Here is a 72,089-nt window from a genome sequence, read left to right as displayed (position 1 = left end):
GCACACTTTCAAAATATTGTGGCACTTTATTTACTAGCAAAAATGCATACTAATTGCAAGCCAAGAATGGAGATGAAATTGAGACATACAAGCAGCAAATCAAACATATAATCAGCAACAAATTTATCACAAAATTGCATTCCAAAGGTTCAAATCACATGTCAACAATTTATGAGGGATATGCTACTAAAAAATGCACAAGTTTAGGTCTAAACACACTAGTTAACCAAGAAATATCACATGCTTTTTTTTTTTTATCATTTTAAAACCATTGAGAAGTATAAAAAAGTCATGAAAATACGTCAAGAAACATGTGATAATTTTTGGAGATTTTTTAGAGAAAATTTCAAGCATGCAGGGGTTCAAACAGCAAAGAAATATGGTGCAAATAGCAGGAAAATAAACAAAAACGTAAAAAAACAAAGCCCAAACCAAAGGCCCATATTCAAAACACAGGAAAGCGCAGGGGACGTTGGATTGATCTAGAGGCTGAGAAAGAAAGGAAAAAACCGAAACTAAACCGGACCGGTTCAAAGCTCTATATAAATGCGTCCAGTCCGGTTTTTTCATTTTTCTTTCTTTTCCTTCTCTCTTCTAGTGAGAGAAGTTCTCACTTCTCTCTAAGATTCCGGTCATCTTCTCCGGCCAGCTCCTCCGTTCCGGCGCGGCGGATGGCGGCGGCGCCACCGTGCCGGAAGATCAAACTGCTCCGATTCGAGAAATTTTCACATTTTTAGATATCCTTTTTTATATACTTCTCGAATCCGAACTTAGATTTTTCGAAAAAAGCTTGAATCGGAGTAGATCTGAGTTTGAATCTTGATGAAATTTTTGTAAAGAAACGGTGGAAAAAAGGAAGAGAAACGAACGAAGAGGATGCTTACCTCTTCTTGTTTTCTGTTACGGCCTTTGCTGCTTGTGCTTCGCGTGCTTGCTCGCGTCTTCGCTTGCTTGCGCGCGTGTTTGCTTGCTTGCTTGCTGGCTTGCGCGCGTGCTTGCTTGCGTGCGCGTTTTGCTTGCTTGTTTGCTGGCTTGCGCGCGTGCTTGCTTGCGTGCGCGTTTTGCTTGCTTGTTTGCTGGCTCTGTCTTCTTCCCCTTTCTCTGTGCAGATTCGGTTTTCCTTCTTCTGCCTCTACCGTGATCGGTGCTTGAGTTCTTCACTTCCGGTGAGGAATTCGCACCTTGTATTGCGGTGGAATCGATTCGATGATGAAGATTCGTACACGAATCTCTGAGAATTGATGATGAATTTCAGTTAGGGTTCTTTGTGTTCTTGAGGAATTTTCTGCTTTGATCTAACAGAAAAGAGAGAGAAAATGGGAATTTGTTTTTTGGTGATGTGTATTGTAATGAGTGGATCTGATCCATGTGGCACTGTGAACAGTATTTATAGCTGACATGTGTGAGTGATTGGACCATTAGAAAGCTGACATGTGGCATTGGAAAAAAAAAGAGGCGCTGCCCTGTAATTTTTGACTTGAAGGACCTGTTTGCAATTTTGAAAGAAATAGGGACTGGACTGAAAAAAAAAGAAAATAAGGACTGAAATGAAATTAAAAACTTTTTTGGACAAAAAATGCAATTTTGGGACCTCAATTGAGGGACCAAAATGCAATTAAGATAAAATTGAATAAAAAACGCAATTTGACCAAACGTAAAGCGAAACAAAAATAAAATTGACAAAACGGACTAAAACGAACAAATGGCTTAAATGAGGTACTTCAAAGTAACCTCTCTATGCCGAAATTTTGTGTGAAATGACCAAAATGCCCCTAGGGCTAAAATTGACCTAAACAGATTCAAATTGACTTGACACTGACTCAGATGCAGGTTTGAAATGAATTTAACAAGGCTTACTGATGAAATGCTAAAAAACAATCTGAAAAAGACTCAGAAACAGTCTCAAGGATGAAAATGGGTCCCACTGCAGGAAATGACCAAAATACCCCTCTGTACGACCTTTTGCAAATTTTGAAATAAACTGTAGAAAAAGCAATGTAATGATTCAGAGACACTTTTGAATGACTTACAAGACAAGTAAAGACATTTCAAAAAGTTTTATGCAAGAAAAACATAGGTAAAATTGTGATTGAAAATACTGCGAGGCAGAGACAATTTGAACTGTGCAGTTGAAATTTGATAATTGACAAAGTTTGAAACGAAATTGGGCCCAGTATTTTTAGGTCCAAAAACAGGGTATAACAATAGCCATACAACCCAGCATAACATAGACAAAACCAGAGAATTTAGGCCTAAACTACACACAAAACGAGCTGAAATGATGTTGTATTTTCCATGTTATCAATGAATACCGAGGTCGAAAGGATAAGCACCGAGCAACAAAGGCAAGGTGTTGAATTAATGGGAATAAGGAATGATGTCCAACGGGGCAACCGCATATCCGAAGAAAACAACCAAATGCTTCGGAACATGATGCACCACTTTCACCTCCAAGGTCCTCCATATGGACCCCAATGATACAAATGTGAGCTTTCCTCTTCCTCTTTTCCCTTCTTTCTCCTCCTCCTTCTTTTTCTTCTTCTTCTTCTTCCTCTCCTTCTCTTTTATTTTTCTATCTTGAATCATTGAGGACAATGCTTCTCCTAAGTGTGGGGGGAGCCTAATAAAGTGTCTTTAGTCGTAGTGTTTCCAAACTCCCTTGAACTTTATTCTTTTGTTGTGTTTTATTGTAAAAGGCATGAATAAGCAGCTCGTTTTTATTGTTTTATTATGGCATAATTTTTTGTTGTCTCTTCAATGGTCGTTTCTTGTACATGAAAGTGATTTCTTGTGTTATAAATATTCTTGCTATACCCACATCAAGTTTTATTGTGAAATAAATTCTCCAATGAGAAAAACACCTAGTTGCAATCCTTGAGTAAGTGTATGAGTAGGTATTTTAAGGAACACATTCTAGCTTTAATGGTAACCTGGACCCTCAAAAATCTTCAGAGTAAAAGTAGTATAAGTTTGTGTGGGAATAATTCTAATGTGATGAAATGTGTAAACCGAAATGGGGCGGAAGGATATCACCACACGTGGAGGAAAGGATACCCTCTCACTAACTTCCTAAATGTGGTGATGACTTCTCAAACAAATTGTGCTTGAATTAAACCCTCTAAAAAGAGGAACTTCCTAAGTGAAGTAAACAAGTTGTAGCACTACTTAGGGTGATCATAGAAACTTGGAGGAAAGGATACCCCCTCACGGACTTCCAATGTGAAATGATAGCCCCTAGGCATCTACAAGCCCCCAAATGTATAAATTCATCAAGTCTATCTTAACTCTCCCACTTCTCTTATATGAAATGAAGAAAAGATTTTTCTCGGTCATTTTAGTGTTAAGGTTAGAACCTGTTCCTCAAAATATCTATCTTATACAGGAGCAAGAAAAGGGTTGGACTACACACACATACACTCACTTAAGATTTGTTGTTGGGTTGAATAAGTTTACAAAGAATACTTGAAGTTGTGATTAGTGTACGTTGAAATGAAACCTCGAGGGAGACATAAGTTTTTATTTAAAGTGTCATATATTAATCCTTTTGTTGCTGCCATGTCTATGCCTTTTGCTTGAGGACAAGCAAAGATTCAAGTGTGGGGGAGTTTGATGAGTCATTTATTGACTATTTTAATATGCTTTTTAGTTTAGTTTTATTTAGATTTTATTTTATTTTATGTTAGTATTATTTCCTTTTTAGGATAGTTTACTTTAAATTGCATTTTATTTTATTTCAGGAATGAATATTGGATGGATTGAGTCTTGGAGCAAAAGAAAGGGACTTGGAGCCGATTGGATGCAAAAATATGAAGATTGAGAGACAAAAATATGTCTCCCCCATGTCAGAAGCTTGGCACGGCCCGTGCTAGCCTTGGCACGGCCGTGCCACCCTCCAGAGTCACTTTTGCTGCTTTTGCTTAGATTTTAAGCTACTCTATTTTTAGCCCGAATGTAATAGCTTAGATTTTAAGTCGAACAAATGCTATAAATAGAGTAGCCATCCATCACAAATATTCATCTTTATTTGGAATTCAATAAGTGACAATTGCTTTTCTAATTAAAGTTCTTTTCTTTTCCTTTATTTTCTTGTCATTTACTTTTATGCTTTCTCTCTTCTCCCCCATGTCTACAATGAACATGAGTGAGTAGACTTCTCCTTGTCTTGGGATTGTTGGATAAGTCTAAATGACATAATCCTAACCAAACCAAGCTCTAAGCCTTAATCTTATGTAACCCTAATTTCTTATCTGAATTCACCGTCTTAACATGGATCAACCATTATCAAACTGTGGAAACGAAAGTGGAGGGTTTGATAATTGTTTATCCATTATTCCAAATATCAATTCATAAAACGAAAGTGGAGCTTTGATATTCGAACAAGTGAATTCATACAAGGATTGCAAAGTCAGCGAAATAGGCTTTGCAATCTTTGAGACATATAGTTTCGATCTTCAAGGGAACTAATAACAATCAAGTCAGCGAAATAGGCTTGGTTGTTAGAGGAACCAAAATCTGATAGTAATCAAGTCAGCGAAATAGGCTTGGTTGCTAGAGGAACATAAGAGAAACTGTCTTGAGAAATTAGGTCTAACATAACATTATAAGCTTATAGTCTTGGTTTGAGAAGGACTTGTTATTTAGATGAAACCAACGATCTCAAGGCTCTTTTTATTATATTAATTTTCAACTGTTTGAAAAACCCCAACTTACAATTCTCTTCTCTTCTAATCATCTCTAAAGGTTAATTGAATTAAACTACTCCCTGTCGGAACGATACTCTTTTAATACTACTTCGGTAAGACCGTGCACTTGCGGTTTTATCTCATCATGTACTTGGTCAGATTCACTTGAAACATGCCCATAATCAATGTTGCCAAGTGTTTATGATCCCAACTGATTCAGTCATTCCCAGATTCGCTAGGTTGTATGCATCCATATATGAACTTGATCACAACCTTGGCCAGAGGTGTCATGAACTTGGCCTTGTTGAGCCTGTATGGTGTCAAAAATCTGGATACCTGGTTAGTATCTTTGAGGAACGTTCCTAAGTACTCAACTCTGATCAGATTAGAGATTATGGTTTTGGCGATGACCACAATCACACCTGATACAAAGAATCTGATATTTGTTTCTTTGAATTCCTTCAGTCCCAGTTCTTTTCTTGATTTCTTAGCATTCCTAGGATCCTTTGATCTTACTTTCTTGAGTTATTCCTCTGCTACCTCTTTGTCATATACCTTTGCTCTAACCCAGAAGTCCTTGACCATTACTGAGTATGTTGGACCGTTTAGCATGTTGATGTAATGAAACCATTTGTGGAAACGAATGAGGTCCACGAGATCAATTCCATTACCCCTTAAAATTTCTAGGTCAAAAATGGCTTATGGTAGAAACTTTAACTCATTTTCTGGAGTGCTCATTGTTTTCAATCTATGAACCAGAGATGCATCAGTACCCACTGCGACGGGAACTTGAGATGATGATGAAGCCATTGAAGATTCTGAATGGTTTTGGTTTCTAGGGTTAATTTTGAAAATGGGTTGTTTTTAATAGAGGGTTTGAAAATTGAAAGTTTAAGAAGTGAGAGTGATAGTGGGTGCGTGACTGTGATAGTGTTTTTGATCAAAACGTTTCACATACAAAATTTTGAACAAAGACAAAATTTAATGCTAAAAAGGACGCGGGACACAACATTCAAAGTAAACCATCATTGTCTTATGGTTATTACCCAACAATCAAGATACACGTAATATAAAACTTCTCAGTTTAGTGTCAAGTAAGTGGGACAAATGTCAATAAAGCAATTATAAAACTTTTCCACTTATATGAAACATCAGAGTTAGTTTATCTGAGTCTGAAGCTTCAGAAGTTCTAATGTTATGAGATGCTGATCCCCACACATGTTTTTCTCTCTAGATCTTTAACTGTGACACGGTTAATTGATTGAGCACAAACCTTGCTCTGATACCAACTGAAGGGGAGAAAAATACAAGAAGGGAGAGTTTAATTGTGTTGACTTTTTCAAAAAAATTCTATGTGTTTTTGAACTGGTAAGAATCTGATGAGCTTAGAGTCTGACTCATAGTCTGATTGCAACAGATATAACAAACACAAAGATACAGAGAGAGAGAGAGAGAGAGAGAGAGAGAGAGAGAGAGAGAGAGAGAGAGAGAGAGAGAGAGAGAGAGAGAGAGCATACACAAGACAATTTATACTTGTTCCTCCTACAAACCAGAAGTAGTCCAGTCCCCTTACACTTCCAAGGAATTTCACTATAATCACACTAGATTACAATTGCTCAAGGACAATTTCAAAAGACTTCCAAATGCTCAAGCCCTCAAGCAAGAGACTTCAATGCTCAATCGCAACTGAAAGAGGCTTCCAATGCTCAAGGACATAAGAAAGAGACCTCTAAAGGTTTACAAAAAATAAGATTTGTTCTTACACTTGATATACAATCAGAGGTGTAAATAATACAATATAGAACATACTATAATACTTAGAATTTCTAAGATACAAACTTTGATAAGAACTCTAAAACTTATATGCGCTTTTTGATTTCACAGAGTAAGAGCATAGTTAAAATAGAAAAGTCTTGTTATGGTTCTTCAAGTCTTTATTTCCTTATATAGGTTAGGATTTGAGAGATGTTGGAGAAGAGTGTCATCGTATTAAGAGTCGTTGAGAAGCTTCAAATCAAGAACATTAGGTCTTTGTCTTATATGGATAATGACGTTGATTATACATTCAAAATTCCTTTGTTGAAGCCGGAATTATCCGTTCATTCTCTCTGTCCTTGAAGTTCTTTGTTTGTTTCTACACGTGGTCAGAAGAAGACAAATCTGACGTGGTGTCTGGGTCCCTTAAGATCTTATGTACTTCAGAGTTTGATGGACTTCAGAGTCTGATGAAGATCTTATGTAGTTGATAAATATATTTTTTTCTTCTGATCGAAGATGTTGACTTCTGGTTGACATTTCTTCAGATCTTCTACCATAGTCTTTGAGATTCTCTTGTGCTTCTGATATTCTTATAAACGTTCAAACCTTGTTAAAATTTATTCTATGGTCCTGCACATTTGAACATATATTAACATATCCAATTATTCTTTAATACTTTGTTATCATCAAAATCTTAGAGGAATTGTACAATTTTTTCTTTTTTTTTGTTCCAACATAAATCTCATGGAGTTTAAGGAAAATTTCATCTTCTATTCCAAAATAAAAGCACATGCTATATCATTTAACTAATCCCCATTGCAATTTTCATATTTTTAATGTTTAACTTTGATCCTATTATATATGTAGTTGATAAATATATTTTTACACCTCATTGGTGCATTATTCCTGCAACAAGTTTTTATTTCATTATGCAACCCTACAATTTTTCTTTTAATATTTTCCCTTGTATATAGGTTTTTTCTAAATTACATTTGAAGAATGGTGGGTAATTTACCCACCAACCAATGAAAATGAGCAATTTATTTGTGGGGTCAAAATAGTTCATGAATATGTGCTTATGTGGCTAATGTGTATTGGTTGGGGTAAATTAACCATCATCTTTCATGGGTAGCCTAGTTGCCACCCTGTATATAACGAAAGGATAAAATAGAAAAATAATAATAACAAAATATAAGTAATTAAAGACCAACGCAACCTATAGATACACCTAAGAGACATTAAAAAAATTGAAGAATTGGAATTTTCACACTATAAAATAATGATTCAAATTTCTCTGACATGCGGCAAACAAGAAAAAAATATGGTTAAAATTCTCAAGTTTATTCATATTATGATTATTTTTCTCATTTTTATCATTGTAACCAACGGTGGTAAACCCTTATGCTCTTTTATATTTTTTCTTTAAAATTTACTCCTTCTATTACACAATGTTCATTCCTTATTATTAACATTTATTTTTTCTTATTTCGTATAACAGCAAGTAATCCTTGTGTATCTACTAGAGATTGTACTACTCATACATGTAACCCTCCTCTAGTTGCAAGGTGCATAAATTTAAGATGTTATTGTGGGTATAAGTAACAATTAAGTTAAAAAAGAATTCCATTATACTTCTAAGAATATAAATGCATGTTCAATTATATTGTTGGTACTTTTATGATTTTTCCCACATATCAATATTTGTTTCTCATCCATTTGAAATAATTGTAAAATGGTCAATAGTGCCACTGTTATCAATAATTATTTTTCTTCTCTTAATTTGAATTAAAAAAATCGGTATTGGAAATTTAAATTTATTTCATTGACTCAATTTTTGTTAAATTCATGAGTCATGCTATTTCAAGCGAATTCATCAGTCTTGAAAAAAAACTGTTTGTGATCTATTCAGGATAAAGAACTTCACGATATCGAATATTTTCCTAAAATTATACATCATTTTAATAAGAGAAGTGCTATATAGTACGGGAATTATTTTCACGGGAAATTCACGGACGCTTAGCAATCTGATCACGGTTTCTATTGTTATGCAGTGCACTATATCTCTATTATGCAATTCAGCCAAAGAAAAAGGTGGTCAACACCCACCGTTTCAATTAATTTGCTGCACCGTTTGTTTAATTAAGAATTCATTTTATTAGTGTTAAGATTAATTCCCTCAAACAAAAAAAAATCAGTGTTAAGATTAAAGAGTGCTAACCTTTCACGACCCAAAAAAAAAAAAGAATGCTAACCTTTAAACTTTCTTATATTAATTAAATCACTTACTTTTAAAAATAAAAAATAAAAAGTGTCGCAGTTTTTTTTAAGGCATCCGTGAATTTTCGTTACCATAGTTCCGTACCGTTTTAGCATTTTTCTTTTAATAAATGCAAATACGATGAAATGAGGGTGAAATACACAGTGCATATTTTTTTTTTACTATAAGTCTGAGTGTGAGTTTTCTTAGAGTTTCCTCCTGTCTACTGATAATTATAAATGAATCAGCAATCAATTATTCACAAGACATTATGATGCTTTAGTTGTTTTTACACTAATACATAAGTATGAGTGTAATCTAATAACAATAGTGATTCTTTTCTAGATTAAGATCATAAACAAGATCCCTTTTAATTTATAATAATTAAATCTTATAATTTCTCTTTCAATCAATGCTTAAATATACTCTTTATTTTTTGTCGAATCAAGCACAAAGGGAGACATCACGGGGAAGATTGACATCCCAACCAGGTTGACACCCTAAATCCACTCTACATCATATACCACCAGAGAGAAAACATAAATAGAAAACCAAAAATAAGAAACCTGATTAAAACAAGTAGGAAATCTGTATCTGTTACTTAAAAAAAAACCTAATAAACAAGGGTAAAAGATCCCACCAAACAACATTCATGATTCCATTCCCGTGTTTAGCTAGCTAATCCGCACAACAATTTCCTATACCTCTAAAATTCCACTATAGGATCTTCATTGTGGAGGAGAGGGTGCACCATTAGAGCAGGTTTTGTAAGCTACTCTATTGAGTTCTTTCTTCAGTTTTTTGGTTAAATAAGGCGTGAAAAGCGTATTAGGATCATCTTTTTCTTTCACCAAGACAAGTTGAATCATATCAAGTTCTTTTTGGAGCACCGGAAAAATCTGTGAGTTTGCTTCTTTATCCTGTTGTGTTTCAGGAACCATCGCCAAAAGGGGAGGAAATAATTGTGGCATCAGAAATTCTAGAAGAGACAAATATTTCTTGGCTCAAGAGGCTGAACTGCCAAGGATAAAACTGACTCCAAAATAAGTAAATTTTGCTCAAGTTGTTGAACCATGCCAACATTGTCAATATTGTTTTGAAGCACATAATCAGTTACATTAGGAAATGCAAATTGAAATGAGGTGCTTGTATTTGGATTCTCATTTTGTATTGTTGTCTCCATTGCATGTTTTTGTGTCATCTTGCAACTTTTTATTAGGGGCTACCACATCTATAGGTTTCTCAACAATAGCCAACGATTGCTCCTCTAAGGGCTTCTCAACTATAACCAATGGTTGCTCCTCTAATGGTTTTTCAAAATTAACCATTGGTTGCTTGGTTTGAGGATTCAAAGTGTTGGTACAAATTGCTATGGTACTTTCTTTGGTGCTTGCTATTCTTTAACCTTCAAAGCTTTATTTGTATGATGGATCCATTTTCCATTTCTAACAGAATGCCCTATGATTTGACAATGGTAACAAAAATCAGGGAGCATATCATAACGAACTTTTACACATAAAGCATTACCTTCCCTCTAGACCCGGATTTCATAAAAATTTCGTTTCGACAAATCCATATCAACCAGAATCCTCCCATAGGGACCAAAGGCCCTATTTTAAGTTGGACCATCCAAAGTTAATGGTATCCCAACAACACTGGCTATTTCAAAATTTTCTTTCCAATATGCTTTTGGAAAATCCATTATACAAATCCAAATATGTGCATGGGTTTGATTTCGTGTGCTATGGTTAAAATTCCTTTACTATTGTGATAGTCGAAGCCACCTGATTTTAAACTCATTGTGCCGCTAGCCCAGACCAAACATAAATCGTCATAATTTAAAAATTAGAAATCATAAAACCTACATCCAAGAGAGAACCTTTTTCATTTACCAGTAGTGTTCCACAACTTGGTAAGCTTCTGAAGCAAATCCTTTGATATGTATGACTTATCCCCTTTGTTCAGCACTAAACGACCATGAAGGTTTTTCTTCAAAAAGCGAGACCCTTGTCATATGCTTCTTGGGTCATCTTGATACAGTAAGTTTAGATTATAACCATAGAGGATAGGGAGGGGGGTGATTTAGGTTTTTGGAATTTTTTTGGGTAATTTTTGTAAGTTTAGTGTTCTTGATATTTTTCCGGAAAGTTTATAATGAAGGTTTGAATGAAAATGTGGAAAAAATGAAGAGAGTAAGAGAAAGAGAAAGAACACAAGGAAATTATAGTGGTACCCCTATAGGTACATCCACTCCATTCACACCCCGCGAAGGAATTCACCATGTTAGAATCTTTGTTACAAGCAATCTCACTCAAAGACCCATAACAATCTTTCTAACATACACCGGATAACACCCCATTATCTTTACGACAATTCTCACCAACAATGGCAATAAAACCTTACAACAATGTAATTGCAGAATAACAAATGTATGGTTGTATATTTATCAATGTCACTCTTAAACAAATGGACTTGATGCTCAGAAAAACTTTTATTAATGGATGAAAAAGAATCAACAACGTTTTTCCAAAAATGAGAATTTGAATGCAAGTGCAAGTGATATTGAAATTCACAATTGAGAGTTTGAAAATTGTTGTTCTTAATTGCTTCGATTATTAATTCAATTTATAGAGACGGAAAGATGTTTATGAAGCAATACTAATTTTTCAAAAGGGTTACCGATGAATAGAAACATGTTTGAAAGAAAAGTCTAGCCTTTGGCAATTTAAATTAAATAGCCGTTAAACATGAAATGAGAGAGAGAGAGAGAGAAATTATCCTATATCCTCTCATAAACCAAGAGCAGTCCAGTCCTTTTGCACTTCCTAGAGATTTTCACTATAATCACTTAGATTACAAGCGCTTAAGCACACAAACAAGAGACTTTCAATGCTTAATCACAAAATGAAAGAGATTTTTCACAATCTAACCTAATCATATAAAAGATTGTTTGGTTTTACACTTGATATACAATAAGAGGTGTAAACATTTACAAAACATAGTAGACTCTAAGACTTAAGAATTTCTAAGATAATAAGTTTGTAAGAAATTCTAAGTTCAAATGCGCTTTGATTTAGGCCGAGTAAGGGTACTTTCAAAATGAATAGAGTACATGGTAGATATTCAACCATTTTTTCCAAAGGAATGAGAAATATATTTAGGCCGAAAGGACCCATTTTTTGTTTGTTTGACCTCTTTTTAATATGTGAAGAATTTGGGGGTGAAGAGACAATCCCATAATCAAAGTTTGGATTTTTTATGGAGTTCTTGTGTTTAGAAGATGAAATATTATGACTATTTGGTGGATAATATTATTGAGAGGTAGGGGCATCCCTTGAGGGTGCAAGAGTTAGGCCTCCAAAATTTTGGGGTATAAAATAGAATTTTTATATGTATGATGCATGAAAATATGAATATATACTATTAACGCATAACTAATTTAAATTTAGTTCATATGGCCTAGTAGTTGAAATCCACAAGCGATTGTGAACACATATACCTGGATTCAACTCATAGGATTTTACATTTTCCTCCTTTAATTAATTTTTTTCCTTCCCATAATTATAAGGTCTCAATTTGGGCCTAATGTATCATGAATTTGAGGTTCATATATGTCCTCAATATTCTCTTTTATTTCTACAATTTAGTCCAACTCTCTGCAACTTATTGAACTATATATTTACAAATAAAAATAAAATATAACTTCTTATACTTATTTTTTAAAAGAACTTCTTGTAATTTTTGGCTTATACTTGACATATAAAATAGAAAAATTCTAACAACAAACATTACAATTATTTTCTGAGTAAATAAAATAAAACAAATATTATAAATATTTTTTTCCTCTTTTAAATAAATTGTGTTAAGTTTTTTCTGGGGACCTTTCTTTATTTTAAGAGTTGGCCTCTAATTTCATAGAGACGATCCTGTTGAGAGGGTAATTGGAGTTTGTTGAATTTAAGGTTGAAAAGGTGGGAGCTTTGGCATGCTAAGGTATGGGTTGGTTGAAAATGGATTTGAGGTTCGTATTGGAAGAACAAAATGAGTGAGAGAAGAACAATTAATGGTGAACATTTTTTTAGGAGAATTGAGTCTTGTGTTTAAGAGACAAATTTTTCAATTGTTGAGTTAACCTCGGTGGTGTTAGACGGAGACCAAAAATTGCCTTAAAATTTGTTGGTGGATGGTGCATCAAAGAAATCCGAAAGTGTTTTTTTTTTTTTTTTTGAAGAAGTGAAAGTTGTTGATGATGGTGGTGGTGTATTGATGAGATTTAGTGTGAAATGTTTGTTTTTTTTTCTAGATTTCTTTATGAACTTTATAAAGATGAAGAATATTAGAAGAAATAAAAATAAGAAATAGGAAAATAAAATTAGATGTTGATTGTTTAATGGTTTAATTTTTAACAAAAAGATTAAATGGTTAAAATTTGAAAAATAAATATTTTATGTAAATGAACTAAGAACGAGATAAAACATAAAAAAAAAAAAAAACTGAACATCCAAACTAGGTTGACACCCCAATTCACCTCTATCCTTTGTCATCCACCTATAATATATAATTAAGAAAGGGAAAAATATATATAAAAGAGGGTCAAACCAAAACTCTCTAAAGAAAAGGCCAAAAGAAAGCAAAAGGAAAAAAATCAAAAGAGCTACGAAAAAAAAAATTTGGCAAACCATAATGGTCTCCCACCAAATTGTACCAAGAATAGTATGTGTTATACCAAAATAAGGATGATGTGCAAAACAATTTTTGAGAGAAAACCCGAGAATCATAGTTGATTATTCCTCCAAAATTCTAATAGAAGAGCTTCATTGAGGAATGTGAGATGGTTCACTCCTAGAGCGGGGTATGATAGGCTGATTCTTAGTCAAATACAGTGTGAAGAGAGCTTCCTTGTCATCTTTTTTGAGCAGCCAAAGAAGGCTTGATCAATTCAAGTTCCTTTTGCATTATTGGTCATCTATGCGAAGTGACAACCACAAAGGAGGCTGCTTGAGCTGCGTTTCTGGAACAAAATCCTCCTGCTGTGTTGCTATAGGCTGGACCCTTTGTGTGGAAGTTGTATCATTTGTTGTATCGGGGTTCTTCTTTGCTATTTCTACCGAATCCTTCATGTATTGATCTACATCATCGTCAACAAAAACATGCATATGTTCATTAATTTCTGGCGTACCACTGTTTCATCTGTGACATTATTTAAAGCAAAGTGGAATGATTTCATGGCCTTGGGAGCTTGTACAAGTGTTAGTTGCATCATGGCATTGGGTTCTAGACGCGAAACAATATCACCATCCTAAATAAACAAGAGCTTCAAATGTTTTGGATGAACCGATACCTCGATTATTTTCTTTTTCAACCCATTTATGAACATTTGGCTTGGTACTATGTTCTGATGCAATGATATTTTACCATGATCAACTCTATTTGTAACATTGTGAGGATGCAGCTAATGACATGCTAAAACATCGTGGCCTATGCTCTTGCAATGAGAGCAAATGTTCGGTAACTATTCGTAAACAACCTCTTTGCTAATTTGTATGTTTTCTTTTCTTTACTTTTTGATGATGTATTCAGTTACCATGAGTAACTACAATTTAAATATTAGAATTTTTAAGATGAATCTCTTTCGAATTGTGGCAAACACGTGATCCTTTGTCTTTTTGTCATTACTATTCAAATCATGCTTATTTAATATTTATTGTTCTTAATGTTTTTTGGATCATTTGGTCTTGAAAGTGATGTTGGTTAAATTTCTATTAGCAATTATGTCAAATAACCAAATCTAGAATATTCTAATCGCTATGGTAATTCGTCGAGAGATTAGGAGTTATGCCTTGTATGACGTTTTCTAATGTCCACTTTAACGCTTGTGAGAATATAAGTCCGCGGTTAACCCTAGGGAACATTATTTCATGAAGGGATCTTGATCCTTAATGTGTGTCGTGGGCATAAAAACCTCAAATAGTAAGTTATCATTCTTTTTTTTAAGAAATAGTAAGTTATCATTCTAATTCCCTTTACTCTTTTTTTTTCAACAACAACCCTTATTCAAAATCCCCCATTTACAAGTTTAATTAAGTTTTGTTCAATTATTGGTCATATTTTCATACACACGAGACACATTGTTTGACACTCAAAGCCATTTTGAGCCACCCTAACTATATTTAATACTTTGCTAGTCCAAATTGAGACTCCATGCAATTTCTTTGTTTTGGTACGAACCATACTACAACCTTTTGAACTCTTTAAGCCAGTGTAAGTTAAGTCATGGTCGGTACCAAGTTACGTTTCATTTTGGTATAGAAACAACACGAATAGAACACAACAACCATTGTTTTCCAAATCAAAAAGCTCGAATTTTCTTCCTCCAAGTGCAAATTTGCTCAAGCTGAACCAAATCAACATCAACTTCTACTATAATCACAAGTAAGTGTTCTCCAACTCTTGCATTGGCTTTTTTTTTTTGTTTAAATGTTAGATTTTCTTTCATAAAAGTTATAAAATTTTAGGTTTTACATTGGATTTGCATGTTTTATTTTTGGATTGTTAATGATCAAATAAGTTAGAAATTGTAGTTTAGATGTTGATTAGAGTAAGTATGACTCAAATGTGGTAGTTAAGATTTAGAAATTGTTAAGATTTTATGTTGAACTTTATGTGTTTGATAAATGTCTCAATGAAAATTTGTTTGATTTTTGCGATGTTAATTATGAAATTAGTTAGAAATTGAATTGTTAATGTTGATTAAAGTGAGTTTAAGTGCAATATTGTAGTTTAGAGATTGAAATGACAAAATGCGGTAGTTTGGGTACAATCTGAATTGTTGTTGTTGATTAGTTAGAAATGACACAATATCCCTATGAAAATCATTGATAATTTGCATTGATTTATGTTGTGTAGATATTTCTGAGTGATCAGACAAATTGAGAGCAGGCACGGAGACCATGACCAGCAGTGCAGGGGCTGAAAAACAGTTTATGCGCCTTCGTGTTAGAAGCAAATAAGGAAGTACATAGGAGTATGATGAGGGGGCATGGGGAGGAGTCGTTGTTTGAGGCGGGCTAGTTGCAAGTAGTAGACCCGACACAGTAGCACCAACAACAACAAACTCAGTATGAGGAGCATCAACCTCAGTATGAGCAGGAGGGTGAGGCTGAGCAGGAGGCTCAAGAGGAAGCCGAAACAGTGGATTTTCCTAGGGGGCCTACTAACATGATGCTTCTACGGGATTTCGGTAGACACGTGGCATGCAGGCTTTGGAGCGACGCCAAAGTAAGTTTAATTGTTTAATTTTATTTAATTATACGTCAATTGATATGTTTATTTTAATTGATATGTTTATATGTTTGTTTTCATTATTGTTTTCTAACGATTCAATTGTCATATTAAAGTGTTTATTTTATTTTTACGATTTAATTGTTATGTTAAAATTTCTAATATTTACTTTAATTTATGTCTTAATTAGTTACGCGCCAATTAATATGTTTATTTGAATTTTAAGATTTAATTGTTATGTCAAAATATTTTAATCTATATATTTATTACGCGTCAATTGATATGTTTTTTTTTTATTTTAGGATTTAATTGTTATGTTAAAATATTTTTAATTTATGTCTTTTTTATGCGTCAATTGATATGTTTATTTAAATTTTATGATTTAATTGTGATCTTAAAATATTTTAATTTATGTATTTTTTACGTGTCAATTGATATGTTTATTTAAATTTTGGGATTTAATTGTTATCTTAAAATATTTTAATTTATGTCTTTTTTAAGCGTCAATTGATATGTTTATTTAAATTTTATAATTTAATTGTTTTGTTAAAATATTGTAATTTATATCTTTGTTACGCGTCAATTTATATGTTTTTAAAAAATTTAGGATTTAATTTTTATGTTAAAATGTTTATTGTTAATTTTAATTTTTGTTTTTTTAGGATTAAATTGTTATGTCTTTTTTAGTTATTCAAATGCTCATATTTTTAACGGCTTGTTGTTCGTTTAGTATTTTGTATTTTAGCTTCGGGAGGAGCACAAGCTGAACCTTTCCTCGAACGGGAAGAATATTAGGAGTGATAAGATGACAGTCCCCACACATTATGTTGATTGGTTTTGGGATCGATGATCCAGTCTTGCCACCTCCTTAAGACAAGGTGTTCTACCATCAGCCCTGACCTCATCACTACCTTGTCAGAGAGAATGTATGAGGAGACCAACAACTTCCATCTTCCTGTTGGGGGGATGACCAGTTCACTAGATAATGTGGTGTCTTCTGCACCTCCCCATCCATGGGAGGCTCATGGACTACGATGACTGCAACTATGAGAGGGGTATTGAGCTGCTGCAGAGTGAGCTGGTTTGACGGAGGATGAGGCTGAGGAGGAGACGTGGAAACAGTGGGTTGGGTATATTAGTATTCCTACTAAAGGAGTCGTACAATAGACTCCTGCATATGTGTAATGTGTTGGAGGAGCCTGCTGATGAGGACGAGACGGAGGAGCTCGAGAGGACTAGGACACACTGCATTAAGGTGTTTTTGTTGTTCTAGGTTGGCCTCATACTTGTCGCCACCAAGACCAACAAAAACGTTAATTTGATATGGCTTGAGGGGATGCAGGACTTATACAGGGTACATTAATGATCCTGGGGTTGGATGACACTTGCTTTTCTCTACATCTGGCTATCATAGGCTATGGACCTAGGAGTTGGCTTCATTGGTGGTTACATCTGGCTATTTTTTTTCTTTTCTATAGCATATTATAAATAACTTATGATAATATTTTTGGTATATACTTGTGTTGATATTGTTGTGTTTGTTTGTGTTTGTAGGCATGAGTTATGGAGCACTTTAAGAAGCTCTATTTGGGGAAGCTTGTCGAGGAGTATGATTGCACTAATTCACGTGCTGCCATATGGAGATCGCCAAGGGGCCATTATGATCCTTCATGTAACGCCCGTTTCGAATTATTTAATTATTTAATTGAGTCTATAAGTTATTTAGATGAGTTTATATTATATTTATATAATATATGTGTGATTTAAGAGGAGTTGTGACTTATTTTATTGTTTAATAAAATAAGATTTGAAAATAAAATAAATATTGAGTTTAGGGGTTGTTTTGAGATTTTAGAGTTTTGGGGGAGAGAGAGAGAGAGAGAAATAAGATAAGATAATTGGAGGAGATATAAATAGGGAAACCTAGTTTAGAAAAACAGAACGTACGTACGATCAATTTTGGAGAAAATGGAGAAAAAGCCAAGAGAAGGGAGAACCACCAAGAGGGCTGCGATTTTCATCTATAAGGTAAGGGTGAGACTAACTTTGCAATTCTATTAAGTCTGTGAATCAACGGTTACATTTAACATGAATTAGAATGAGTTAAAGAGGAATCGGAAATTAGGTCAAATAGGTAGAATTGATGATTAAACGGTGAAAAATTGTTAGATTGATGTAGAAATTGTCCCTAGACCTTAGATAATGATTATGATGAATTCTGGAATCAAGATTAGGCTTAAAATCATGAGAGTTAATGATTTTTCATAAAAACTGCACTTCTGCCCGTAGCGACATTCATCGCTCGCCTCGCTAGCAACCTTTCCCCGCCTCGCGAGTTGCACGTTGCAGCTCGCCATAGCGAGCAGATGAACTCTGCTAGCGAGCTTGACCAGATAGCATGCAAGATTTCGTGATTTTGACTTTTGAGTTGATCCTTAGATGCTTTTGAGTGCCTCAACATGTCTAATAATGATTAGGAAAGAATGTAGGATGAGATTGAACCTGGAAAGATTGTAGAATGAAACTTGTGGGATTCTGACCTGAACTCGCCACGGCGAGCAGAGGCTCTCGCCTCGCAAGTGACCCAGAAACAGAGTGCCTTGTTAGATTTTGCGACCTTCGTTGCACGAGTTGTCGAGAGTTGAAGCTTGGGATAGCATTAAGACTTAATGATGATGTTAATTATAATATGTGAAACTGTTTAAGATGTGTTGATGTTGATTATGATGTGATATAATGATATCTTAATTTTGATTTAATTTTGCTATCTTAATTTTGATTGAATGAATGATTCAAATCTTGAATGAATGAATTAATGTATGTATGAATGAATTATTGCAAGAATGGATAAATACAAGGATGAAAATGAACGAATGATGTATGAAAGTATGAATAAATGAAGGAAAATAGGGAAAAAAATCCAATTCAGCTGTTATGTCAAATGTTACAAGCAGAATGTGAGTTAACTTACGTTGGTCTATAACCTACGTGACTTGACTCAAGTTGAGGTATAACCTACGTGAGTTAAGTCACGTTGATATATAGTGAACGTAACTTAAATCACATTAGAGTTATTTTGGTCAGTTCACGTCGAAGTGAGAGTATATGGGAGAAAAACAATTTTCCAATGTTAAAAAAGCCTATTTATCCAAAGACACCATACCTACAAGGCCACAAAAAGGCTTCAAATTCCATACTTTTCAATCCATTATTTCTACAATTGTTAATTATTTTAGACTTTTTTATTATTATTTGGAATTATCTCCATCTATATCGTGTAAGGTTAAATGAGAAATAAAATATAACACATTGATATTTTTAAAAATGTAATGATCTCCCATCATCATAAAAAAATTAAGCGAGTCTTTACTAAATTCAAGTGATCATTAGAGATAAATATGACAAATTATTATACCTAAGAGACATTTAATAAAAATATCTATTATATGTTGGTTCCTTGCAACACTCTAAGTGATAAAAACAATTTAATAGAAATTAACAAAATATGAGGTGCTCTACTTATAAAGTGATCAAATAATGGGTTGTTTATTACATACAAAATTAACCAAACAAAATATGGGAGGAATAATAAAAATTGTGTATGCTTTTGTCATCTTTATTTCCCTAATTCTTATTGTAACTAGTAACGTTCACAGTAAGTTCTTTTTCTCACACATTTCAATATTTCTTCTTTATCATATATAATAGTGAAAAGGTAAACATTAACGCACATAGTTTTTCATATTTTTGTATTGTATTCCAATATATTTATTTTATCATTTTATTTTATTTTTGTTTTATAATATTTATGTTGTTTAAATTTGGAAATAAAATAGGTAAATTAGTTTTCAAAATCTCTATAGTTATGGCATTGATTTGAATTTAATTTAATTTTGAAAAAGAATAAAAATAATTGAGTTGCTAAGGAGATATATGTCCAAGAAAAGGTCTGATAATAAAAGTAGTCAAACATTAATTAACTCTGGATTTAACTTTATATAGTGGTATATATAAAGTATTTTATCCCCTTATATTAACATTCATATATTTTTGTTTGACATACAGGTTTACTCCCCTGCGGAACTGATGATGATTGTGCAAATGATCCATGTATTCATCCCGAATATCCACATTGTCATATGGAACAATGTCATTGCGTTTAAGCATGAAAATTAAGTTAAAATAAATTTCATGTTACTTCTAATTAGTTTATAATTTATCATGGGCATCACAATGTTTTTCCAAATTTAAAAATTTCTCGCATTTTAATTTATACTTCTGTGACCTTTCTTATTTGAAAAGATTATGCTTCTAGGACCTTGTTCTCAAAAGCGTGATGCAACTATATTATAATACAAGTATTTTTTTTTTTAAAGAATTATTATGCAAGTATTGTTACCTTTGTTTGCTCGTAATAGATATCAATAACACCAACTTCATTGAAATTTTTAATTAGTTAATTTAATGAATAAAGACAAAATTTGATTTAGTATAATAATAACGTATTGTTCTTTCAATTTTAGTGTAGTGAATGATATAAAATAAATAAATAACAATATAAATTTTAAATGAACTCATTAAAATTAAATACATATGAATATTGTAAACAATTTATGGTTACATTGGTATTCTTGGACTAAAAGAACACATAAGGGAAAATTCATTCCATTTTAAATAGTAATAATTGGGTTTGAGTCATGTATTTTGTATCCACTTAAATAATAAGCACTATACTAGTTGATTTTTTATTTTATTTTTACTTAAATTGTGAACTCTGATTAGTCTGTAATTGGGTATTTCCACACAATGCTTTTATTTAATAGATATTCAAGAGACAATATAATCGTAAATTACAGATTCATAATTAACTAGTTGACATGTAAAAGACCATTGTTTAATATATATGTTGCTTGTTTGGGCACATTGTAAACTCTTATTTGTACGTAGATAAAAACATTATAAAAACCTAGATGCTTATATATCCGTAATTAGATAAAAACATCATAAAAACCATTGATAAGTGTCAAATGAATATTATTTTATCTATGTAACTCATGACACTTATTGAATTGTTTTGCAAGAAACATTATAAAAACTAAAATAATTGCAAATATTATAGTACCAAGATTATATTAGTATTGTTTGCACTTTAACTATTTTTTCCAACACAGTGTATGTCTAATAGAAGAAGAATGAAAGTTACAAGCATTGAACTCAAAAGAAGAAAATCATGGCCATCCCCTAGCGAGCCAAACACTCGCCCAACAAAGCAAGTCACACACCAAAGGCATAAAAGGTGAATTCGTCCATCGAAGCACATGGTTTGCATGGCGAAAAACATGAACAGAGATGATCACCCATTATCAGTTCTATATCAAGATCTATGAAGGGCGATAGGTGAATGTATAATTGAAATAAGAGGAGTTTATAGCCCGATTAAGTGTTTACTTTTCTTTTCAGCCATTAAAAGTTTATACATAAATTAGATTTAGTGTTTACTTTTCTTTTCTTTTATAATTTATTTTTTTCTTTTATAACTTTAATTTTTATTAGAGATATAGTTTACTTACAAGTAGTATTAGTCCTATAGTAGTATATATAGTTGTAACCACCTCATTAGTGGGACAATTCACGTAATATCACTCTTTAGTCTTTACTATCAATATACAATATAGAACATATAGCTTTTCTTTTTCTTTTCTTTTCATTTCATAGTTTTTCTCTCGTTCATCCATGGATGCCATGTTTCATAACATTTTCTTATATACATTTCATTTATAATTTTTGTGAATAATTCTGACATACCGGAAGAAAACATGGAAAATCAAGAAGATCTCACTCAAGCACCAACTCCACAAATGAACATCAACAGTCAAAGAAAACTAGCACATATTCATAGGCTAGGACCCAATTAAAGGAAAATTGAAATTAAGATGGGAGTTCTGCAAATCCTGTAAGCTAATCCGTTAGTGAGAATGGATCATGAGGACCCCAAAACTCATTTGGTGAAATTTTATGAAATAGGATCATTAGGCGCTTCACAATCCGAAGAAGAGGCAATATTCATGAGGCTATTCCCAAATTCAATAATCGGGAAGGCCAAGGTTTGGTATAAAAGATATCCATCACCAATACGATGAAATAGTACTCAAACAAGACATATTGGTTTTAGAAATAGATGATGAACATTGTTGTCAAAATCGCGACTTAAGTCCCAAAATACAAGATTTTGCGACTTTTCTTAACTTAAACGACTCAAATCCATAACAGAATCCTATCCAAATCGCACAAAATCCCAAAATATCGTGAAACCCGTTCAAAATCGCAGGATTTTCATGGATTTTGTTCATTTTTTGACATGGGTCAATTTTTGGTCTAGTTCGTCAACTGACCCGATTTGTACCCATGACTCGGTTTTATAATGGGGAAATGTGATGAGATTGATGAAGATGAATGTGTTGATATGATGGAGGATAATCCATATAATTGGTGATTTCTTCATGATTTATGATTGAATACAGGTTTTGCCTTTAAGTATTTTGTTTGCCTTGAAACTTAATAGCCACTTAGTCATTTATGATCAAGTATTTTGTCAGACATATATGATTTTCCTTTAAGTATTTTGTTTAGGTTGTTTAACATTATTATGACTACTAAATAATATTTGACATCTAGGCTTTGAGTCATTTATGTGTATGTATTTTGTAGACTTTGAACTTTGAGTCATTTATGACTACATGCAATTTATAACATATACTTCCTCCGTCCTTATATCTAAGCACCCATTTGATTTTATTTTTGTCCCTAAATGTAAACTCCTTTTCAAATTACAAGATGCATTTATTACTTTTTTCCTAAACATACCCCTAATTAATACTACTAACTTGTCAATTTAGTAATATTAATACACAAAACAGACATATTAATTACACTGACAACTTTTCTTAAGAAATGTGAAAAAAGTAAAGGGTGTTGAATTAAGGGACAGAGGGAGTATTTAGCATTATTTTTGTTTTGGTAGAATCCTCGTTTTTTATCGTGATTTTACGATTTGCGTTTTGGCTATCGTATTTCGATTCTACAAAAATCCTTGAGTAAACTCATTCAATTTAGATTGCGATTTTACGATTTGTCATTTTACTAATTCCTTTCGATCTGAAGTAAAATACTGATTTTGACAAACTTGATGATGAGTATTTGTCTCCTCTAATTTTGGGGATGCCAAAGTTACAAACAACATGAATTACAAAATTAATGTAGATACCAAGAAGTTAATCATAAGAAAGAAATACAACTTAATAGGTTTCAAATTGTTTGATAAAACTGCCACAATAAACTAACCTCGGGAACCCAAGTGATGAACCGCCAAAGCATCAATTCCACCATCCTAACACGCAACATGAAAATTAGTTGTGGTTTTAACTCGGCAACTAGTGTTACTTATTAGATGCAGAAAATAAAAACAATTAAATAAATAAATAGAGTAAGTTAGTGGGGTTTATAATTTGATTTGATTGCGAAAAAGATGTAATCAGTTAGTAGCCTGGTATTGATTGCAGAATGTTACAGAGAGTTAGGATTATTCGAATCCCCTCTATTCTCTTGTAAGATTTAACAGTAAACTCTTCATTTAGTTATATAACAAGAGTTCTATTTATGAGTTCGTGGGGGACAGTAGGTCCTTCCAACTGTAAAGTTTCACTTGTTGATCACTTTAAGGTTATACACAACATTGAAGGGTGTAGGGTCATCAATCCTACAAGGGTCAACATGTACATGTACGAAATATCAGAGTGGGATCTTACTCTCTCAGAGGTAATCCAAACATAAAAGAATTGGGATTTCTAAATTGACATCTAAATGCTCCAACTTCTTTTATGAATCTTAGAAGTTTATAACATATTCTCTATTACCTTAATTGTTCTACAAACAGGCAACCCTATCTCGTCTATATTACAACAGTTGGAAAGAATAAGATTAATATGCAACGTTCGAAAAAGAGTGTTTGCTCTCTTTCTATGTTCATTCATAAGACCTAGGTATGTCACCCTTTCTAGCTCGATGAAAGCATTAAGAATTTTGCATAAGATAATTAAAATAAATTATAACATAACTCGGTAAAAGAATTGAATTAAAAATGTCCAACAATAAAAGAAAATTCATCTTAGAATCCTACCCAATTAGGGTTTAGTTACTCATGGTAACTAAAGACAAAATTATAAAAGAGTAAAACATATCATAGACACTAAGGAGGGGGAGAGAGGCTCCTTCCTTGAAATTCATAATGCATGTCTTCCTCTTTAGCCGTTTTGTTCTGAATGAATAATTGTAAATGAGAGGAGTTGTATTTAAAGAATGATTTCCAAGTGGATTTGGGCTAAAAATTGGATTTTTCCCTCAAACCCACAGAGCAAAACATCAAAGAGTTGTTTTTCTCTAAAAGGTGCACACGCGATGTGTGTGGGAGGGTGTGTCTCACGCGCCATTGCCTTTTCATCACTAGTATGCACACAAAGGACACATGGCAACATACCCGGGGTGCACCCATGTTGTCCTCTGGCATGTTTTCCACTTTTTCTTGGTGTTTTTTTAGTGTTTTCTTTCTTGAAACTTGTCTAGAGACTTGGAATAGAATGTCTCCACTTTATAATGTCTTCAAAGGCCTCTTGAATCAACATTCATTGTCTTCCCAAATCCTTATAAGATGCTTTGTTTTGCCGAATTGCATGATTTTACATTGAATTACAAAAACACCTAAGAAGTGTTTGCTTTTAGTAAGACAAGAATTATATGACTCGAAATGAAAACATTACAAAATCTCCCAAAAACCATAAACAATTTTTCTGAAATTCTTCTAAATTGGTTCAAAAGGTAACTAAAATGACCGAAAATATGCTAAAAATAATGTAAAATAACCTGTCAAAAGACCGACTCCGCTTGTCACACCTCCGGTATCAACATCGACCAATATCACCACCGGTACATTGTCGCCTCTTCAACCTCTTATTTCTACAATTGTTTTCAATCATATACTTTTTTAGTTTATTTTTCCCATGACTCTAGTGAAAGGCTATGTGTGTGTGTGTGTGTGTGTATATATATATATATATATATATATATATAAACACAAGAAGGAGGTTGAATTGTGTTAAATTTTTCTTGTTTTTAACCAAGTCCAATGTTCAGATTCTGACAGAGTTCAGAACCTGAAGTAATGTTCAAAGTTAAGTGCAACAAATATAAAAGAGCTAAAGAGAGAGAAGAAAGAGACACAAGCAATTTATCCTGGTTCTTTCCACAATCCGGAAGTACTCCAGTCCCCTTGTCACTTACAAAAGATTTTTCATTATACTCATTCCGTTCCTTTTTAAGTGTCGTTTTAGAATTTTAAAACAAAAATAGCTAAGCATATTTTTGCACTTTTTTTCTATTATACCCTCATTTTAATCCACTAATAATTTCCTATTTTTTTGCACACACTTTATTTTTCCAATAAATTTAATATTTAACAAACAATTGTTAGTTACTACTCTCTTTCTCCAATAAATTTCTATTTTTTTACGCACTTTATCTTTCTCTCCTAACAAACAATTTTCAATTTTCTAAATATTGTGCATACCTATTTAATTATTTTAAGTCTATATCAAAATTATTCCAAGTTGACACTAATCAAAAGCTGAGAAAAAAATAACTTTCCTCAAACTCCTTTAATCAAAATTAAGACTTCAACTATGGCTTCAACCAATGATAGATTCACGCCGTGTGACATATATTTGAATGTTGAGATTACTCCTTTGCCAGGTTTAAATATTGATGTTCATGGAACCATTATCATAGGTAGCAAAATTTTGTTTAAATTTGAAGATAACAAGAAACAAATTTTGTTTTAAAGCAAAACAAACAAACTTCGTTTAAAAAAATAAACTGTAGTTTTTCAAATATATAGCATTAATTAGTTTTATTGAAAAATATAAAAGTAATAAACAAAAGGTATAATTGACAAATCATACCCTTAAAATACCAAAACGACAGTTAAATAGGAACGAAAAATTCACCCTAAAAAGACACTTAAAAAGGAACGGAAGGAGTAATAAGAAAGATTACAATTGATCAAGCACACAAGCAAGATACTTTTAACAAACAAAGATTACAAAGAATATTGTTTGGTTGAACATTTGATATACAATCAGAGGTGATCACAAATATAAAACAGTTCAGACTCTAGATTTAAGAATTTATAAGATATTAATGTTTATAAGAAATTCTAAGTGTCTCATCCATAATGAATTTGACAGAGTTTTGGCACTTGTAAAAATATTGCAGAGTCTTGATCTATCTTCAAGTCTTCAATCCTTTATATATAGATTGAAAAGAGACGTTGAAGAGTGTCAACGCATCAAAGAGTCATTTGAGAAGTTCGATCATTCATCATTGATTTGTTGCTTGATTTGGTTAATGTCCTATGAAGGAATGGATTTGAATCCTTTCATGTATAAGGAATTAAACGTTCTTTTTCAATGGAGACACAGTTGTAGCTTCGTACAATGCACATGGGAATGTTGGAGGTAGTGGAGCAGTGGTCATACATTGTTGTCCTTCTTTGTACCTGATGGGATAAAATCGCAAGTGCACGGTTATACCGAAGTAGTAAAAATAGAGTATCGTTCCGACAGAGAGTTGTTCAATTCAATTAACTTTAGTTGATGATTAGAAGAGATTAAGTTGCAAAGTTGGGGTTTTCAATTGGTTGAAAGAAAATATAATAATAAAAAGAGCCTTGAGATTATTGGCTCATCATGACGACAAATCCTTCACAAACTAAAACCTTAAACCTAGAACCTTATGTTAGACCTAATTTCTAAAGACCGACTTCTCTTTAGCCTCTCACTTTTCCTTTGGTCCTAGTGAGAGTGTTCTTCTAGAAATCAAACCTATTTCGCTGATTTGATTACTAGAAGAAGCTTTAAAGTTTAAAACATCATATGTCTCAAGAATTGCAAAGACTATTTCGCTGCCTATGCAATCCTTGTCTAAATTCACTTGTTCTAAATTTACTATGCTTTTGTTTTATGAATTGATATTTGAGATGATGAATTAACAATTATCAAACCCTCCACTTTCGCTTCTACAGTTTGATAATGGTTAATTCTTGTTAAAACGGTGAATTTAGATTAGAAAATAGGGTTACATAAGATTAGGGTTAAAACTTGGTTTGATTAGGATTATGTCATTAGACTTATCCAACAATCCAAAAACAAGAGAAGTTTACTCACTCATGTTCATCGTAGACATGGAGAAAAAGAAGAAGAAAAGCATAAAGTAAAATAACAAGGAAATAAAGAAATAAAGAAAGAACTTTTATTAAGAAAGACAATTGTCACTTATTGAATTCCAAGAATAAAAGATGAATTGTTATGATAGCTAGCTACTCTATTTATAGTCTTATTGTCGACTTAAAACCTAAGCAACTATTCACTAGAACGTTCCACAAGAAACCACGGACTTTTTGGTCTAAACAGGTAGCTAGTTTATGAAGCAAAAGTAGCAAAAGAGGGCCTGGGAGGTGGCACGACCGTGCCTGCTGGTGGCACTGGTCGTGCCAAGCTTCTGACTTGGGGAGAATATATTTTTGTCTTCAATCTTCGTATTTATCACCCGAATCAGCTCCTAATCCTCTTTCTTTTGCTCCAAGACTCAATCTATCAAACATTCGTTCCTGAAATATAATAATATGCAATTGAAGTAAAATAGTTCTAAAAGGAAATAATATTTAAATAAAATAAACTTAAATCTAAATAAAACGAAACCAAATATTATATTAAAATAACTAATTAATGACTCATCAGTACCTTCACTGAAAGTGACATCCATTGATCTTCTGACATTTCCAAAACCATTGTGCTTGATCGTCATAACCATTAAAATTTGACATCCAATGCTTTTGCTCCTTTGGTCTTCATCTTTCCAGAGTTTGCAGTTCGACTTCTGGTTGATCTTTAGAGCCTGACTTCTTCCAGGTTTTGGGTAGTCTTCAGAATCTAACTTCTTTTAGATTCTGACTTACAACTAGCTTCTCTTGAAAAACTTTGCTCTTCAATTTGTTCTTTCAAACCAATACTTTGATTAAGATATAATAAATTTTACTGCACACTTGAACAAATACTAACATTTCTAATTAAACTTTTAATACTTTGTTATCATCAAATTTTAGTGGCATTGTTTAAACTCATTTTTTTTGTTCCAACAACAATATATATATATATATATATAAATTTAAACATTATAATAAAATTTAAACAAGATTCCCTCAAAAAAATAAAAAATTAAACAAGATGGTTACTAAATTCAAGTAACCAATTGCGTGAGCTTTAGAGATAAATTTAACAGAATATTTTACCCAAGAGACATTTAATATTAGTATTTTTAATATCATGTCAAAAAATAATAATATTTATTATATGAATGTTTTTTGGAAACTTCGTAAGTTGTACTAACAATTTAATTATTAACATAGGATGGGATGTTCTACTTATAAAGGGATCAAATAATGATTTGCTTGGTACATGTAATCAAAGAGACAAAATATGGCTAAAATTATTAAAATTGTTTATTCTTTGATCATCTTGCTTTCTCTAATTCTTATCGTAAGCAGCGAGAGTAAGTCCTTTTTCTCACACATGTACATGTCAATGTTTCTTCTTTATCATATACTTCATTCATTTTTAAATATAAATAAATTTTACTTTTTAGATTCATTCAATTAATGATGTATGTGGTTTATAATATGGATCATATACATGTTGTGAAGTACTAAAATCATGCAGTATGTCCTTATGGAAAAGTAACCGAAGGGAACAGTACAAGTCAAGCCTCTCAACAAATGAACTAATAAACCCAAGCAAAATAGAATAAAAACATAACCTAACAAAGTGAAGAAAATGATTTGCAAGAGAAAAATTAGAGAGTTTCAAACAGGGAACTAAACCAAGAGATTTTCTTTGAAAATCACTCTTTTGCATGTCAGGAAATGCTAAGGGGGCTTCATTGTGAACAATATCACATAACTCCAAATCATAGGCTCCATTTCCCCTAAACATCTTGTAGAAGGAAACACCATCTACAAATTCATTGAAGAGACAAACAATAGAACTAGGCAAGGCATTAGATTCAGTAGTCACACATAAATCAGCAGGAGAAACATATGGAGATTTACCAATCAATAATGTTTTCCCAACCAAATGATCTCTAATAAACAAGCTTTCACCTCTAGGGATGGAGTCATGACTACTTGATTCATTAGCATGCATGATGGATCTGCATCTTTGTTCTTTAATCTCTGTTTCCCTTTTTAATTTCAAAGTCATTTGATCATGACAAATTTCTTTCGGACTAAGAGGTAAAAGAGTTACTTTATGCTTTTTATGCACAAAAGTGAAAGTGTTGGCTTTTCCATCATGAAAAACATTTCTATCAAATTGTCAAGGCCGCCCCAACAAGATGTGGCCGACTTCCATAGGCACTACATCACACAATATCTCATCATTATATTTGCCTATGCTCAAATTAACTAAAACATGTTTATCTACTAAAAGTTCCACAGTTTCCTTTAGCCATCGAAGCCTATATGGTCGCGGATGTGCGGTTGTTTTCAAACCAAGTTTTGTGACTAATCTAGTGCTAGCCACATTTGTACAACTACCACTATCAATTATCAAAGAGCAAGTTTTTCCATTAACTAGGCATCTAGTATGAAAAATGTTTTCCCTTTGAGAATTATCATTATCCTTAATATGGACTCCAAGGAGTCTTCTAACCATAAGCAAATCTCCTTCAATAGGAGCTACTTCATATTCAATTTCATTGTCACTTGAAGATGAATGTGAAGAAGAATGAGATGAAGATCGGAAGCGGTTTCATACAAATCTTTGCCTAATGAAATCATAGACCTTTTATTAGGGCAATTTGATGCTATGTGACCTCTTCCTAAGGATTTGAAACATTTAATTGATGAATGAGAAGAATTAGGAGGGGGGGTCTTTATATTTAGAAGACTTACCTTCTTTGGCAGAAGTCAATGTGGATAATTCTTCCTTCTTGTGCTTGTCCTTCCAATGCGAGGAGTCTTTGTTTGAGGAATGTTTTTTATAAGTGCTCTTTCTTTTCAATTATTGTTCCACCTTTGAGGATTGGTGAACAAGTTCTTCAATATCCATGAAGTGATGTAATTCGACTACATCTCTGATATCATAGTTTAGTCCATTTAAGAACCTAGCTATGGTAGCATCCTCATCTTCTCTTGTATTAGACCGAATCTTCAATGTTTCAAAGTCTTTGTAATAGTCTTCTTCATTTTTTAAACCTTGCTTTAATCTCTGTAACTTTTGATGTAGCTCTCTATGGTAATGGGATGGAACATACCTCTTCCTCAAAATTCCTTTCAGTTCCTCCCAATTATCAAGTTCCCTAGCACCACATCTTCTTCTATCTTTCACATTTTGATCCCACCAAAGCAAAGCATAATCTTTAAATTCAAGTGTAGCCAATTTAACTTTCCTATGATCAGCTATCTCATGAACATCAAACAATTGATCAATTTTTAATTCCCAATCTAAGTATGAATCAGGATCACTCTTACCATGAGAAGAAGGAAATTTAATTTTACCTCCCTCGTATGTACCATTACCTCTATGGTGCCTTCTGCCATCATCATTGTACCTTCTTGGATCATCATTGTGATGTCTCCGAGGCCTGCCATGGGTTTCATGTCTTCTAGGCCTTGGTACACTCTCAGTTTCCTCATCCCTTTCCTCATCATGAGGCCTTCCATGTGGCCTAGCATGTACCAACTCCTGCCTCAAAGCATTCATTTGAGTATTCATCATTCTAGTCATTTTTGTCATGAGAGAATTCGTCCTTGGTGATAGAGGTGGGGAGTCACCGCTATCCATATCTGAAAATATCAACCAAAACAAACAAGAAAACAAAGAAATAAAGAGCAAAAAAAAAATGTTAGTAAAAACGATTGGGCCTCACCACTCGCTAAGTGTTTACACTCGATAAGATTCACTCGTGATTGGGCCTCAACAAGGCTTTTGTGTAATGTAAACTCTCTTGCCTTTTACCACTCCCTAATTGATCGATCATATGATTCTTACAAGACCAAATCATGCCCAATCAAGCTTGTTGTAAACATCTTACAAGTGTGGAAGAGCAACAATAAGAAAATATCATTCAAGAGGCCAAGAATAAGCTCAAGAAACTCTAAGACAAAACCAATGGAAATTTGAAGATAAGTAAGAAACTCAAATAGGAATGCCAAAGAAGACACATGGAGAAGATGAGAAAAAAAAATTAAGACACAATATCAAAGCTTTGAAAGAAAATGACCAATTTAATGTAATATAAGCAATGAATCTCTGTAGTAAAAGTATGTGAAAACAATGATAAATTGTGTATATTTGAATGATGACGGAAAATTCAAATTCTGGAAATTTTAGTAGCTATTTTTTTTCTCTATCTGCAATTTTTTTTTTCTGCAGTAGTGATTCTTTATTTATTTTTTTCTATCTGCAACCTTTTTGTTTTTTGTGCAGTAGTAATTAATTTTTTTTTTTATCAGCAATTTTTTTTTTGTGCTGTAGTACTTTTTTTTTTTTGCTATCTGCAATTCTTTTTGTGTATTTGGATTCCTCTAATTTTTCTAAGCTACTTTGGCTTTTGAATTTCCAAATTTGAGTAATGTATGACGAAATAACACCAAAACAAAAAAATTCTACACAAATTTGGATCAAACACTGAAAAGTGAAAAATGTGGTTATGAACCTGATGAATTTCTGGAAAAATTTCCAGCAACATTCAACATAAAATTCAATTAAACTGCATCGATTTTGACAGAAAATTGTAGCACATTGCACGAAATTGCAATTCAAACATCATCATAACAACGATTTCACACAACAAGCAACAAGAATCAAGTTCAAGAGGAGAGATTTTCGCAACTTTGATAGAATTTTTTTTTTTTTTTTGAAACATAAAATTTTATTTAAAAACCAGATTCTGCTCAAGACGAACAAAGATCGATGATTCAGATAATACAAACTAAAGGCGTCGTATATAGGTGGAACACCCGAAAATAAACTCCATACAAAACCACCCAACACCTAGCTCAACCCTACCTTCAACACCCATGAGGACAACGCCCATCAAAATAAACCACCACCTAATACAAACTCCTTCACGAAACTACCACTGAAGAACGATATTCATAACCACTCGTCGCCACTACTCATCCCAGAATAACACCCCTCTAAATGAAACACATTGTCCTCAATGCCTAAGTTGAGCCACTATTCCATAGATCAATCAGTTTCCACCACCTCTCAACCTCTGGTCCACCGAAAGAACACCAAAACAACCCAAGACCAAACTTGAACCGAAACACTGACTCTCGATCTTGAATCAAAAGCGATCGGCCCACCAGACTTCAGGACCAATCCAGATGGGCACCCCTAACCCCCAGTCCACCAGAGAAAACCGTAGTCCGCCAAACATGAAAGCAGCTAGACACTAACTCCCGATCTCGAAGCGAAATTAATCGGCCCGCCAGAATCCAGCATACAATATGAAAATAGACAACATGAATTACAGTGGTGCAAACATCAATCAAAAAGGAAAAAAAGCTCAACTCGAAGAACACACACCCTGAACGCACCTTAAACACCTAAGCAACCCAAAATTCAAACAAACAAGATTAGCGACAACTGATATTGACCGAATAAACAGAGGTGACCTCTAAAAGGGATCAGCCACAACAACCACCACAAAAAGCCTTCCACCTCTTCACCTAAGCAACACCAACCACTCCTTATTACTGAAACACCACCACCCCTACATCACCATCACCAGCACCACCATTGCAACACCACCTATCGGGTTAAAACGACACCAAACCACCAAAAAGGGGAAGTTTGATGCCACCCAAAACAGTACATCAACATAAACACCAAAACCAACAGTACAGAACAAAAACAATACGAAACTAAAACTAGAACGACCAAAAGGATCAACAAGCACAAGAGCAAGACAACAAGGCTTAAAGTCTCCAAGGAAAGCAGCAACATCCAACAGCAATCCAAAGAAACAACCAAAAAAAATTTACCCACAAACTAGTGACATAGACATTAACTATGTCATCAAACCACCTCATCAAGAAACAAGCAGCCACACAAATCACAAATCAAGAGGAAGATGAAACCAAACAACAAAACACAGGCAGCGACGTCGCCCTGAAGCGGAAACACAACGCAGATCGAAAAAAGGTGGCCACTAGTGACAAGAAGAAGGCGTTTGTCGCCAGAGTAAACATCAACCAAACCAAAAAGCGATAAGGACCCACCATCACAACCCAAAAATACCCAACAAATCTTAAGGTACATAATGACTACTACCGCCAACACGGAGCGTCAATGCACCAAACTCTTTCGAGCAACATCCAAAAAACACAAAACAGCGACGGACACCAAAACCCCTCGGTGAACCATGTGAGACAAGATCCATCAAGAGAGCACAACACAACCAAACACCACGAGAACCCAAGAAACCTCAGGGATCAAACGACAACATCAGAAAAAAGATAGCCGAAACAAACACAAAACGACACAAACGGCACGAGCAAACACAACAGAACAAATAATCGGTGACACCCAAAGAGGGCGGTGGCGCAAAACACAGCCCCACGAACAGACAAAACACCCACAAAACAGAAATCACACGTGAGAACCGGCAATAAATCAGACCACCCAAACAACAAAACAACAACCCCACAACAAAACACAGCGACACCGCAACTGAACCAAACAAGAATCAGTTTAATCACCAAGGAAGGAGGAGAGGAGAGCAACCTAAACGAAGCAGCAACATCCACAAACCTAAGGGAAGAACAAACCTACGCCGAATCTAAGCAGCCACACAGAAACCCATCAAGAAACGGCAAAACCGCGGACGCAACAAACACCAAGAAGGACGCCGTTGAAAGGGGTTAAGAAACCAGTGCTCCGTCGTGAGGACAACGACACTAGGTGATGCGGGTGGTCGAACCACCGTCGCACCACCACCACCACTAACTACATCGTGAAAGGCAAGGGTTTGGAAAGGAGGGAGGCTGAGGTTTGGCTTCTTAGAGAGAGGTCAGAGAAAATTTCTTTTAGAGAGAGAAAAACTTCCTTTAAGTATGCCTTTTTATTTGATAGAATTTTTTATAACTGCAAATTTCAGATAGGAAAAGAACAAATTGTGTGAGAATTTCACTTCAAACATTCGCGATTCAGGAAATCGACGATAACAATTGATCAAAACGAGTAAAGCACGAAATCAAACAAAAATTGAAGAAAGTAAATCGAATTCAACGAACATGTTCAGTAACAACACTGAAATCAAAACGAAATTGAAGAAAGAAAATGCGAGAGAAAAAAAAATTGGGGAAAATTTGATTTTCTCTTCCTTCCGAATCAAGAACAGTTCACACTAGGTAAAGGCTCATGCTACCACTTGATGTGGATCCAACAAGGATTCACCATACAAGGATCTTTGACCTAAGTGTAAATTTCTTGAATTGAGATAGAAAATGAAGGAAAATGGTAGAAAATCTAAGAAAATTGACCAAACTAGGAATAGAAAGAAAACATACAAATGGAATTAGATGAGAAGTGGGAAGAATGATCGCCACATTCAAGATGAACGATAAGATCGAATCGCGGATCCGCCACAAGAATAAGATGCTCTTGATAAGGATCTAGATTTGGTTCATCCAAGAACCTAGAAGAGCAATTCTAACTCTCCCTTCAATCAAAGATTGAAAATATCAAATTGTATTAACCTCCTTCAAAATAATATCAAAGTTGTTATTTATACCTACTCATTGGCCATCACCTATAAGGCCCAATAAGGAACTAGAAAAACAAGGAGCATTGTACAACTCCAAATTAAAAGTAATCTAAATTTTAAAACTAAACTATTTATTACAAACAAGATTCACTAAAGAAAGATAACATATTGGTCCTCGTCAAGCGGCCTTATTGTCAACTAGTCTCCAAGTTCTATTTAAAATACCAGATTGTATTAAAAATACTTTGATCAATGAAATATTATAAGTTTGTTTTCTCTTAAAAAAAATTGTTCAAAGTCGTCTCTCTAGCAATTAGGCATTCTGAATTGCACTTGAGTACACCTATCGCAATTAAAAGATGGTGCAAATGCAATCACCACATTCAATTTTTCGTTTTTCTATTTAATTTTCTTTAATTATAATCAAATGCAGGTACAACCACTACATCGAGACATTCAATCACCATTATCACAATTAATTGCTGATTACTCTTTTCTCTCTCAATTAACGGTCATATCCTTTTTACTAAAATCAACCGTCATATAATTTTTTTAAAGGAAAATCAACCGTCATATTTACTTCCACTTCATTTGAATTTGATCACTAATTAACTGATCTTTCTGTCAAAAAATAATATAAATATTCCTTCAAAAACAAATATTATATTTAGATAAGAGTTTGAATTCTAGACACTCACTTGATTTTGTTGATGTCATTTAACAAGATGGGACATACCGTCTAAACACAAGTTAAAAATAAAAAATTGTGAATATTTTATTTTTTTAACAAATTATTATTATTTCCTTGATTTTGTGAATAATTAAATTCAGGAAAGAAAAAAAAATTGTTAGAGAAAATTTCATTGTTTATTTATTTTTATTTTTTTGAAGGAAAATTTTCATTGTTTATTGAAAAGATTAGATTAACGTATTTCTAGGTGATTAGGTTTAAGATTAAAACGCAGTAACATACGGATATAAATACGACTCCTTAACCGCATCAATCTGCCTCTCTCACATCACAGCCTTCACGTTCCTTCCATTTGCTTTTGAGAAAACTATGGCTGCAACAAACCAAAAGGTTAGTAACCATGTTCCTGATGATATCGTCTTTTCTATTTTTTCAAAACTACCTTTGAAATCTGTGAATAGGTTTACTTGTTTAGGCAAATCTTGGTCTACTTTATTTGAAAACCCTTATTTCATCAACATGTTTTACAAAAATATTGTTTCCAAACATCATTCACTGTATGATGAAGCATGTCTCCTTCTAAACTATTTTGATAGTACTGTGAATCAATGGAAGTTGTATTTGCTTTTTGGTGAGAGATATGAGAACAAACTTCAAATCAAGTTGCCACATCCTTTTGACGGAAACCGTGGCTATTATCAGACCGTAAGTATTTTAAGTTCCGGTATTAATGGCACTCTTTGCATCTGTGATAATAACCGTGGGTTAACTAATGCGTTATGGAATCCGGCTACTGGGGAAGTAAAAATTATTCCTCAAAATAAGGCTCGCTTGTCTTATGGATTAGAAACTCATTTTAATATTCATGGATTTGGTTATGATCATGTTAGAGATGATTATAAAGTCCTTCAGTATGTTGTTTATATTGGAGATGATTGTTATAGTGTTGCACCACCCGGCCCCTATTGGGAAATATATAGTCTACAGAGTAACCGTTGGAAGAAACTTTATGTTGATATGCGGCAACGTTATTTGACTTCGGAAGGTTCTATGGTGTATTTAAATGGGGTTTGCCATTGGTGGGGAAACACATATCTAATGGGAATACCAAGTGAAACATTTGTGGTGTCTTTTAACCTGGCCAATGAGGTGCCTGTTACCACTCTCTTTCCCTTTGATTTACACGCTTTAAAACGGTTTGATAGACACTTGACAATGTTAAATGGTTTTGTTGCTATGATCGTAACTTATGAAAAGACCAGTCCTTCATTCCACATATCAATATCAGTTTTGGGAGAACCTGGTGTCAATGAATCATGGATTAAGCTTTTCGATGTTGGACCTATGTCTGGCATCGACCATCCTATCGGAACAGGGAAGAAGGGTGATATATTTTTGAGAAAAGATGATGGTGAACTTGCTTGTCTTGATTTAACTACCGGAGTAATGGAGAACATTGGTGCAAAAGCAGCAGAATTCCGTTCTCAAATAGTACTTTACAAGAAAAATATCATTCCGATCAGAGGAATAAAGAATTAGGTATTTGTTGCCTAAGTTTAACGTTTTCGCTCTCAAGATTTATGAGCATAGCTTCTTCAATTTATCATTTTATTATCTAGTTTTAAGGTTTAAGTTATCTTTAGTGTAAGATAAATATTTCTATGGCACATTTTCATTATGTTGGTTTCTATTTTAATTATATTATGCACGTGTTTTCTATTTTCTGTTGAGACAACAAATTCTGGGAGTTTTTGGTATTCTAATGATAGTATATCAGTTTGAACTTCGGTACATCTTGTTTATGCTTTCTGCGCACTATGAATTGGATTCTATGAATATTTCACTATGATACCACAAGAAAAAACAAACCTACAACTTTCATCTCCATTCCATAAAACTAAAAACCTATGTAACTATATACATACACCAATGGTATTAAAAGAAAATAATGAAATTGTTGTTTTCAGTTAGAAGTAAATATCGACACTGTCCTGATAAACGTATTTGGTGACTGGAGAATATACAGTTAGAATACACTGTATTGATAAATTAATTGATCCAACTCATCCTAAAGTCCATGGTCGATGGAATCTCATTTGAAAGTTAGGGTCACGGCCAAACTCTGTTATGGTCACTGCCAAAATCTGATTTGATAGATATGTCGTAAATGGTTGCCTACGAGATCTAGGTTGCATGATCTTGCAGTAAACTGTCCATATGTAACTCTGTTATGTGTAATACCTTTGATGAAGATTGCATACTCATTTTGTCACATTGGTCAGGTAGCAATGTCATTTGGAGTCGGTAAAACTTTTATCCAAATTTAGTTTCTGTTTTAATTGCCAATAGTAGCGCTGTGGCAAAACTTTTTTTCGTCATGGTCAGAAAACTGCGTTATGTGTGCCCTGTTTTGTTGTTTCATTTGGAGCCTTTGGAAACAATGTAAAAATAACTTGTGGAAAAACATTTTGGATACGAGTTATCAAGCAATAAAGGTTTTATTAGATAATTGGAATCTTAAACGCTGCAACAGAACTGCTACTGTCACCCTGCAGCATGGTCTGCAACTGCATTTGCTGTCACAGATGGGATATTTTCTTGCAGCCGATGCAGTCCCAGCTGATAGAGCGGCCAGGGTTTCAGGTCACACATGCTTTAACTTGTTTAAAAAATATTGATCGACAGTCCTACTTGTATTAACATTATTCTCATGAATGAAATGTTATAAGCAAGTGAGTAAAAAAAGTGAATTGTATAGTTAGTGTGTCAACTTTCCTGAAGAAAAGAAGTTAGTATTTATTGTTGGAGAAAAATAATCATTCAGTGGAAGCACAGGTTGGGGAAAAGAGTGGGACAGACACACACCGTATTGTGCATATATATGACACATTTATTCATCGAAGTTCTGATAACAGTCAACAAAATTTCTGAATTCTAAGTACATGTATGCAGCAGACCCAATGAATATAGAATGAAACTAAATGGAAGAAAATTCCTAGTTAAAGGAAACGATATATACACATTTTCCTTTGTAGAGTAACAGAAGGATCACTTGGTAGTTGGTATTTTATATAAGTTCTCATGATTTTAACCTAGCAGATGAAAACTCAATCAAGTTCTTGATTTGATCCCAACTGTGTCTCTTGAAACTCATCAAACTCAAAAACACCAATTAGTCCAATCCTTCACAATTTTGCATACAAAACCTCATTTAAGAACTGATTTTTGTATGCATATCTTTTCTTTTGATCGATGATATCTTGTATGAATTGATATTGTGGGTTGTTCACGTTGGTTTAACTGAATAACCAAAGTCATGCTCTCAAGCAAAAGACTAACTAAAATTAGTAGATGAGGCCTCTGAATTAGGGATGTAAATTCTAGTCCGGCCCATTGGACACCTGTTCAAAATATCTTCAGTAGGCATGGTAAATAGTCACATGAAAATTGATGTTCACAGCTAAAAAAAACATCAGGGAATTACCAATTTAACATCATCGATAGTTAACTGTCATCGGTTAGGTTCATCAGCAGTTAATTGTCGTCGGTTGCATCTGTAGTTAACTGCCGCCGGATGGATCGCCAGGTAACTGCCGATGAAATGAATTATGCAGACAGCAGGTTCTGCTATGTTTTTCAAGCCAAATTTTGGCCTATTTATCACCTATAATTCAATAACATCAATTTCAGAGGCAGTACAACTAATACACCAATTATAATCAGCCGTAAACAAGATCAATACATAATCTTTCACAATTGACCAAAATTAAATCAATTCGACATTTCGTTAAAATTATATGAATGTTTTAAATACAACAAAACATGAAGAGTGTTCGAACTCGAACAACACATTACATAACATTACATGAAATCTCTACTGACATTATGCGCACGTGCAGTTGGAACGAACACAAAGATATAATATATTATTTTTAACCATATTCCTATACATAAATTCTACGTCATTATTGTCACGAACAACCTAAGTTAAATAGACCATTTTCCACATGTCTTCGTCTTTATTTGCTCCCAGGTCTAAGCAAGGCATCTGAACAAATACGTGACATGTATAATGATTTTCACCAACATAGTCAAAATATTTGTTAAGTTGTGCCTTCAACTCATCAATAGTGTCGGTCGGAGTTATCAAAACCTTAATTGTCTTTTTGAAAATAGAGTATCAGACATGGGCTTCAATTTGTGCAACCTCAAACATGTCTAACTTCACAAAAGTTTATGAAATATCAGACATCAGAATAAAATTAAATGTAACGTAATAACCAATAAATTGACGGAAACATAGACATATATGTCAAATGAGTAAACATTAATAACGAATAAAAAAGTATTGAATTAGTTCAACCACATAAAAGTCATATATTCATATAACTTAAATAATATTAGTTATATATTAGCCACAAAAAATTGGCGTTACAATATTTACCACAAAAAAACATGTCAGTGTAATATCGATAAAAAAAGGATGAACATCGACAAAAAATCAGTCATATCACATCAAGTGAAATTGAATATTCTTCATCTCCAATAACTTGAAATTCTTCCTTTGGTTTTTCAGAAGTGTCACACAAAATTGGATTGGCTTTGATTTGACTCATTTTTTGATGGGGGCGGTTTCTCTCCTTTTTCAAGGTTCATGAGCTCTCGGAACCTAGCTTGTTGATCCAAATACTTAAATTTCCAAGTTGATGCCTTTGATTGTTCCACTCCGTAGATAATGGAGGTAGTGGACAACCATCTTTCAAAAAAAGAACAAAATGATTGGAAATTAAGTCAAGGCACATGATGGGGTTTTTTTTGGTTAAGCGGTGGCACCCCTCTAAGTGGGAAAAAAGATTTCGAAGCTCCGATTTCGTGATTTGTCAACTCCAGTACAAGCTTATTTTAATAAGTTGCAACGATGTGATCCATGTCCGAAAACGTCAACCACTTATCTACAAGTGCAACACCACCACTATTTTTGAGAGGAGGCAAGTCATTTAAGATGTAGTTATAACGATCTTCACTCTCAAATACCCGCACATAATCATTTATATGATCTTTCATCACTTGAGTAAGATATCTAAGAACCATGATATGACTTTCTTCGGTCAAACCCAAGAACTTGGCTATAGCCCGAAAACCACAATTCCCATCGCATTTAACATCCACGATATTTTCAATAAATTGAACCGTGAATTTTGGCATATAATCAACAAGTCTGAAAACATTATCAGGCGTTGGAACCATAATAGGATTTGGAAACCTAGTAGGTGTTGGAAGTTGGGAACGTGATGCTTTTGCCAATACGAGCACCTTTCCTTTTAGGAAATGATGATATAGTTGGTGACGATTGACTATACGAAAGTTGGGAATCAACACGCTCTCATGAAGAAGGGATTCGACTAGTCGATGCCTCATTTGCTTTTGACCTCGTTTTTTCCACTTTTTTCTTGGCTCCCATGGTTAGTCTTTTTCATGGAGGTGGATAAAATATTGTGGCTTCTGGAAATGCCAACTGACGCAAAACCTCTTTGATTTCTAGTTTCGTTTGATGAGGGACTTTCTTTAGACGTTCTTAAATACCATTCCACTCATCCAAGACAGAAAACCATCTTCATTAATTCCTTCACCCATGCATAACATTTTCCAATGACGGTGTATCTCATCCAATGAAATCGGCTTGTTGTGATGAATTTTCATATCAATGATGCGTGCACAAGGTAGCCCATACAATGTCCTTATCACACAATCATAACTTTCCTTGTCCACGCACAATGTTTCCCTAGAACGTTGTTCTTTCACAACAATAAAGCTCAAATAAGGTGGTGTGACATCTCTAGAATTATCGACAAAAATAGGTTTTGTCACAAATGGATCATCATCCGTGTTTTCAATCATAAATATAAATAAACAACACATAGCTATGAATAAACAACTAACTAATGCAATAACATCAATTTCATAATTCCTAGTGTAACGCCCTAGTTATTTATTTAATTATTTTATTATGTGGAGTATATATATATATATATATATATATATATATATATATATATATATATATATATAATTATATATGAGGTTTGGTGATTTATGTGGAGTATATGCATATATTTATATATATGTGATTTTTGGAGTGTTTTATGTGGTGTATTATTTTATTATATAGTTTATTTAATAATAATTAGAATAGGTATGAAATATTAATTATTTTGGTGTTTAGGGAAATAATAGAATTTATTAGAATTATGAGGAGTTAAGTGTAAATAGAAGGGAGTTACATTAAGTGGGAAGTTAATACAGAGAAGTTAGAAAAAACAGTTTCACGTAGAACCAGTTTTGGGAGGAAGCAAGAGAGAATCAAGGAAGAACCTAGAGTTGATCATTGCTGTGCATTTCTTTCTGCAATTCTAAGGTAAGGGTGAGGTTTACTTCAGTATTGTAGCTATTAAAGTCTGATTTTGAGTTTGACAGGTTTTGGTGAGGAATTGGGATTTTGGGGTTTTATGATAGAATGAGGATTTTGAAGTTGTAAACATGATTTTGATGTTAGAATTAGTTTCTGGTTGCATAGAACACTTAATTATGTATCTGTAAACTGATTTGGGGAGTGATTGGAAGAAAAATGACATTTTTGGGAAAAACCAGTTTTCTGCCCGTACAGAAGTTCATCGCTCGCCTCGCGAGTAGCTGTGCTCGCCATGGCAAGTGAGCAACTTCATAGCTCGCCTCGCGAGCAGTCCAACTCGCCATGGCGAGTAGCCCATAATAAAACTTGATTTTTGAAAAGTTGTTATAAGATGTTTTGGGGGTGGTTTAAGGTACCTAATGACGAATGGTGAAAGTTTTAGGTTAAAAAGATGAATAGGGAACTTAGAATTTGGATTTGAGTGAGAAAATGACATTTTTTCCCGAGAGCACCTGATTTTCACTCGCCTTGAACTCGCCATGGCGAGCTAGTGTTTTTGTGAACTCGCCATGGCGAGCAGATGTGCTCGCGAGGCGAGTTGCACAGTTTCTGAGCGTTGACTTGCTTGCATGATTAGTAGTGGTTGGTGTTGTTGTATTTGAGCATGGTTGTACATAATTATACATTATTTTGGTTGATTGGATTGCTGGATTGATGAACACTGATGAAGATTTAAATGTATGTTAATTATTGAATCATACATGTTGTTTAAGTGGAGTCACATGGAGTTGCATTGCATGGTCAGTTGTATGTAGATATACATAAGTAGGTCCATTGCATATGCATAAAACAGCGGTGAGGGCTTCGGCCCTAGAGTACTAGTTGCTCAACAGCGGTGAGGGCTTCGGTCCTGATGAATGCTTTAACCATTCAAAAGCGGTGAGGGCTTCGGTCCTGTTTGGTACCACATGCATATTGCATTTCATTAAGAAGTCTAAGATGGTGTCTTAGCAGTGGTCATGTCATTTGCATGAGTCTTGGTTGTTGATTTCAGTTATTATCTGATGGATGATGTTGGTGTTGAATATGCATTTATATATATATTCATTGTGATCATGGTGTATTGTTGATGTTGTTGTTGCTTGTGACTCATACATATATATGTTTACAAGATAAAGTATTGTTGATTAGGGTGTTAGATTCAATTGGTGATTTTAATATCTATAATTATTGTTGTGAATCTCACCCCTTCTGCTTGAAAATGTTGCCCTTCCTATGGGTAACTTGCAGGTGATCCTGAGTAGTAGGTGGTGGCTCAAAGTCGTGTCTAGGGCTCTGATACGTGGGATGGGATTTATCATTTTTATTATTGTTGCTTTCCTTTCCATGTATCAAATTTTGGAACTTGTGGTGTGGAGCCCTTTTGTTGTCTTTGAACTATGATGTTGAATTATGTTAAGGCCTTTAATGCCATAGACTATTGTTGGAGGTTCATGAGGTTATGGATTTGAAAACTATTCCGTTGCTATGTTTTCATATATAATAAGTTGAATTGATTAAATAGTTTTATCTTCTATTTAAGAACTTTTGAAATGACATGTAGCATGCCCGTTGTGGAATTACTCTGATGTATATTGCTATTTAATTGCTTTTGGGTAACGGGGTGTTAAACCTAGCAACGGTGAAAGTATGGGTAATAGCATTGTGAATGCAAGATAAATTTCCAGTAACGGCCTGGTGGTTTATCAAGGGGAAACTAGTTTTTCCTTTCAAAGAAGAAATCTCGATTCGCTAGGTGAGCACCACTTCGCCTAGCGAATGACGACTTGCAAAAACTCTATAAATAGAAGCGTAAATATTTTTTTTTTTTGTGTTATCACTCGTATTATAACACTTTAGAGAGAGAAACAAAGAGAGGTATGTGTGAGGAACACCATTGGAGGGCTACGGAGCTTGGATTCATGCTTCTCCAACATCAATCAACCATTCTTTGTTAGTTATGCTATTCATAGGTAGCTAAATTCTCATGTGTCTGAATTATATGTAAATAGTTAAGATTCTATATAGTACTTTTAATCTTCCTGATTGCATATGATTTATGCATTCAATATAAACTTTGATTTAAATATGTTCTTAATGCTTTTACCGACGAGAATTCCGGAAAGGAACTTTTGATTTAGTATGAGCGAGAAATCGCCTTAGTATCGGTGGTTCAAGCAATTCCTATGTATGTAATGAATTTTTTCAACATATGATCGGTTTATGTGACAATATTAAAGGTATATATGATTAATAAGTTTTGGTGGGGTAGCAAACAAGGTGAGCGCAAAATTCATGGGATTAAATGGGAGATATTATGTAAGGGAAAAAAAAGGTGGAATAGGTTTTAAAACATTTAATGAATTCAACCTTGCATTGTTATCTAAACAAGGATGACGTATCATGCACAACGAAGACTTATTGATCTCATAATGTTTGAAAGCAAGGTATTTTCCTAGAAGCATTTTCTTGAAAGCTTTAATTGATTATTGTCTAAGTTATACCTAGAGAAGTATTTTGCAAGCTTGTGTGGATGTTATTCAGAAAGCTTGTATATGGAGAGTAGGGGATGGTCGTCTAATTAATGCATGGAAGGATAATTGACTTCCTTATCAAAATGGGCACAAGATCTGGTCTCATAAACCCTCTAATTATGATATTATGTTTGTCTTAGATCTGACTCATCATGATATTCGATGTTGGAATGCCCTTTTAATTAATGAAATTTTTCTCCCTTTTGAGGCTCAACAAATTCTTCAATTGATAATACCCTATTCACAATTATAACATGAATTTGTTTGGGGTGCTTCATGGCTAGCTAATTTTTCTGTGAAGAGTTCATACCATACTTCTTAAAGGCAAGACAGGAAGTAGGTTTCTCCCATAGCTCAATGCAGGACATTGATCATCAAGTGTGGAAAAAATTATGAAAAATAAAAAGTATTCCAAGACACATCCATTTTTCTTGGAAGATTCTACATGCAAAGCTACAAGTAAACGACGATCTCCTTAAAAAAGGAATAAGTAGCGATTCATTGTGTTTTTTTTGTGGGCAATACAATGAAACAATTTTGCACATCTTTATGAGTGTCACTAGTCAAAGAAGACATGGTTTTCTTCCTCTTTACGTGTGATATTTAATTCACATGATTCCAGGTACGTACCTTTTCAAGAATGGTTGGAGAGAAATATTATTGATGTTGATGAAGATAGTCATGTTTTGGCCTTGTGTAATGAAATATGTTGTGCTAGAAATAAGAAATGTTTTGAGAGGGGTGATGTTTATGTGATTGTCATCAATATAATTTTAAGAGTGCTAATACACTGTATTTGGAGTCACTAAGTGCAATATTTGATGTTCATTGGACATTTCCTTTGTGTGGTTTCTATAAGTTTAATATTGATGCAATGTCTTTTCTGAATCTCATCGAACTTGAGATTTTGAATAAAAACACACTCACAGATTTTAAATCAATACTATCAAAGTAACATCAATACTATCAAAGTAACTCAAATGAGTCGTTGATTTAACCAAAATGATGAATGCAGGTGCAATCACCACATCGAGACAAAGACTAGCTCCATTTGAGTGCACCTATTGTCAATTAAATGCTAGTGCAATCACCACATCGAGACATTCAATTTTTCGTCTTCAATTTAATTTTCTTTGATTATAATTAAATGCAGGTGCAACAACTACATCGAGGCATTCAATCACCATTATCACAATTAATAACTTTTTATTTCAATTTATTTCAAAGGCATTAATATTAGGCAAATGGATTTCAGTCCCATCTTAGTAACATAAAAATTGTTTTAAAATACACTTTCAGATTCCAATACAATAATAATTTTTTTTTTAATGAAAAACAAACTAATAGTTAATTAGGATAATTTGGTACCCTCAATTTTTTTCTTTTTTTTAAGGATGGTACCCTTCAATTAATAGTATATACATTACTTCCAAATTATTATTTTTTTTAATGAAAAACAAACCAATAGTTGATTAGGATAATTTGGTAAAATAACATCTTTTTTTTTTTTAACATCTCTCTTCTTTTAATTAATGCATTTCATAATATATGTGTAAAAATCATAAATGACATTTATTTTAAAATTGATGGAGTAATATTAATTAAGATTATATTTTTTTTTATGGATAATTAGGATTATATTTAAAAAAACACAAGAGATGTCACGTCCCATTTAAATATTGAAATAAATCATCTAAAAAAAATAAACTAGAATAGTTTTTTTAAAGTCATTTAAGTTAAAAAAAACTTAAATAACTTTAAAAATAATAATAATCAAAGTGGGTCGACAATCCAAAACAATATTGGAGACACAACCATTTAAAAGATTCAAAATTGTTACGTAAATTAAAAAAAAAAATTGCCTTTCACACCGGTTTCCGACCCACCATTGGTGGGCGACTAATCCGGCTAGTGCGTAGAGGCATGCGCACTGGCCAAGCATTGTTCCTCCTGAGAATCAAACTCGATATTCCCCGAGTACGTTCTTGAAAGAAGCTCCTCACCACGGAAGTCCAAACAACTTAGTTGTAAATTTAAAATTTTAATTTATGTGACAATTATAAGTGTTTTAATTGATCTATATGCAAAGTTTTTTTGTTCCGTCTACACACCATAATTAATCTCTAACATAAAATATACTAGTATTTCCTCAAAAAAGAGTTTAAAATATTTAAATGCAAAAATTTATATTACCTCTGTCCTAGATCTTTTTGAGAAAAAAAACTGTACCTTTTTATAAGACCTCTTTGATATTTTTAAGTACATTAATTATTTCTTTATCAATCTACCCTTATTTATTTTACATCTTTTTCCTCAATCAACAATAAGTATTATGATGTTGAAAATATAAAGTATCTCTCTTTCTTAAAGATGAAATTGTAAAAACAATAATAATTATATGCACATTTAATACTACAATCAACTTTCTTAATCTCCGCAATTTTTGCAAAAGGCTCCTATGTTTGGATGGAGGTACTAATATATAGCCATAAATACGTCCTTTGACGCATCAGTTTTGCATCTGCGTTTTGCAAAGTAGTTTTTAGACTTTAGTTATACCTAACCGCCATAGAACTCACATCCCCTTTGTTTTTCCACATAAACATTCAGATTCAGAAGATTGATAGATCTATGGCTCCAACAAACCAAAAGGTTAGTAACCATGTTCCTGATGATATCGTCTTCTCTATTTTTTCAAAACTACCTTTGAAATCTGCGAATAGGTTTACTTGTTTAGGCAAATCTTGGTCTACTTTATTTGAAAACCCTTATTTCATCAACATGTTTTACAAAAATATTGTTTCCAAATATCATTCACTGTATCATGAAGCATGTCTCCTTCTAAACTATTTTGAGAGTACTGAGAATCAATGGAAGTTGTATTTGCTTTCCGGTGAGAGATATGAGAGTAAAGTTCAAATGAAGTGGCCTCATCCTTTTGACAGAAACTATGGCTATTATCCGAATATTTTAGGTTCTGGTATTAATGACACTCTTTGTATCTACGATCGAGAGCATGATTCAATTATTGAGTTATGGAATCCAGCTACCGGGGAATTAAATAGTGTTCCTCAAAATAAGGCTAGGATGTACTATGAATTTGAACCTATTTTTAATATTCATGGATTTGGTTATGACCATGTTCGAGATGACTACAAGGTCATTCAATATGTTGTTTATATTGGAGGTTGTGAAGATGAGTGGCAAGTTGCACCGCCCGGTCCCTATTGGGATATATATAGTCTAAGAAGTAACTCTTGGAAAAAACTTTATGTTGATATGCCACAACGTTATTTGACTTCGGAAGGTTCTATGGTGTACTTAAATGGGGTTTGCCATTGGTGGGGAAAAACATATCGTCAACCAAGTGAAACATTTGTGGTGTCTTTTAACCTGGCCACTGAGGTGCCCGTTACTACTCTTTTTCCCTTTGATTCACACGGTTTAAAACGGTTTGATAGACACTTGACAATGTTAAATGGGTTTGTTGCTATGATTGTAACTTATGCAAAGACCAGTCCTTCTTTCCACATATCAATATCAGTTTTGGGAGAACCCGGTGTCGAGGAATCATGGATTAAGCTTTTCGATGTTGGACTCATGTCCGGCATCGACCATCCTATCGGAGCAGGGAAGAAGGGTGATATATTTTTGAGAAAAGATGATGGTGAACTTGCTTGTCTTGATTTAAGCACTGGAGTAACAGAAAACATTGGTGTTAAAGCTGAAAGATTTCATTCTCAAACAGTAATTTACAAGAAAAATATCATTCCGACAGGAGGAATAAGGAATTAGGTATTTGTTGCTTAAGCTTAATGTATTCGCTCTTAAGATTTATGAGCATAGCTTCTATGATTTATTATTTCATTATCAAGTTTTAAAATTTAAGTTCTCTTTAGTGTAAGATAAATCTTTCTATGGCACATGTTAATTATGTTGGTTTCTATTTTAATTATATTATGCACGTGTTCTCTATTTTCTGTTGAGACAACAAATTCTGGGAGTTTTTGGTATTCTAATGTTAGTATATCAGTTTGAACTTCAGTACATTTGTTTATGCTTTCTGAGCACTACATTTGTTACATGTAATTATTCATGCTTATAGAATTCTAGAGTTATCTTACAAATACTAGCAAGATGCAAAATGTAAACTAAGTACTCAAGATTCCATACAACGACAATTGGTAGTAGATTACATTTTTCTAAGTAATCTCATACTCCAAAGATATTGTACAAATTTTTTTTTTGAACTAGGATATTGAACAAATTTTGAAAATCAAACGACTCATTTATAATAAGAAATATTGTGTTGAATGAGAAGGTATACAATATTTGTTAAAAGAAACCATCAAGATCCTTCTTGGAAATCCTTATCGTAATCTCTCTTGCTCTTTATCTGTCCCTTTGTTCTTTAATTCTTAAGTATTCCACAATGGTTTTATGACCATTTTTTCTTAATCTTAACAAATAGAGAATTTATTTAGTGTTAAAACATCAATCTGGTTCAAAGATAAAAAGATACGAAAGAAAAGCAAACACAGAACTCATGATATACATGTGATCACAGATGTACAGTGTGCATTTTGTTTTTAGATAGTAGGAATTTGAACTCAATGATGTAATTGCATCATTTGAAGGATAGGAAGGAGTCATGTGTGTTATGGATAAAATTGACATGTTTAGAGGGCGGCGATTTTATCAGAAATCTCCATCGGATTAAACGTTGCACAACCTTAAGATAACATCTATAGGTTGCTACTTACAAGTGCTTTGCAAAACTGCTGCTATATTATATACTTGAATTAGATTCTTTGAATATTTCACGATGATACCACCAGAAATAAAATATCAACAACTTTCACCTCCATTCCATAAAACTAGAAACCTATGTAACTATATACATACACCAATGGTATTAGAAAAATAAAAATAAAGGAATTGCTGTTTTCAGTTAAAAGTGAATATTGACACTGTCTTGATAAGCGTATTGATGAAGTTAGAAGTGCTTATCGACACTGTATTGATGAATTAATTGATCCAACTCACCTTAGAATTCATGGTCGATGGAATCTCATTTGAAAGTTAGGGGCACTGCCTAAAGTCAAAAATCTGATTTGATGCATATGTCGTAAATGTTTGCCTACCAGATCTCGGTTGCGTGATCTTGCAGTAAACAGTCCATGTAACTCTGTTATGTGTGATACCTTTGATGAAGATTGCATGCTCATTTTGTCATATTGTTCAGATAGCAATATCATTTGGAGTCAGCAAAACTTTTATCCAAATTTAGTTTCTGTTTTAATTAGCAATAGTAGCTCTATGGCAATTCTTTTTTTTTCTACATGGTCATAAAACTGTGTTATGTGTGATACCTTTGATGAAGATTGCACTGTTTTGTTGTTTGATTTGGAGTCTTTGGAAACAACGTAACAATGAATTGTGGAACAACATTTTGGATATGAGTTATCAAGCAATTGATCAAGCAACGGTTTGATTAGATTAACGAAATCTTGAACGCTGCTGCTGTCACCCTACAACACAGTCTGCAACTGCATTTGCTGTCACAGATGGGATAGTTTCTCGCAGCTGATGCTGCGGCCAGGGTTTCAGGTGCAGGGTCTCAGCTTTAGATAGTTTTAAAAATATTGATTGACAGTGTGGTGGAATGTCTCCTAATTAATTGAACTTTTTTATATTAACTTTGCTAGGAATTAAAAGCTTAGGATCACGCAAATTCAATCAAGTTCTTGATTTGATCCCAACTGTGTCTCTTGAAACTCATCAAATGAACAGAAGTTTAAGTATATAAAATATCAACATTCTAAACACTACTATGAGTATATGATCGTAAAGCTAGGCCACTAGTTTTCAATCACGGAAAATATTTTGGTTATGGCTTTGTGTGAAACTTTCTATTGGTATGGGTGATGCTATATCCAGACCTTGTAGTTGTAAGAGAATGCATAAGAAATGACGAGTATTTGAGATTTCAACCATACCAATAGAAACAAAGATCGGTATTTGGGATTTCAACCACCACTAAGAGAAGAGTTTGATACAATTTAGTAAGTGATCAAGATTCTGACTCCTTGACCACCAAGAAAAAAGTTTGATGCAATCTGGTAAGTAATTGAGAGTTACATTCCTTCCTAATGACTCATAAAGAAGTCAACCAAATCACCTATAAGAAATGACGAATATCCTTGCGATACAAATGTGAACCACCAAATTTCAAGGTAGGAAAGCAAACATATAATGGTTGAACACAAAAGATTCCCAACAAATGCAAGATAGAAGACCAAATTCTATCAAAGAAAGTGGATTCCATAAAAATATGATCAATAATTTTTTCTTTCCGCAACCACTTGGGCACAACAAAGAACCTGCAGAAATCACGCCGAGACTAACCAAGTTGTCTTTCATTGGAATCCCCGTATTAAGAGTTTTCCAGGAAAATAACAAGACAGAGAGGTACAACTTTAATAAAATAAAGTCTGAAAGGGATTAACGTTCAAGCTGCACACTCTGAATCATATTTACAAATCCATTTGTCAACAACATTACCCTAAGCAACAATTTTCTAGCAAAGAAGCACATTCAACAACTAACTCCTCCTCTTACGCAAAAAAATTCTCCCCCTTCACCTCCAACCCTAGCCCTCAATTCGCTAACCTTTCATACCCATCGCAGCTGCATAAACGGTTTTATCTACACATAATTTAAAAAGACAACTAAACCTGGAACACATAGGACCACCTTCCGGCCAAGGATTGGTCTAAAAGGAAGTGTTATCACCATTCCCCACTATACGAACTAAACCATCCTTAAACCATCCTATATCTCCTTCTCATACCCCCTCCCCAACACGATAACCCTTAACCTCATATTTAGAAACCAACACTTTATACCATCATCTGTCTTGATCAACATAAAACCTCCAACACCATTTCTCTAACAACACCAGATTAAACTTCCTAATCCTCCAAACCAACAAACTTCTTTGCAAAACAAACCTTTTCCCAATTCATCCAATGAATTTTCCTAATTTCCTCACTCTCACCAAACAAAAAAGATTTAAAAAGGAATTCAATTAGTGAATTATGTGTGTAGGAGCCTTGATAACGGAAATAAAATAAATCAGGAGCAAAGATAAGACAAGTTTGACTAGAACAAGTCAAGCAACCATAGACAAGTTTTTACTCTTCTAGCCAGAGATTATTTTACGGATCCTATCAATGGCAAAAGATAAACGACAAGCATTTCCTCCAATAGGAAGACCCATATACACAATATGGATATTAAAAATCTTACAATTTAACACCACAACCTCAACCTCATTAACGTCAGCTAACAAACTTTTGTGGAAATTTACTTTTAATCTTCGTAATAATTTGAAAAGGATTAGATTTCTTTCAAGGCTCTAGTTTTTCCAACTTTTATCAACCAAAAGTCGTGTGTCATCAATGGCAGACAAGATAAATATCATGTAAATTAGAGTCGAGTTCACTAGACACCCGCTAAAAATATCTTAAACAGACATGTTAAATATCCGCATTTATGGTCCGAACCTGAGTGGAGGTAATTGTCCTCGAATTTGAATGAGTATGGGTGCAAGTACATGCACCGTAGTGCTAAGCCTACCCGACAACCCACACATATATAATAATTCTAATTTCATATAAAACTAGAGTTAATTAATTAATCATAAGTTTTTGATATTTATTGTAATATGCACTTATTCATTACACTTTGGATGCTTTTTATTTGACTCAAAACTATGACATTTATATCATATTTTAATTCTGTTGTAATTTTTTTTGTTATTTATTATTTTTTGTTCTTAAAGTGCGGATAATAGGCACGAACAAGGGCTCTTATGTGCTTAGAGAATATGGGAAGGAGCACTAAACTTATCACCCACAAAGCATGTGCTTAACAATTTTTTTATTTTTTTACAAATGTTGGGATAAGGATGATCATTATAACACACTACCCCATTGTCATTTGTAACCTAAAGTGAGTACTTCTATTTACAATTAAGGATCAGTTTGTCACGGATTAAAATAAAAGTGAATTTGACATTAAATAATTTAAAGATTATTTTGTAGTGACTATACAAAAAAAAAATCTATTTGGCCTTTATTTATAGTAATAAAAATATATCTTTTCAAAACAAAATTAGTTTGTTGTTTTTTTTTGTTACGAAGGAAAAAGAGCAGGAAAGAAAAGAGAGCAATAGAAACAAGAAAAAGAAAACAGCCTAAGAAGGCAAACAACTACTCCCTATGGAAGAAAGTTCCCCATGCATCACTCCTCGGCAGGTTTCACAAACCATCAGGTGTAGTCAAGTCAGAATCTGAAGAAGCTTCTAGTTTAGCCAAGAAGTAAGTGCATTGGTTGCTCTCACGCAGGGTGTGAATAATAGAGGTATTGCTATGGATTATCATATCATTTATGTCTTGCATGAGAGCAGCATAAATATGATAAATCGCGACTGGACCATTAATTATGTTGATGTAGTGAAGAGAGTCTGAGTAGCACACGAATTCAGCAATATCCATGTCTTGAACCATTAGCAAACCATGATAGATTGCATGGAGCTCAGCTAGCAAAATGTCCTCCGTATTGGCAATGAACCCATAATAGCCAGAGAAGAAATATCCTGCATAATTTCTGATGAGACCACTGAAACCAGTTCGATGCGGTGTTCCTATGCAACTCCCATCCATGTTGAGAATGGCACACTAATGATTTAACAATTCCACTTAATTAGGCGATCCGAAGTAACAATAGCATCACTTTTGGAGAGGAGGAATTTTTTATGATTTCTGCCGAGTTTTGAATATTGAAAGAGAAACGGTTTAATGGCCAAACTTCGTTTTTCGTGCACATCAAATTGCGATGTCTCCAAGCCCACTAAAAACCAGCTGAGAAAAGAGTAGAATGAGAGCCCAACAAACCCATTTTTAACCAATCATAAGTGTTCAAGCTGAGAAGAAAACTAGAGTAGTAAACCCGATATGATGCCAAATATTGTTGGAACGAGTGCAATCCTCACAATGGAGGAAAGTTTATGTGGTGAAGAAGAGAAAGGGTAGGAACGACATTATGACAAGCTAGCACAATTGAGGAAAATTCAGCTTCAATATCCAAGACCAAATAGATTGATGTTGGCGACTAGTTGAGGAATGACATCATGATTGAGAAGGAACAGCTATGCTATATAGTGCGAAACTTTACGCACGAAAAACAACGAAACTCATACGTGTACGTGGGAGAATTATATAATTCCGAATTGGATGGAATAAAACCAGAATGGTGGTATAAAATTAACTGCCACATAATAGATTTTTTTCGCTAGTTTCTCGTTTCGCATTAAGAATCATTTCTCGAGAAGGATTGATGTTGGCGACTAGTTGAGTGTGTGAAAGAAGCCAATTGTAATCACTCTTGGTTGGGTAAACACTATTCTTGTTGTGGGGCCGTATAAATGCATCTTCAATGGTTGAATATACAACTATATGATAGAGATTTCTTGTTATAAAATTACTTCAAAGGTTGAATACAAATTTTTATTTTAGAAGCTACTTCTTAACAACTTCTCAATTGATTTTCTTTTTACAGATGTTTTATTTGTATTTTTTTTAAAGGAACGTTTTATTTGATTGAACTAGTAATTTATTTATGCAACACTATAATGATAAAATATTATATTATAAAAAATTGTTAATTTTTTTTTTGAGGGATTATTGTTTATTTTTTTGTTACTATTTTCCATTCAATAGATTTTGTTTATTGAAAATATTAGGTTAACATCTTTTTTTTAGGGAATATTAGGTTAACATCTTTTAGGCTAATATATTTAAACGCAATAATATCCCCCCATCCAATTTGCATCCGCTTGCAAAGCAATCTAATCTCCAACCGCCATTTGCACTTTCTTCCTTTGCTTTCAACATAAACATTCACGTTACTATGGCTCCAACAAATCAAAAGGTTAGTCTTCATGTTCCCGAAGATGTCGTCTTCTCTATATTTTCAAAACTACCTCTGAAATCCGTGAATCGGTTTACATGTGTATCCAAATCTTGGACTACTTTATTTGAAAACTCTTATTTCATGAACATGTTTTCCAAATATATGGTTTCCAAATATCATTTGTCGTATGATGAAGCATGTCTCCTCCTAAACTGCCAATGGAGGAAGTTATATTTGCTTTCTGGTGAGAGATTTGAGAATAAAGTGCAATTGAACTGGCCAGATCCTTTTAACCGAAGCTATTCATATACCTATATTTTTGGTTCTGCCATTAATGGCACTCTTTGTATCAATAATGAGAATCATTCAAGGATTGTATTGTGGAATCCAGCTACTGATGAATCAAATATTGTTCCTGCGAACAAGGTTAGATGGTATTATGGATTTGTACCTAACTATACTATTCATGGATTTGGCTATGACCATGTTAGAGATGACTATAAAATCATTCAATATGTAGATTATACCGGATGTTTTATAGATTATTGTCAAGAAGCATCGCCTGGCCCCTATTGGTATATATATAGTCTAAAAAAAAAATTCTTGGAAGAAACTTTATGTTGATATGCGAAAGAGTTATATCTTGAGCTTTATTGGCATTGATGCATACTTGAATGGAGTTTGTCATTGGTGGGGGGAAACGGAATGTGAAACATATGTGGTGTCGTTTAATTTGAGCAATGAGGTACCAGTTACCACTCTCTTACCCTCTGATTTGCATGATTTAAAGTGGGTTTATAGATACTTGGCAGTCTTAAATGAGCATGTTGCTATGATCTCAAATTATGCAAAGACTACTTCTTCTTTGTACACATCAATATCCATTTTGGGTGAACCTGGTGTCAAGGAATCATGGATTAAGCTCTTTGATATTGGTCCCTTGTCTTGCATGGAGCATCCTATTGGAGTAGGGAAGAAGGGCAATATATTTATCAGAAAAGATGATGATAATGAACTAGCTTGTCTTGATTTAACTACCGGAGTAATGGAGAACATCGGTGCTAAAGCAGGAGCATTTCGATCTCAAATAGTACTTTATGATAAAAATATTCTTCCTATTAAAGGAATGAATAATTAGATGTTCTTGTTTCCAAAGCATCATGTTTTCCTGCTTTGTTATATTATCAAGTATTATGTGAGGTCTTTCTATGCCAGATTGTTTTGGTTTTTTATTTGGATTATTTTTCTTTTTGTTGTTTTGGTTTCTATTTGGAATGATACAATCTTTTTCTCTATATTGATTCTCTATTATATGTTAAAAAAAAAAAAATCATATTTTGGAAACTTTTTGTGGTGTTCTAATGAAACTGTATTAGTTTGAACTTCAATATATCCTACTAGTATTTTCAATGCACTGTGCTTTTAAATATATCAGTTCAAAATATATCACATTCTCTCTTTGTATCTCTCCCTTGATCCAAAACTCTTTTGCATTCCATCTCCCTCCCTAGAAAAGAAAGAAAAAAAGGCTTTTGTTTTACTCAAAGAGAAAAAACTATTAAGAAAAAAGTTTTTTTTTAACAAAACTATTAAGAAAAAAGTTAAAACCAAGTATCAACATGAAAAAATCAATTTCAAGGACAATTTTAATGCAGATATCTTGTTAGTATAGACTAATTATTATTTTTTTAAAAAGAAAATATGTGGTCTCTGAGATGACCAATTCAACCATATGATGGTATATCATTTGTGAGGCTGAGAGGATGTTGAATTTGTTGATATACGTCATAAGCTCCTTACTCGACAAAAAAAAAACAATTTAGAAAAAGCGAGTCTTTAGTTTTTCCAGTACAAACATAAAACTATTAGAAAATAGCAAATCACGTGCACAAGATCCTAATGAAAAAACCACAACAAAACTCTTGGATCTCAAAACGGGTAGCGACGGATTAGACAAAACACAACGATGCCATGTGGTTTTTGAGGGGACCCTCAGAGGTCGCAGCAAGATGGAAGTCATAGAAGCAGAGATATAGAGGCGGTAGATGAGGGGGGAGGACGATTGAACATAGAAAGACTTGTAACACCACTAGAACTTAAAGCACATTAATATCCTAGTGCAGGGAAACTATAGTACATTAATATTTTCTGTGGAGAGTAAGAAAATGCATACACTGCAGCAATCATACTTTTCTATGAACTTAAAGCTAGAGTGCTTGGATGAAGGATTATGCAAATCCAATCAAGTTACTAATTTTATTTTCATAATTGTGCCTCCAGATATACTGTCCATGCTAGCAGGCATCTCTGATCCAAAATGGTTGCAAAAGAAGTTGCTGTGTTGAAAATTTATTGGTGATATCAAAATCAGAATACAAACACCAAACTAACTAAAATAAGAAAAATAACTAAATAATCAAAGTCCTTTCAAAAGAACATTGTTCATGAAGAATTTTATCAAGCACCAAACCATGGTTGCGGCAAATACCTTTTTTATTTTGGAATCTATCCTATCCAATTATTAAGATTCTACAAGAGCATCTATGGTAATCTCAATCAAACATTGGTTGAAACCCTACCATCAAGAGCAAGGACTCCAGGGAAGCTCTAAGTTGGCGCCTCCACCGGTAGAGAAGTGGCTCATCTTATCACTTACATCTGCCAATTTCTTGCCTATGTCGTACACACACATAAAATAAAAGAATAATCATCAATAACTAATGCAAGGGTATATAACAGTCAGTACATGCCAATTGAACCGGTCACGTAAAAGTTCCTAGTCTTGTAATCACTCCCTTCACAATAATCAAATTGATAAGCTTAAATATCAGTCCCGATATATGTGTGTGTCTACGACAGCATGTATGTTTGAATTTGTAAATTAAACCAACAAAATATTGAAATTCAATAGTTTATCACATACATGTAATATACTAAGCCAAAAGTATTATAATAGTTATATACGGACATCCCACATTGAATAATCAAATATAAAGAGATGAAAATTCTAATTGTATACAAAAGACATTCTTATAGCAGCATTTCCACTTGCAAGCTGCTACTATCCCAGCATTGCCTAATAACATTAAGCATTGTCCATATTAGTTTTCTTGTACTATCACTGTATTCCAACAAATTTTTCATGTAATAGAGCAAGAGAATGGGAACTGCAAGCAATTAGCTTAACAAGAAGCATTTCAAGCCCTTCTCCCAGAAAAGATACATATTGCCTGGCGAGTAATGGGAGTCTAAAGAGCCTCGGTTGGTTGACGTCGCAAAATTCCATTGAGGAAGAAACGATTGTATAGAGAACAGACACCTCGCCCGACAAAAGAGCTTTTCCATAATCTATAAATAGAGGCTTGCAGCGTCATTTGAAAATATTCACTCAATAATGAAGTTTAGAGAAATCAAGCTTAGGAGAGAGTAAAAGGGCAAATATGAGGTGGAGACGTCAAAGGCTTGTAGATCAAGCCGACGACTAATGCAACATCTTAGAACTTCAAAGCTCAAGTGTTGTGTTTGTTAAACGTAATTTAAATGTTGTAGCTCGTAGCTTAGTTAAATTGTCAATACTGGCTGGTTGTAGAACTTGGTTGCGGGTTGGGACTTGGTACAACTCGGTCTAACTATTCTGCTGTAATTGCTACCTCTGTTTCTTAATGCAATTGTGTTTCACTTATAAAAATAAAAAATAAAAAACTATAGTTTTTGGACATAGGGTGATTATGCAAACCCAATCATGTTGGTTTGTAAATTCATTGGGAGTGTTGGAATGCCGGTTCGTCAAATAAGAAGATTAAGAGGGTTCTAAGGCTTATTTGGCACACCGCAATTTGGACAATTTGGAAAGCTAGAAATGATAAAATCTTCAATGCTAAGGATTCGGAGGTGATGGAATTGGTGGATGAAATTAAGATGTTGTCTTGGTGGTGGTGCCTATCTCGTGTGCATATCCCGGCTTGTCTATTTTATGAATGGTGTTGGCATCCAAAGATTTGTCTTGTTAGATAGAAGGGGGTTGGTTGCAGCCTTGCCGGGTGTGGTTCGGTTTAGCTGTTCTGGATGTCTTGTGTTGGGTGTTTTTTTTTTGCTGTTTCCTGTTGTGAGGTCCTGCTAGTGCTGTTGGGAGCTTCTGTGTTAGCAGCGCTGGCAGCTGGTTTTTTCCATTCTGCTATAGCTTGGTGCGTTTGTGGTGCCTAGTCTCCTTGTGGGTGGCCATTCTTTTTGGCTTGCGTGGTTTTCAGGTGTCTGGCTTTAACAGGGTGCTGTTTTTAGATGCCTGTCCTAATTTTGTTGTAGTTTGGATATTAGGGGGTTTTTTGTTGAGTTGTTTTTCTGTTGAGGTGTCCTCATTTATAAGGTACTTTTGGTACTCTTTTTCCTCCTTCGCCGGTTTAGTGCTCCTTGTGCTAGCCGTGCTTAATAATATTTTCATATTCAAAAAAACAAAAAAAAAAAATCATGTTGATTTGTACCAAATTTGTTCCCTGAAATACTGGCTACCTTGGAAGCAATCTCAATGCCAAATGGTTGAAAAAGAACCAGTTTGGTTGCTGTATTGAAAATTTGCAGCTGAAAAATTCATAGCCATTCTTAAACCAACCCTTTAGAATCACATTAAATCAAAATGCATACAAAACCACGCTAACTAAAATTAGAAGCAAAAGGATAGCAACCAAATAAGCAAACTCCTTTCACAAAGAAATTGTTCAGGAACAATTTGATCAAGCACCATGAATGCCGCAAAAACCTTTTTTATTTTGGAATCTACCCTATATTAAGCCTCTACAAGAGCAGCTCTAGCGTAACCTCAATCCAACATTGGTTGAAACCCAACCATTATAATGCACAAAATACAAAGTGTTTAAGCATCATCAAGAGCAAGGACTCCGGGGAGTGGCTTCCCCTCAAGAAGCTCTAAGCTGGCACCTCCACCAGTTGAGATGTGACTCATCTTGTCTGCCAGTCCAACCTTCTCGACGGCTGCTACAGAGTCACCACCTCCAATGATGGTTGTTACTCCCTTGCCACTTACCTCGGCCAATTTCTTGGCAATGGCCTGCACAGAAAATAAAAGAGAATAAGCAATCATCAATCACTAGTGCTAGAAGACATTGAATCAAATTGAAAAGCTTAAATATCAGTGCATGTCAATTGAACCAAAAGATCCAACTTTTTAACTTCCAAGTCTCACCCGAATCATCCCATTCGTGTTATATCATAATAACCAAATGTTCTTACCTAAGTCACTCCCTATATGTGTGTATATATGTGTATGAGCATGTAGGCGTGTACATGTGTTTGCATATGTAAATAAAGCCAACAAAAATATTGAAATTCATTAATTTATCACATGAATAAATACTAAGCCAAGAGTATTATAATAATCTTATACTTATTCCACATCAAATGAGTCAAATATAAAGAGATGAAAGTTCTTATTGTAAGCTGCTACCTTTCCCGCATTAGACAACTTAAATGAGAAAGGATTGGGTTCAACAACTCAAGATGGTTGTTCAACATGAAAACGAAAGAGTGTGATTGTTCAACTTCAAAGAAAAAATCAAAAAACCAGTCAACATGGGTTCACCAATTCATGATGGGTTTTTCAAATTTTCACTTGTTTTGGAAAACACGGTTTCTGCAGGTTTATTTAACTAGTTAAAAGACCAATTGATATATTTCCCAGTTCAGCAAAACTACATCAAACTCTAGAGACATGAAATTATCTGCCACAATGAAGCAATTTTGCATAAAATTCAGAAATGTTGAATGATTTATTAATGGGAAATGCTAACAAAGAGGAACACTTTCAAAATCATTCATACATACCTCTGTTCCTGCTGCAAACTTGTCAAATTCAAAAACACCCATTGGTCCATTCCATATGATGGTCTGACTCTTGTCCAATGCTTCATTGAAGGTTTTGATGGAATCAGGTCCAATATCCAATCCCATCCATCCGTCAGGGATACTTGATGCTGGCACAATCTGAGCACAAATAAACAAAGCTTAGGTATATATATCAACATTCTAAACACTGTTATGAAAATATGATCGTACAGCTAGGCTAATAGTCGTTGCAAGTAGGATTTCCTAAATAGAAAAATTGTAAGAGCATCAATGTTGTCAATCGTGGATCGCTCAAAATTAAGGTTTTATCAAATTCAGCTACCCTGCAACACTATAGAACTATAGTGTTGCAATAGCCACTATTGGACAACACTTCGTACTGAATAGCATATCACGGAAAAATAGTGATTACTTCACATTCCACTACAGCGATTTAGGGGCAATATGACAACATTGCAGAGCATACATGAAATTCCCAGATCATGTATTTTACATGGTTGCAAACACATGATCGTATTGTATCCCCATCCTCATTTTAACTTTTGGACGAAGAGAGTACTCAAAAAGGAAAGGGAACTGTTGTAATGCTAAACCCAACTCACACGAAAAGCATAATACCTTGTCGTTAGCATCGGCAGAAAACTTGTCAGCGATGACCACATCAGTTGGAAGCAAAAGGGAAACTCCTTTTGCCTTGGCTTTTTCCATTAGTGAAGTTGCAAGATCAAGCTTGTCTTCCTCCACAAGAGAGGACCCAATGGAATAACCCTGAGCCTTGTAAAAGGTATAAATCATTCCTCCACCAAGCAAGAGAATGTCAACTTTCTCCAACAAGGATTCAATAACTCCAATCTTGGAAGACACCTTTGAACCACCAACAATAGCAGCAAATGGTTTCTTGGGGTTCGACACGGCTCCAACTAGATAGTCAAGCTCCTGGAAAAATTGAACATTGCAACAGATCAATCAACTACATTAATCAACAAATATGTCAGTGTCGTCATTCGCAGATCGCGGTCTGTTCAAATTACATACCACAACATTGCTATAGCCTTTATTAGACATTATTTTGTACCAAATATCATATCCCAGAACAATTAGCAATATTTTTTTAATTCCGCTAAACTATAACACCGCTATAGTCACTATTTAACAACACTGCCAATTATATAACAAAATTGCAATTACTCCCTATATACCTTCTGCATAAGGAATCCTGCAACAGAGGGCTTCAAGTATTTAGCGACACCTTCTGTAGAAGCATGAGCTCTATGGGCAGTGCCAAAAGCATCATTCACGTAAAGATCAGCAAGAGAAGCCAACTTCTTTGCGAATTCAGGCTCATTCTTCTCTTCTTCCTTGTGGAACCTCACATTCTCTAGAAGCAAAACACCACCTTCTGGAATTTGTGCAACCAACTTCTCAACTTCCTCGCCAATACAGTCATCAGAAATCTTAACCTATAATCAGGAGAAATCGACATGATTAATATACAAAGTAACCAAGCAAATAAGAATGATTGAATGTAATGCCAACTAGAACAGAAAAGTTTAATAGACACACCTGAGTTTCAAGAAGTTCAGACAACCTTGGCACAAGAGGCTTCAAACTGTACTTAGGTGTTACACCCTTTGGACGTCCCTGAAAACAAGATTCAAGAAAAAACATCAAGTTACCACCATCACTAAATAGTCACTATATCACACTTCTCTAACACTCATAGTTTCTTAAACTCTTCATCAGTAAATCAAAACATACAAAACTAAAATGGCAACCCCATAGCCACATAATATTCCTTCAGATTGATATGTTTTACGAATCTCATTCAAATACTAGATAAATAAATCACAGCAAAGTAAAACAAACAAAAATACATTTCACCACAACCAGGATCAAAATCAGTCAATTAAAATCCACAATTACATATATGACATTGTTTTCACGGTTACTATTATTATTCTTTTTGAACAAACATCAAATATCAAATATCAGTGGATCATGGGAACAAGTAACTTACCACTAACAATACTCATATTGAACAAACTTCAGGCTACTACAACCACTCACTAGTCACCTGTGAGCCCCGATACTCCAAAAATGGTGAAGAATCGTGTCTGACACGTATCCGATACCGATACGTGTCGGATATGGCTAACTTATACTCCGATACAGCTAAGTTATACTCTGACACCGATACTTCTGTCTTATATATTTCCTTTAAAAAAAGAATAATAAAAGAATAAGAAATATAAATACTTAAAAGAGTAGCCGTGTTATCACACTTAGGACCCATTTGGATTGGCTTGTTGAGATTATGCAAGACAGCTTATGCAAATAAATAAGCTTTTATATATTATTACAGCAAATTAACACAATCTAAAACCAAAAACACGCGAAACGGATCGGATAGAGACAGATGTTATACCAGGTGACTGGAAAGGATGACTTTAGCGCCATAACCAGTCAAGTATTTGATAGTAGGAACAGCAGCACGGATTCTAGTATCATCAGTGATATTCAAATTATCATCCAAAGGAACGTTTAGATCAACCCTAACGAAAACCCTCTTTCCTTTCAATTCACCTTCCTTCAATGTTCCCACGCTTCTTTTTGTCGCCATTTTCACGAATATGAATAAACAGTAAAATATTATGTTAAAAAATTCTGATTTTTGTTTTAAAGATTCTCATTATATTGTAAAAAAAATGGTTAATGATGTTTTATCCCTTAATACAGGTCATTTTTTGTTTTCCCCTGTAAAATATTTTTTTTTATTTACTCTCTGTAAAAAAAAAAGGGTAAAACACCATTAAAAAATTACACAAGAGTTGAAGAAAACTCTGACCAAAAAGTTGAAGAGTGAAGATGGAAAACTCTGACTAAAAAGTTGAAGAAAATTTTTAAAGGAACAAATATGAAAAAGTTGATATATATATATATATATATATATATATATATATATAAGAACCAAAAACACATTTAACCCTACATAAATTATGTAAATCGCAAATTGACCAAGTCTAATCAGACAATCAAAGGTGAATCCTTTTGATATATTTTTGAACAAGGGTGTGAATCCATTTGATATGATGGGGTAGCTTTGGCTACTCTAAAAATTTTATTTCTATTGAATTACTAAGTATATTTTTATAACTAGCTACCCAATAATATATTTTTAACTATCTTTGAGGGAGGGGGGAGGGGCGTGGAGGTTGTTTGCGTGGGAGGAGGAGTTGGTGGGGGAACTTATGTTACCGCTTCATACTGCTACTTTGCAGGTTATTAAGGATGATAGATGGCTATGGACATTGGAAACTTCTCAATCATTTTTTGTTTGTAGTGTCTACAATTTTTTAACGTGCAACCTCCTATTGCTACATCGGTGCCCGTTTCATCTCTCTGGCATAAGGATGTTCCTTTGAAAGTTGCGTTGCTTGCTTGGTGGTTGTTTCGAGATAGGTTGCCTACTAAGGACAATCTTTTTCGTCGCGATGTTCTTAACCATAATTCCATGGGGTGTGTGACAGGGTGCAGTTCGGTTGAATGTCCGCTCACTTGTTATTACATTGTAATTTTTTTGGGTTTGTCTGCCATTTAATTTATAGATGGTTGGGCATTTCTGCGGTTGTCCCTCAGTATATGCTGGATCATTCTATTCAATTCAGTTATAGTGGTGGTCCAACAAAAGTTCGTCGGTCAATTTTACAGGTTATATGGTTTTCTACCATCTGAGAAATCTGGAAAGAAAGAAATAACAGATTATTTACAGACAAAACATGCTTGGTAATTCAGGTGGTTGATAAGATTAAGTCGCTCGCTTTTACGTGGTTAAAGGCGAAATTTGCTACTCTTCCCTTCAATCTTCATGGTTGGTGGCTTAATCTGTTCACCGTACTGGGCATAGGCTAATAGTTATTTATGTTCTTGTTTTATATTATTGATCAGATTCTCTTGTAAATATTGTTTGGACTTTGTTGTTTCTTCCTTAGTACACATTGCACTAGAAAGGACACTTTAATTTGGTAATATATTCCATTTTAGTCTCTTCAAAAAAAAAAAATATCTTTAACAAACTTATAAATTCAGCATAAATTAGAAGGTTAAAAAATTATTAATTGATTAATAAACTTGGTTGTTTTATTTTGACATTTTGGTCTCTACGACACCTATAAAAAGAACATTTTTTAGCGGAAAAACTTATCAATAGTCGAACATAATGGATGATAGTTTAATTCAAATAGCGTATTTGTCAACGTTGGAAAAAGAAAAATTGTTAGTCTAATTAGGTAAGTATTCAATTAAGAATATATTTGACTTCTCAAAATCTAGATTTTTTTATTTTGGTAGTGTTCTCGAAGCCTAATTTTATAGAGATTAAATATATTTAACTTTTAAAGTTTAATGTATATATAATATTTTAAAAAGATAATTTTCTTTGCCTAAAAAAAATTCATTATATTTGACCCATTGTAAAAATTTCTCTGGCTTCGCTGCTGTCCAATCTCGATGACTATTGTCAATAGGAATACATTTGAAGTTGTATTCATTGCATGCTTTTAAGTTGGACGAAAGGGATCAAGGTTTGCAATTGACAAATGCAACCTCAATATCAAAGCATAGGAGTATATGCAACTGCAATTACTACCACATGACAATCTTTTTGACTATCAAGAATCTTCAACTCATAGTATGGATGATAAAATTAGTGGGACAAACAAACACACTGCATGCATATAGAGCGTATATAATCAAATGAGCGTATATAACACTTTTTTAACTTTTTTAACTTTGTAACGAACTTAAATTGAGAACATCAACTTTGTAATGAACTTAAAGCGATTGAAGAGAGAATGCACAGAAACTGATCCTATTGAAGCTATTGCAGAAGCGCTGGGAACTATAGATGGAGATTGCAGGTTGGCAAAAAGTAACTACTTTCTTTGACGCTGATGTTGTTGATAACTGGATCAACTCAAAATCTCCTGTGGCTGCCATTGATTTCAAAGAGATGGTTTTAGAACTTCAAAGCTCAAGTGTTGTGTTTGTTAAACGTGATTTATATGTTGTAGCTCATAGTTTAGTTAAATTGTCAATACTGGCCGGTACTGGTAGTAGAACATGGTTGGGGGTTGGGACAACTCAGTCTAACACTCAAACTATTCTACTGTAATTGCTACCTCTGTTTCTTAATGCAATTGTGTTTCACTTGTAAAATTTAAAAACTACTATAGTTGTTGGACGTAGGATGATTATGCAAACGCAATCATGTTGATTTGTTCCCTGGAAACAATCTCAATGTCAAATGATTGCAACAGAACCAGTATGGTTATTGGTTACTGTATTGAAAATTTGCAGCTGAAAAATGCAGCCATTCTTAAACCAACCCTTTAGGATCACATTAAATCAAAATGCATACAATACCACACTAACTAAAATTAGAAGCAAAAGCTAAATAAGCAAACTCCTTTCAAAATGAAATTGTTCAGGAACAATTTGATCAAGCACCATAAATGCCGCAAAAACCTTTTTTATTTTGGAATCTACCCTATATTAAGCCTCTACAAGAGCAGCTCTAGCGTAACCTCAATCCAACATTGGTTGAAACCCAACCATTATAATGCACAAAATACAAAGTGTTTAAGCATCATCAAGAGCAAGGACTCCGGGGAGTGGCTTCCCCTCAAGAAGCTCTAAGCTGGCACCTCCACCTGTAGATATGTGACTCATCTTGTCTGCTAGTCCAACCTTCTCAACAGCTGCTACAGAGTCGCCACCTCCAATGATGGTTGTTACTCCCTTGCCACTTACCTCTGCCAATTTCTTGGCAATGGCCTGCACAGAAAATAAAAGAGAATAATCATCAATTACAACATCAAAACAATAAAAAGAACTTAAACAGAAGTACATGCCAATTGAACCAATCAATTAAAAAAAATAGTTCCAAGGTTTTATCTTTAATGTCTCGTCTTAGTTATCTCATAATAACCGAATGATCTTACCAAAGTCACTCCTTACATATGTGTGTGGGTGGGAGTTGGGCGGTGGGTGTGTTTGCATGTGTAAATAAAAAGAAAATCAAAGGACCAATTCATGGGTTCACCAATTCATTACGGGTTTTTCAATATTTCAGTTGTTTCCTAAAACATGGTTTCTGCAGGATTATTTAAATTGTCAAAGGACCAATTCATGTATTTCCCTGTCAAAAAATCCAAATCATTCATACATACCTCTGTTCCTGCTGCAAACTTATCAAACTCAAAAACACCCATTGGTCCATTCCATATGATGGTCTGACTCTTGTCCAATGCTTCATTGAAGGTTTTGATGGAATCAGGTCCAATATCCAATCCCATCCATCCATCAGGGATGCTTGATGCTGGCACAATCTGAGCACAAATAAACAAAGCTTAAGTATATGTATCAACATTCTAAACACTATTATGAAAATATGATTGTACAGCTAGGGTAATAGTCATTGCAAGTAGGATTTCCTAAATGGTAAAATTGTAAGAGCATCAATGTTGTTAATCGTGGATCGTGGAAAATTGAGGTTTAATCAAATTCAGCTACCCTGAAACACTATAAGACTATAGTGCTGCAATAGCCACTGTTGGACAACACTTTGTACTAAATAACATATCATGGAACAATAGTGATAACTACACATTCCACAATAGCCGCAATTTGACAACATAGCAGAGCATCCATAAAATTCCCAATCCATATGTTTTACATGGTTGCAAACACATTATTGTACCCCTGTCCTCAATTGAACTTTTGTTTCAAGAGAGTTCTCACAATGAAAGAAAAGTGTTGTAATGCTAAACCCAACTCACACGAAAAACATAATACCTTGTCATTAGCATCAGCAGCAAACTTGTCAGCGATGACCACATCAGTTGGAAGCAAAAGGGAAACTCCTTTCGCCTTGGCTTTTTCAATAAGTGTAGTTGCAAGATCGAGCTTGTCTTCCTCCACAAGAGAGGACCCAACGGCATAACCCTGAGCCTTGTAAAAGGTAAAAATCATACCTCCACCAAGCAAGAGAATGTCAACTTTCTCCAACAAGGATTCAATAACTCCAATCTTGGAAGACACCTTTGAACCACCAACAATAGCAGCAAATGGTTTCTTGGGGTTAGACACGGCTCCAACGAGATAGTCAAGCTCCTGAAACAATTGAACATTACAACAGATCAATCAACTACATTAATCAACAAATATATCAGTGTTGTCATTCGCAGATCACGGTCTGTTCAAATTACGTGCCACAGCATTGCTATAGCCGCTATTAGACATTATTTTGTACGAAATATCATATCCCAGAACAATTAGCAATAATTTTTTAATTCCGCTAAACTATAACACCGCTATAGTCGCTATTTAACAACACTGCCAATTATATAACGAAATTGCAATTACTCCCTACATACCTTCTGCATAAGGAATCCTGCAACAGAGGGCTTCAAGTATTTAGCGACACCTTCTGTAGAAGCATGAGCTCTATGGGCAGTGCCAAAAGCATCATTCACGTAAAGATCAGCAAGGGAAGCCAACTTCTTTGCGAATTCAGGATCATTCTTCTCTTCTTCCTTGTGGAACCTCACATTCTCTAGAAGCAAAACACCACCTTCTGGAATTTGTGCAACCAACTTCTCAACTTCCTCACCAATACTGTCATCAGCAATCTTAACCTATAATCAAGTGAAATCAACAGGATTATTAACTTATTACACAAAGGAAACAATCAAATAAGAATGATTGAACGTAATGCCAAACTAAAACAGAAAAGTTTAGTAGACACACCTGAGTTCCAAGAAGTTCAGACAACCTTGGCACAAGAGGCTTCAAACTGTACTTAGGTGTTACACCCTTTGGACGTCCCTGAAAACAAGATTCAAGAAAAAACTTCAAGTTACTACCATCACTCAATAGTCCACTATATCACACTTCTCTAACACTCGTAGTTTCTCAAACTCTTCATCAGAAAATCAAAACATACAAAACTAAAATGGCAACCCCATAACCATATAATATATCTTCAGATTGATATTTTTTACAAATCTCATTCAAATACTATATTAATAAATCACAGCAAAGTAAAACAAACAAACAAACAAAAAACATTTCACAACAACCAGGATATCAAAATCAGTCACTTAATCCACAAATACATATATGACATTGCTTACACGGTTACTATTATTATTCTTTTTGGACAACAAATGTCAAATATCAAATATCAGTGGATCATAGCAGCAAGTAACTCTACCGCTTACAATACTCATATTGAACAAACTTCAAGTTACTACAACCACTCACTAGTAGAGGTGCCCGGTCAGGCCCGAGAGGCCCAACTACATAAATGGGCTAGGCCGGGTCCAGCCCATTTGAAATTGAGCATGTATTCGAGAGACCGGCCCGATCTGTCTGGGCCATGGGCCAGCCCGGCCATTTTATACGGCTCTACTCACTGGTCCCTAATATCACACTTAAGACCAGTTTGGATTGGCTTTTTGAGCTTATGCAAAACAGCTTATGCAAATAAATAAGCTTTTATATATTATTCATAAGCTAATTTTCATAAGATCAAATATAAGCCAGTCCAAAGGGCTCCTTAGTTTCTTTATCTCACATCTATACCTTCAAAAATCAAATAAGTAAAAATCAAAACTAAAATGGCAATCCCATAACAATTATACTAATAAACCTTTAAATTGATATGTTTTATAGATCTCACACCACAAATACAGAATTAAATTAAATCAAAACAAAAACCATAGATATCATTATCTCATGGTTAAAATATCTCAGTGGATTGTTACAGCAAATTAACACAATCTAAAACCAAAAACGCGCAAAACGGATCGGATAGAGACAGATATTATACCAGATGACTGGAAAGGATAACTTTAGCGCCATAACCAGTCAAGTATTTAATAGTAGGAACAGCGGCACGGATTCTAGTATCATCAGTGATATTCAAGTTATCATCCAAAGGAACATTTAGATCAACCCTAACGAAAACCCTCTTTCCTTTCAATTCAGCTTCTTTCAATGTTCCAACGCTTCTTTTTGTCGCCATTTTCACGAATCTGAATCAAACGATAACCTACAAAAAGAGAGAGACAATGGATCAGAAGAGAAGAAGAGGAAGGGAGTGAAGCTTGAAGAGATTGGTGGCGGAACTTACGATGGATAGATGGATGGAAGAGATCGAAGTTCGAACACGGAGAGTGAGAAAAGGAACGTTCTCGAAGATTTATAGAGAGAAATGAGACTCGTGTGAAGCGTACGTGTGAGAGGGGTTTTTGGGTTTTTTCTTGTTTGAGAGGAAACGCTTTTTCTTGGGTGACACGGTGGGCGCAGTGGAATGGAATCTATGGACCATATGGTGGAACCTCAAGGATGCTAATCTTGTTTTTTAATCTTCTCTATCTTGTTTTTGTTTATTTTTATCAGGTAAATGACCAACTTAAAACTAAGAAAGTAATCTGAGTAAAAACGATAAACTTAAATAAAAAAAAATATTATGCACGTCCTGAACTATTTATATGTTACATGCTTTAAAATGTGAGTCTATTTTTCATTTTGAGTATAAATCTAACTTGATTTTCCAATATTCACAACACCCGCATAAAATTATGTTAATGTGTATTTTTTTTTAGGAAATGTTAATGTGTATTTATTTCTAGGTTAGGGCCTAGTAACTACCGAAAGAATCAGCACATGAATACATCTTGAAGAATCACTAAATCAAGTTTGTGCAATAGATCAGAATCATATGTCTATATGTGCAAAGTTGTTCAGAGACAATTGTTCCAACTAGGGTTTTGAGTTCTAAAACGCAAACATGTTCAATATAATGAATAGCTCATAGCTCTACATAAGTACATGCCTTTTCTAACCTAAAAACTTTGCATAGTCACTGCATTTTTACTTGATCGTCAAATTTAGAAGAATTGTTGTTCTTCTTCCACCGACAACCAATGAAGTAAAAGCTAAAACTTTTAGTAATGGCTGGATTTGTTACAGAGAAAGTTGGAGCTGAGCCTAGGCTAGTGCCCAGGCTAACTGGCCCTAATCTCTAGACTTATGGAAATATTTACACTTATAGAACAAAATAACAATCGGTCTTGTTATTTTGTTGTATATGGTTGTCCAAAAAACTATTGGTCTATATGTGTAACAAAAAAAACTATTGATCTAGAACATTCGGTGAATTGTGAAGAAAACAAGTGTAAAAACCTTCAACGTTCACAAAGGAAATTCCGTAAATGAAAAGGACATAGTATTTGAGAAATCCCGAGAATATTCCATTCCATTCAGCAGCTTACTCTTTCACTTATTTTATTCTTGTTTTAGTTTGAAGTTGTTAATGTTAATAATTAATGTAATATGATTGGCTGCTTTAATTCTACGCAACTTGGCATGGACATTATTTTGTTTTAGGGGGACCTACTTCTCCTTCTTTATGGCTCATGTCATGCATCATGCCGGTGTGCCACCTGATGCAAGTTTTTTAAATAAACACACTTTGGTTTTGAGAGTAGTGGAAAAAACTTCATCAAAAATTTGTTCTTCAAATACCATGGCAATAACCTATTGTATTCAAAGCAAATTTTTGACACTTACAATACAATTTATTATTTATTCGACTCGCTCAACAAGAAATTTACTTATTTAATTTGTGTGATTGAAGTCAAACGTAAGTTTGGATTTGGTAGATTAACTTGTTTGATCTAAGTGTTAGGGGAGCAAGAAGTTATAGGTTCAAACTAAAATGAATGAAAAGAAACTAATATAACAATGGGTTAATTAAATTTTTAGTCCCTATAAATATTCACAGTTTTGTTTTTAGTCCTTACAAAATAAAATCACACTTTTTAGTCTCTGTAACATTTTTCTTAAGCATTTTAGGGACCAAAAATATTGACGGAAATTTTTAATAGGGACTAAGATGCTGACGGAAAATTTTATAGGGACTAAAAACACAAACAAAAAATTTTGTAGGGACTAAAAAATATGATTTATTTTTACAAGGACTAAAAACAAAACTGCAGATATTTATAGCGACCAAAAACTTAATTAACCCTATAACAATTAACTACTAACATTGAGTGTTTCAAAAAATATCTGAAGTAAATTGTGTTGTAGGACGAAACATTGAGCTAAGAGATTAAAGTAATTGAGGAGTTAAAGATCAATGGTTCAAGTCTTGATAAAGAGAAAATCAGCAAAACAACGAACATACCAACCTTTGCGTTAAAAAAAAACATCAACATTTTTTAGTCAAAATGTGAATGAGGAGCTAAAAAATGCAAAAGAGAATCAGCTTTTTTTTTTTTTTTTAAGTAAAAGAGAGAATAAACTTGAGAGGCTAAAATCTAGCTATTGAAATTTAAGCCACAGTGAACAAAATAGAGGAATTAAAACTTAGAAGGTCAAAACTAAATTTAAGCCAAATAAACTGTTTTGTGCTAAAGCAAGTAAAAGTAAAAGTAAATCATATGGATGAAGAAAAGGTTTTGTGCTAAAGCATATCCCGATGATTCAATTTACGCATGAGATGAAACAACATCATACATCAAAGAAATAAAATTAGTAATTTAGTAAAATATATATACAGTATATATATACTCTCCAGCACCACCCATATCAATAACCACATAAATCTATTAAGAAAGTGATTCATGCAAAATCAAGAACTATATAAATCTGC

The 72,089-nt window shown here is 33.9% G+C and overlaps 5 protein-coding genes and 2 long non-coding RNA genes across 8 annotated transcripts; 5 read left to right on the top strand and 2 right to left on the bottom strand.

Annotated features, from left to right (window-relative positions):
• Positions 1-7,751: 7,751 nt before the first annotated feature.
• Positions 7,752-8,742, top strand: LOC11443807 (uncharacterized). The gene is made up of 2 exons (XR_003009348.2): positions 7,752-7,831; positions 7,939-8,742. It is a non-coding gene; the product is annotated as an uncharacterized lncRNA (long non-coding RNA).
• Positions 8,743-19,478: 10,736 nt separating this feature from the next.
• On the top strand, positions 19,479-21,641 carry LOC11424741 (uncharacterized). The gene is made up of 2 exons (XR_003009257.2): positions 19,479-19,633; positions 20,044-21,641. It is a non-coding gene; the product is annotated as an uncharacterized lncRNA (long non-coding RNA).
• Positions 21,642-28,539: 6,898 nt separating this feature from the next.
• On the top strand, positions 28,540-37,270 carry LOC11424740 (F-box/kelch-repeat protein At3g06240). 2 transcript variants are annotated; one of them, XM_003596051.3, is made up of 3 exons: positions 28,540-28,635; positions 35,294-35,374; positions 35,879-37,270. In XM_003596051.3, exon 3 carries the CDS (start codon positions 35,921-35,923, stop codon positions 37,088-37,090), a length of 1,170 nt encoding a protein of 389 aa, XP_003596099.1. In that variant the 5' UTR covers positions 28,540-28,635; positions 35,294-35,374; positions 35,879-35,920; the 3' UTR covers positions 37,091-37,270. The 2 variants fall into 2 exon arrangements, with proteins under 2 accessions (XP_003596099.1, XP_024631681.1); XM_024775913.2 differs by lacking the exon at positions 35,294-35,374 and having other exon boundaries at positions 28,579-28,635; positions 35,807-37,270.
• Positions 37,271-47,164: 9,894 nt separating this feature from the next.
• LOC11423919 (F-box/kelch-repeat protein At3g06240) lies at positions 47,165-48,328 on the top strand. The gene has a single exon (XM_003596048.3). The coding sequence runs from the start codon at positions 47,165-47,167 to the stop codon at positions 48,326-48,328; it is 1,164 nt and encodes a 387-aa protein (XP_003596096.1).
• Positions 48,329-54,508: 6,180 nt separating this feature from the next.
• LOC11418663 (F-box protein At2g16450) lies at positions 54,509-55,649 on the top strand. The gene is made up of 2 exons (XM_024777065.1): positions 54,509-54,937; positions 55,302-55,649. Exons 1-2 carry the CDS (start codon positions 54,509-54,511, stop codon positions 55,647-55,649), a joined length of 777 nt encoding a protein of 258 aa, XP_024632833.1.
• A 3,534-nt stretch (positions 55,650-59,183) lies between these two features.
• LOC11441786 (phosphoglycerate kinase, cytosolic) lies at positions 59,184-63,005 on the bottom strand. The gene is made up of 6 exons (XM_003596045.4): positions 62,793-63,005; positions 61,931-62,008; positions 61,567-61,827; positions 60,986-61,303; positions 60,347-60,505; positions 59,184-59,573 (listed from the first exon to the last, which is right to left on the bottom strand). The coding sequence occupies exons 1-6, from the start codon at positions 62,985-62,987 to the stop codon at positions 59,379-59,381; spliced, it is 1,206 nt and encodes a 401-aa protein (XP_003596093.1). The 5' UTR covers positions 62,988-63,005; the 3' UTR covers positions 59,184-59,378.
• Positions 63,006-65,723: 2,718 nt separating this feature from the next.
• On the bottom strand, positions 65,724-69,721 carry LOC11424739 (phosphoglycerate kinase, cytosolic). The gene is made up of 7 exons (XM_003596044.4): positions 69,561-69,721; positions 69,258-69,479; positions 68,174-68,251; positions 67,801-68,061; positions 67,220-67,537; positions 66,595-66,753; positions 65,724-66,199 (listed from the first exon to the last, which is right to left on the bottom strand). The coding sequence occupies exons 2-7, from the start codon at positions 69,450-69,452 to the stop codon at positions 66,005-66,007; spliced, it is 1,206 nt and encodes a 401-aa protein (XP_003596092.1). The 5' UTR covers positions 69,453-69,479; positions 69,561-69,721; the 3' UTR covers positions 65,724-66,004.
• Between the last annotated feature and the right edge of the window lie 2,368 nt (positions 69,722-72,089).

This window comes from Medicago truncatula, chromosome 2, assembly GCF_003473485.1.
Source record: "Medicago truncatula cultivar Jemalong A17 chromosome 2, MtrunA17r5.0-ANR, whole genome shotgun sequence".
Classification (NCBI taxonomy): Eukaryota; Viridiplantae; Streptophyta; class Magnoliopsida; order Fabales; family Fabaceae; genus Medicago; species Medicago truncatula.
This window is presented reverse-complemented; position numbering and strand designations above follow the sequence as displayed.

Coding starts and splice junctions, on each gene's coding strand:
- LOC11424740 (XM_003596051.3), top strand. CDS start 35,921: ATGGCTGCAACAAACCAAAAGGTTAGTAACCATGTTCCTGATGATATC.
- LOC11418663 (XM_024777065.1), top strand. CDS start 54,509: ATGGCTCCAACAAATCAAAAGGTTAGTCTTCATGTTCCCGAAGATGTC. Junction 54,938..55,301: donor ATATTGTTCCTGCGAACAAG/GTTAGATGGTAT, acceptor CATGATTTAAAG/TGGGTTTATAGATACTTGGC.
- LOC11423919 (XM_003596048.3), top strand. CDS start 47,165: ATGGCTCCAACAAACCAAAAGGTTAGTAACCATGTTCCTGATGATATC.
- LOC11441786 (XM_003596045.4), bottom strand. CDS start 62,987: ATGGCGACAAAAAGAAGCGTGGGAACATTGAAGGAAGGTGAATTGAAA. Junction 61,828..61,930: donor CTGAACTTCTTGAAACTCAG/GTGTGTCTATTA, acceptor TCCTGATTATAG/GTTAAGATTTCTGATGACTG. Junction 59,574..60,346: donor AGTTTGCAGCAGGAACAGAG/GTATGTATGAAT, acceptor TTTTCTGTGCAG/GCCATTGCCAAGAAATTGGC.
- LOC11424739 (XM_003596044.4), bottom strand. CDS start 69,452: ATGGCGACAAAAAGAAGCGTTGGAACATTGAAAGAAGCTGAATTGAAA. Junction 68,252..69,257: donor TTATCCTTTCCAGTCATCTG/GTATAATATCTG, acceptor TCTTGTTTTCAG/GGACGTCCAAAGGGTGTAAC. Junction 66,754..67,219: donor CTGCTGATGCTAATGACAAG/GTATTATGTTTT, acceptor ATTTGTGCTCAG/ATTGTGCCAGCATCAAGCAT.